The 72,089-nt window shown below is 35.6% G+C and overlaps 6 protein-coding genes and 1 long non-coding RNA gene across 7 annotated transcripts; 5 read left to right on the top strand and 2 right to left on the bottom strand.

Moving 5' to 3' along the window:
* Positions 1–3,069: 3,069 nt before the first annotated feature.
* On the bottom strand, positions 3,070–4,311 carry LOC148782687 (uncharacterized). The gene is made up of 2 exons (XR_016052743.1): positions 3,476–4,311; positions 3,070–3,230 (listed from the first exon to the last, which is right to left on the bottom strand). It is a non-coding gene; the product is annotated as an uncharacterized LOC148782687 (long non-coding RNA).
* A 9,498-nt stretch (positions 4,312–13,809) lies between these two features.
* On the bottom strand, positions 13,810–15,172 carry LOC18439826 (rho GTPase-activating gacO-like protein). Its single transcript, XM_011627135.3, has one exon. It carries the CDS (start codon positions 14,612–14,614, stop codon positions 14,198–14,200), a length of 417 nt encoding a protein of 138 aa, XP_011625437.1. The 5' UTR covers positions 14,615–15,172; the 3' UTR covers positions 13,810–14,197.
* A 22,364-nt stretch (positions 15,173–37,536) lies between these two features.
* On the top strand, positions 37,537–38,681 carry LOC148782686 (G-type lectin S-receptor-like serine/threonine-protein kinase LECRK1). Its single transcript, XM_088862592.1, has 2 exons — positions 37,537–37,560; positions 37,662–38,681. Exons 1-2 carry the CDS (start codon positions 37,537–37,539, stop codon positions 38,679–38,681), a joined length of 1,044 nt encoding a protein of 347 aa, XP_088718718.1.
* A 27-nt stretch (positions 38,682–38,708) lies between these two features.
* LOC18439824 (G-type lectin S-receptor-like serine/threonine-protein kinase LECRK4) lies at positions 38,709–51,039 on the top strand. The gene is made up of 3 exons (XM_006849981.4): positions 38,709–39,563; positions 43,845–44,079; positions 48,394–51,039. The coding sequence occupies exons 1-3, from the start codon at positions 39,373–39,375 to the stop codon at positions 50,857–50,859; spliced, it is 2,892 nt and encodes a 963-aa protein (XP_006850044.3). The 5' UTR covers positions 38,709–39,372; the 3' UTR covers positions 50,860–51,039.
* A 5,932-nt stretch (positions 51,040–56,971) lies between these two features.
* Positions 56,972–57,970, top strand: LOC18439823 (G-type lectin S-receptor-like serine/threonine-protein kinase LECRK1). The gene is made up of 4 exons (XM_088862591.1): positions 56,972–57,170; positions 57,249–57,477; positions 57,564–57,688; positions 57,771–57,970. The coding sequence occupies exons 1-4, from the start codon at positions 56,972–56,974 to the stop codon at positions 57,968–57,970; spliced, it is 753 nt and encodes a 250-aa protein (XP_088718717.1).
* Positions 57,971–58,062: 92 nt separating this feature from the next.
* On the top strand, positions 58,063–58,854 carry LOC148782685 (G-type lectin S-receptor-like serine/threonine-protein kinase RLK1; the record flags this gene model as incomplete). The annotated part of the gene is made up of 1 exon (XM_088862881.1): positions 58,063–58,854. A coding segment is annotated over one exon (732 nt), but the record flags the coding sequence as incomplete, so codon positions are not given.
* Positions 58,855–65,736: 6,882 nt separating this feature from the next.
* LOC110007744 (G-type lectin S-receptor-like serine/threonine-protein kinase LECRK4) lies at positions 65,737–68,469 on the top strand. Its single transcript, XM_020670582.2, has one exon. The coding sequence runs from the start codon at positions 65,957–65,959 to the stop codon at positions 68,315–68,317; it is 2,361 nt and encodes a 786-aa protein (XP_020526241.2). The 5' UTR covers positions 65,737–65,956; the 3' UTR covers positions 68,318–68,469.
* Positions 68,470–72,089: the final 3,620 nt, after the last annotated feature.

Genomic DNA, 72,089 nt, shown 5'->3' with positions numbered 1-72,089 from the left:
TTCATACTCAAGCAATAAAGGTAATAAAGAGTAAGGTTAAAACCCTTGAATGCCTTTCTCTTCCTCATCCCACTGCTTTCAAAATAATTGAATGTGATGCCTCCGATAAAGGACTTGGTGGCATATTAAAACAACAAATAGATTCCAAAGAACAATTATTACGATATACTTCAAAGGCTTGGAATTCAACCCAATTGAATTACTCAATGGTTAAAAAAGAATTATTAGCCATTGTTCATTGTGTCACAAAATTTCAAAGTGATATTTTAAACCAACCTTTTCTTATACGAACAGACTGCAAAGCAGCCAAAGATATTCTGCAAAAAGATGTAAAAAAATTGATTTCTAAACAAATATTTGCCCGCTGGCAGGCAATACTTTCTGCCTTTGATTTCTCCATTGAACAACTTCCCGGGTCTTCTAATTCTTTACCCGATTTTCTGACCCGTGAATTTTTGCAGGGGGGCAATACTGACGCCAACGACGAATCACCACTTTCACTTGCACTTCAATTATTCAAAGATAATCTTTCTGATAAGGATCTTTCATCCTTAAATATGGGATCCCGAGGCAATACTCTCCGGGGAAAACAACCCATGAATTCTTTAGTTCCATATGAAGGGGAACCCTCATCCCTGAATATTCGTTCACCATCTCAATCACCAATTCATCAAATTACATACCCAGAAGCTCGTACTTCAACTCCTACTTTTTCACCTGCCCAATCCAAGTCCACTTTTCCTACCAATACTCCCAGATCTGAATACATTGAAATGGCCTTTTTAATAGACATTTCCATTGAGGACCATCAGGTTCACATAGATCCAAGCAAGCTTGCACCATTATACCTATTAAATCATCTTAATCCTATCAATGGGGTTAAGACCAGAGAATACTATGAAGCAATTCTAATGGAAACAGGATCCATCTCTGTTGTCCATTATTTTCAACAAAATACCAGAATCATAGCCTATTCAAAGGTACAGATAAAAAAGCTCCTTCCTTATACTGAGTGGGGTTCTAATCCCGCACAAGGGAAGAAATTACAAAATTCTGAATTTTCTTACAAATATTTCAAATACGCTGAGTACATAGAAGCTTGGCATAAATTTTTCTACTATCAAAACCCCAACAATACTCATAGCTGGTATTTACAGTTCAGGCTACCAATTTTTGAAAGGTTCCCCACTTGGTTTCAAAACTGGTTTTTCGTGTGGGGATCAACTGCTATGATTTTACCTCCTGCTTTTAAGGAGTTACAGGAGCAATTTATACAATACAATAATACCAATAATACAGTTGACACTCACCTTTACTTTATGGCTTTATACCAAATCCCTTGGATTATGAAATGGGATTATACCATCTCACCCAATACTTCCAATGATTATACATACATCCCTCGTTTGGGAAAAACCATCTCTGTAAAATGGTGGGATATCTTCCAAATGGATCTCACCAAAGCCACTCCAAAAAGAATACCGCCCAAAGCACCTATATACCAGGAAAACCCAAATACTCCAAACACTTCATTCGATTTTCCTACCTACTTGAGAAATATGCTTCAAACCAATCCACATGCCTCTAAGGACGAACTTGAAAAACAAATGAAAGAGATCTTTGCTGAAGCAGGAAGAAAACCTACATCTTCCGAAGAAACAGTTCAGTCCTCTCCATTACACACCAATAGGTATCTCCAGCTCAGTCAGAAGGATCCAGAAGAAACAGATCCAGACGAAACAGATCCAGAAGAAGACGATCCGGATGAGTTCAGCCAGAGACCATGAATAGTCATCATCACCGTCCAGAAGAAAGATAGTATATGGGATCATCACCGTCCAGAAGAAAGATAGTATATGGGACAAATAAGGGGCCTACCACCAACGACAAACACTCCTATTGTAATAGGGCCGATAGAGCCAATACACATAGATATTGTTTACTTTTTTGTTTTTTTCAAAAAAGCATCTTCCTATGCTTGTCTACTAGCACCTCTCTTGTCGTTTTCCACCGACATCTTTCTCTCACCGCACTGTTTCTCTCTTTTGTCCTTTATTGATAATGAAGGACAGCTGTCCCACCTTCTTTTGTCTTCATCCACCGACAAAGGCATCTCATGCCAGCTGTTCCACCCTCTCTTCATCCACCGACACCTCTCTTGTCTTCATCTGCCGACAACGGCATCTTTTTCCTTTTGTCCTCTTCCAATAATGCTCGCCAGCTGGAAGAAGAGATTCTCTTCGACCTCTATAAGAAGGAAGCCCTTCCCTCTTCTACATCAGGGCCTCACTCCTCTTCTCTCCTACTAAGAGCCAACACCTCTCCTCTCTTCCAAAAAACCCCGAAGCCTTCTCTGAGCTTCTACCTCTGAGCTTATACCTCTGAGCTTTTACCTCTGAGCCCTTTACCTGAAAACCTCTGAGCCTTCACCGGAAAACATCTCAGCCTTTACCCGAAAGCCTCTGAGTCTCCCTGAAGTCCCTGAAACCTCTGAACAGACCCCTGCTACCGACCTCTGTTACCTATAACCTCAGACCTCTTCTGCTCTGAACCTGTACCTCTAAACCTATACCTCTGCTCCGCAACTGTACCTCTGCCCTGCAACTGTACCTCTGCCCTGCAACTGTACCTCTGCCTTGCACCTGTACCTCTGCCCTGCACCTGTACCTCTGCTCTGCACCTGAACCGTTCCTATCCACAGCTATCATTGCCCTCATAACTGAACTAGGTTCTCTCTCACCTCACTCTTAATTATGTGTGATTGCAATATCAATAACTTGCCTTCTTACTGTCCTCACCACTGGAAACTCTTTTCCAGTTACTGTGTATGTACCCAGTAAGTTTCTTACTTTCTTTCAAGTTTAATTTTTTCTGCTCTTTGTTTTATCCCTCTGGTAATCTCTTTGTTTTATTTCCTGCTTTCATATTCTCTGTAATATTTTCCTATTATCAGTTTGTAAAATACATGAGAATATAAATAAGATGCTAGTGTGATTCCATGCTTACTCGATATGCAATTTAAAATTTTATTCAATATTAAAATACGAAACACCAGTTACGCTCAGTGGATCGTACTTGATATTTCAATAATTCCATTCATAGGAATCTTATTATTCTGCTTAAATTATTACAGAATTTTACAATCATTAATCCAATATAACAGCTTGCTGTTTACATATTTTTTATAACACTGATCATCCTGATCATTGTTATCCGCAATAGTCTTGAACCTGAAAAGCAATCAATCAAAAAATAAAGATAAAACTTCATTAAAAGACAGTGCTGTAGATCCTGGCGCAAAGTGGTATCAGAGCCATACAGTGATACACTGTCTGACAAATTACAACAGTAAGAACTATTCCACAGTGGAACTGTGCAAACAGTTATAACTGTAGAATTGTACAACTGTTCTTTCTACTTCATAAGTAAAGATAAAGAGACATTTTACTATAAGAAATTAAGTGAGATTGACCACCAAGAAAGTTGGTCCGAGAGTTAAGACAAGAGACAAGTGAACGCCGATGCGAAAAGTACCGCCAAGGCCAGGAGAGCCGCTTAGGGAAAAAAGCTAAGGCCACTGAATGTCCAGATTGTCATTATCCGCAACCTACGGATGGCAAATCTCATAAGAAATCTTACTGGTAAAAATGTACCTTCATCTTCCAAACTTAGAGTTAAAAATAAAGAACAGATAATCATAAATGATATTGAGGAAAATATACAAAATTGGAATATCCCCAAGGTACCAATACATGATGTTTATAATAAAGGATCATTCAAACTTAAGATGGGTTATGCCATCAAGACTGTAGAAGAAAGTCTATCAGTCACACAAAATCAAGAAGACTTTCACCTACTCTCTAAAAAAGTAATAGAAAAACATAGAGAAAATAATTACAAATATTTACACATTGGCCTCATTCAAATAGCCGTAAAACCTTTGACCCGACCAGGGTTGAACACTTCTGTGCTTGTATGCCTAAGAGATACAAGACACAATATATTCACAGACTCTCTACTAGGTATGGTAGAATCCAGCCTCTGTAGCGGTCCAATTTATTTTAACTGTTTTCCTAATTTTTCTGTTTCTTTAAACGATCCCAATATCTTAGATATATTAACAATAAATCTTAAAACACATGGATTCAATATGGTCCATGGATCACAAAATCTTGCTATAGTCTATAGAATATACTATAAGGTTATGAATACATTAAGTCCCAATACCTTGAAACTTGATCAAAAAGATCAAACAATTTTGTTCCAAACAAATATAGAAAAATCTAATATGATAGTCCCAAAAACTATAAAATGGTCAGATATAATTCTCCCTCAATCATGGGCATTGCAAAATGTCAATCAACCACGAGATATTCCTCAACATCATATTCCCAATCATATAATAGAACATACCGATGGAAATGTAGAAATACAATTTCAAAATACAAATTCACGAATACATGATGATATTGATATAAACAGGAAGATAAATAATAAGCAAAATATACCAAGTAGAAAATCAATTTCTCATAACCCAAATGTTATTATATTACCTCCTCCTCCAAGTCATAGTCATCCATCTTCATCCAATAATCAAATAAGTTCATCTAATTCAGATATACAATTTCAAGGAACACATAGAACAAGAGATAATATTGTAATCCCAACATATACATCATCTCATCCTACAACTTCTAATACTGAACCCAGTATAGAAGAATTACATGACTTTCAAGTTTGTACATTACAACTTGAAGAAGATGATCCTACTCAATATTCAGAAGAATATATAGCAGCCTATCTAGCCGCCAAGCTAGAAAGGAAACAAAGAAAAATAAATAAAGCTTTTATTAAAAAAGATTATTTATCAGAAGAAAATAAAAATATTCGAGAATGGTATTTACAAAGGTTTCAACCACCTAGGTTAATGGAATTACTACATATAAAATATAATAAGTTCTTACACAAAGAAAGATTAAATATAGGATTTTTTCATTGGCTAAAAGACCTATGCTTAGAAAAGAATATTACTATTCCCTCGTTTGATAAAATTCAAAAAATTCAAACCATAGAAGAAAAAACATATATAAGTACTGATGGTACTACAACTGCTAGTATCCATCCACCAGAGAAAAGCATTATACTAAAAGCAGGCATTCCAAAGAAAAATGAGCCTGTACACTCATCATCCTTCTATGATATAGTGGCTACACCATATAAAGCCATACCTAAGGAGATCAATAAAAAACAAGAGTACATACCTCATATTGTAGAACAAAATAATTATACAAACCTATATCTACAATCCCTTGGAAAGCAAACTGAAAGAATAGAAAGAATTGTATCCAAGGAAATACCTACTGTATCTCCCATTCCTAAATCAGTATATATATATAGAAAAAGTCTTTCTAACGCCTATAGGTAAAAATGAATAGTAATTTCGCCTACCTTCATCACCGTTCAAATTTCATCATGCGGTCATAATTGTCCGGTAGTGTTTTATTTTTTATTTTTTTCTAAAAAATTAGAATGACCTGAAATTTGGAGGGAGCATCTAATAAAAATATAAAAAAAAGTATTCTCGAAAAATAAATTGATCAAAATACCCTCAAAATTTTTCAAGGGTATTTTGGTTAATTTTTCATATAAAATATTTTTTTAAAAATTTTCGAAGATTCCCCTATTTTTGATGAATACACGCTCTAAATTTCAGGTCATTTTGATTTGTAGAAAAAAAAAAGAAAAATAAAATACTACCGGGCAATCGTGACCGCGTGATGAACTTTGGACGGTGATGGGGGTAAGCGAATTCACTGTTCATTTTTGCCTCTAAGAATTGCGTAATGTTTTCCATGGGCTTACTGTAGATAATGCATCCAACGGCCCAGATTGAATCTGGGCCGATCTGACGTTCATAGATATTAAATAGTATTTTAATTTGAATTTTTTTTATACAAATTGGATTGACTTGAAATTTTTTTCTGTGTTCATAAAAAATAGGAGAATCTACGAAAAATATTAAAAAAAATATTTTACATGAAAACAATTGATCAAAATACCCTCGAAAAGTTTCGAAGGGTATTTTGGTCAATTTGTTTCATGCAAAATATTTTTTTGATATTTTTCATATATTCTCCTATTTTTGATGGATAAAAAAAAAAAAAAAATTTCAAGTCAATCCAATTTGTAAAAAAAAATTAAAATTAAAATACTATTGAATATCTGTGGAGTCAGATCGGCCCAGATTCAATCTAAGCCATTAAGCATATTCTCTACGGTAAGCCCGTCGGCATACCGCAACATCATATATATATATATATATATATATATATACGGGGAGATGCAATTCTACATGTGCATTCCTTGATGCACCTAACAACCATCGTGTAGATGGATGTAAAAAGGTTGTGTTCCCACCAAAACCTACGAATCAATGATCTACCAAAATACATCAAAAATAATATTTTTTTTATTTTTAAAATTGAATTTTGTATTCATGTTCACTGTGATAAGATTGTCAACTAAAAATTTTTTGATCCAAAATCCATTGACTCATAAACAGAAGACTCGGACAACTCATAAAAGCCTTGTCCATATATTATTTGGGCAAGCTTTCTATGCTTCCCCTACAACATAAAACTTATATACTTCCCTTTATCCAATCGATCATTCTGGATGGAGGGCCAAGATTGCCCCAATCACAGTATCACGTCTCTATACTATTTTATTTTTAATTTTTTTTTATAAATTATTTTGATACCAAATTTTGGACATCCAATCCTCTATTAAACTAGCACTAACGAAAAATATTAAAAAAAATATTTTCAATAAAAAATCACCAAAATACCCGTAAAAATTTCAAGGGGTATTTTGATTATTATATTTTATCGAAAAATTATTTTTTTTTTTATTTTTATAAGTACGCCCCAATGAGAATATGACACGTACCAAATTTCATATTCATACAATTTGTATAAAAAAAAAACTAAAAATAAAATACTTTAGACGTCGGATCTAAAATCAAATGGTGAGTGGCTCTCTTGATCAAAATTGAACGGCTGGAGGGTAGAAGAAGCATAGATCTTCTGCACTGTAGGAGAAGTATAGAAACCTTTCTCATATTATATAAGACATAACATGATTACCATCTAAATGGATGGCTCGGTGTTTCCAATAAAAAGTATATCTTCACAAGTCTGATCCATTGAAAAGGATTTGCAATCCTGCCCATGGCAGCTTTATATACAGGGAGATCTAAATAGATCAGTAGCTCTATAGAAGTAAGCTGAGCAAGAAGCGAATGTTCATACTGTAATGTTCATCCTGTAAAGGTTACTCTCTCTCTCATCTTATAAGAGGATGATACACATGTATTATGTAGACAAGAAGCATTATTTTTAGGCTCAAAATACATATTTATTTGATATCCATAATCAAGATACTCAGTTGGAGGGTTTTCCAATATCCAAATATCCAAACAACCTTTCCTTATAGGTATTTGGCTGCAGTAGACTACCATATGGTCGCAGGGGCTTGGTGTGATAGTGAAAGGCTCGGGTAGCCAGCGTAACAATGCGAGTTCGAATCCTGGGAACAGCCACTTTATGAATAAGCCAAAAATTAGGATCGTTTCCAACTCACCCCCAACCCCCCCCCCCCCCCCCCCCCCCCCCCCCCCCCCCCCCCTCCTTCCTCTTCCTCCTCCTCTTGGGACCCTACTTAAGCAGGACCAGCACCTAGGAATGGCCCTTAGACTATTATATAGTTGTACCCGGTCACACAAATAAAAAAGGCAAAAAGAAAAGGAAAAAAACCCACCAACTCACCCACACATATCGATCCAGAGAGAGAGAAGCCAGCTAAAGTTACTGAGCTAAAGCAGTCCAAGTTACATATATCCATTGCTACAAGTGGTGCTTCATTCTTCATGATAAGCTTGGCCTCGCTGCAAGGATCTCTTCATAAATAACTTTCATATCAAACAACATGAGAGAGAGAGAGAGAGGGGGGGACCAATTTCCAGGACAGCATACAGATGCTACGAGCACAATTGTCCCCTTATGAGCGGTTTCTTAGGGAGACATGAATAGGGGGTCATGGCGAGGGATCAGATTATTCACACCCATCTCTTAATGGAGAAAAGGGCCCCATGAAGACGCAGGTTCCACGGCTACATGATTGTATGCGTTTGGATTTTCAAGAAACAATGATGAAAAGGAGAAAAAAACATCACAGTGAGTAAGGATACCCTTCTGTTCATTTCTGGCCATGGATCCATCCACTAAGGACAACCTTGATTCCATTCTCATAATGGCAAATGGCAGACAAGAGAGAGAGAGAGAGAGAGAGAGAGAGAGAGAGAGAGAGAGAGATGAAATTGAAACATTACCTTCACTAATAGTACTTCTTCCAAGGTTCAGAGAGAGAGAGAGATGAAATTGAAACATTACCTTGACTAAGAGTATTTCTTCCAAGGTTCATCCTTCCCTTACAATAGGCCAAAACCTAGCAACGTACCTCTCAAGCCTTGTGACTCCAAAGATGCCTCTTAGGAGCTAAAACACAATGATGCAGCACCAACAAGCCATAATGTCAAGGAACAGCAGGTAAAATCTCGACCACCCAATGGATTTCCCTTAACCATAGCTCACTGTGATCCCAATCAACTACATACAATTTTAAATGCAGGAAAAGGCAAAAACTTTTTGGTAGTTGATACTATTCACCAATCAACTCCCTCACCCAAATCCCATAGCCAGCTAAGTTGGTAGTCTAATCAGTCAAACATTTTGTTGGATAGCTATTTCATGGCAAGTAAACTATCATCCAAATTAATAGCACTCATTGACCATAGTGAGCTCCATTGAGACTGATGTGGACTATAACATCACTATATCTTGAGCTTGGGAGCTTCATAGCAACAATTTTGTTCTTTATTTCTTCAATTATTGAAATTCAGTTAATTTATGAGTTACCAACATCAAGCTTTTCTTCTTGACTTGCCCAAACCAAAAAATTATTTTTATCACTGGTACCTGTATCTTCCACATGCAAGTGATAATCATAGATGAATCTGTGATAGATGATAGATAAATATATCATTTTCACCAGGAGTCTGTGATAAACGAGCAGCAATAGACTGAATATATAAAACAAACTACATATTATAGATTAATGATTCTAAATAATATGATAGTTTCTTAACCCTCTTCTCTTGAATATCATGCAACTGACAAATAAAAATCAGTGGAGAAAGAATTATTAAAGATATATATGTCCTGAACAGGGATGGAAAAAAAAAACACCATTTCCATTTATAAATTTTATAAATTTTTTATGCATTCCTATTTTAATTTTCTACCCTTAGATAATTATATGGGAAACTTAAGACGGTAACATAAAATCCCACAACGTGCTTTGAATATCGCTCAGCACAAAAATTCTATGGGAAAATAAACCAGCAAAAAACTAGTAAAATCACTAAGCATGGAATCTATGGACATATAGAATTCACTACAAACTACTTCTTGGTTTATTGAAAAAAATTAAAGAAATATTTGGATTGACAGATTTGCTGTTCAAACTACTTTCCAGTTCAATACTCAAAAGCTGCGGATTAGAATGTGGAGTATGGAAGTTGAAATAATCGACAACATTAAGGCCGTCATTAGGCCATGAAACAGGCAATCATGGTCACCACCAAACAAATAAATACACACTGCACGTATAGGGGGCTTGATCGTACTCAGTGACTCTCTGATTAAAGTTTGAGAACAAAATCATGGTAGGCCTTCTAGATGCGAAGAATGCTTCTCTATTATTTGTCATTAAACACCCTCTTATCTATTTTTCCTTGCATTGAGTTTGTGGTTGGGTATATTTCCATGGATGAGGTTTACATAATGCCTAGGCCTTACGAAAAAAGTAAAGCCACACCTCGAAACGTTAAAACAAAATGTAGTTTCGGTGTGAAACCCTACATTGGCCTGAAAATTTATCTTTGCCCTTGATTAAGAAATTTGAATATCTAAAAATACTGCAGGACTTGTGGATATGTGAACACTTGAAAATGGACAGTTCAGATAATGTGTTGCAAGATATATTATCTTCAGGGCTTGGATTCCGTTTTTCTTTTTGGATCCATAATTGTAGAGGTCAAGATGATCAATTTGAGGGCTTCTTGATGCCGGAACTGCAATGTCTGGTGTGATTTGAGGTGCGACTTTACTTTTCTTCAAAAACCCTCGGCCATACAGTAACCTTGCTATTTCTAATTATATTAATGATGTACAACTTGTGTTTGAATAGTGATTCTTAGTGCTTAGAAACATGGAAACACGTATGAAACTCGGGCTGGGCCGGTATGAGTTGGCACACTGATTACCGAGTCTGACCAGTCAAAACTTGGTCAAGACTTGGGCTAGAACTATTGGTTCTCAAAAAGAACCAAATAGAATCAGCCAGGGCTTGGCAAAGTCATCCGGAATCGGCAGGGTGCCAATTCTGAGTGACTCATGTGAGTCTGAAATGCACTTTCTGAGTTTTTTAAACACAGCCAGCTTCGACATTAGTTATTGATTACAAAAAAAAATTATCGACATGAGCATTGCTTGGGCTAGTACTCGCTAATGGGTTGAATTATTCGTTCTCAGAATGATAGAGGAGTTATTCTTTGGATGCCTTCATAAAGAAACTGTGCTTTCACTCCATTGCTCAAAGGTCCACCCTCAACATTACTCTAGACAGATGAGGATCCAAAAATCTACAAAACCATCATTCCCTCTCAGGATCAACTTGTAAAAGTTGGATTTGGAGCCCTAAAAATGCTCCATCTTGACTGCCATGCAGTAACCAGATATATGCTGTCCATTTTAAAGGATGCTAGACTGATCAGATTTACAGCAGCTTAGGAGCTTCAAATCCATTATCTTGGGGTAGAAATGGACTTGTAGGTGTTTTGCTTTTGCTGAGGTTCTGGGTCCTCAGTCCATCAAAAAGGTGAAGTTTAAGGTGCGGCCTTAGTGAAGACATAATTTCATGTATGTTTTCCGATCATGTAGAGGAGTTAGCCTTTTGAGCTTCTACCAAGGGTGGTCTTAATTCAATAAAATTACAGAACACTCAAGCACTAAGATATTGACAGACCAATAAACTCAGAGCACAACAGAAATGTAACCTTTTTATGATCATAACAGAACTGTAACCCGCACTATACATAAATAAAAGGTACTATTACACACCATCAAATGCCTCAGCTTTTACACTACATTTTTTTTTGGGTAGGTGCTTTTACACTACATTGATATACACATAGTGCACAAGTTTTTCTTGATAATATGCATGACCATGTAAGCATTGTACATTTATGAAATTAAAATATAAATATTCAAATCATAACTATATATACACACACATATATACATATAATTTTTTACAACAAAGTTGTATGCATTGATTGATCAGATATCTTCTACTGCTACAATTATATTCTATATTAGTACGATAGCATATAAACATAGAACAACAGTATTATACATCGGCTCGTATATAAGCTCATGCCAAAATGCATTGATAGGTTATCACTCATACTTAACAGACCATGATTATGAGGAGTACAACAGGAGGACATATAACTTCTCTTTTTCCCTTTCTGATGAGTAGGACCGTATCAACAAATATTATTTTTTTCTTTCTCAATGCAAAAACAAGTACTACTTTACAGGGAGAAAGTGATGCAATAGAGAAATACATTTCCTAGTGCATGGGGTAATTGTAGCTCATCGGCTTTGCATTTCTCATTAATCAAATTCGAAAAGATCTAAAGAAAATTTTCTTATTGGTCAACATTGTCATTCGTTATTAAATTTGTGATGATGCAGTAGGTGTAAAGAACCATGAAAGAAGAAGACTAGAATCGAAAACAATAATTGAAGAAATGCTCGGAGTATTGCAAATAGAATATAAGAAAATGGACAACATACCCATAGCAAACAGAGGATAACCTTGAAAGGAGAAGGGCCTGAAGCTCCAATGAGAAAAGATAAATCTCACAACAAACTTCACATTGTAACTTCTTTGTAATAAGCTCCTTCATTTTGAGAGTCATAACAATGAGACCTTAGGCCTGGATGTTGTAAATACCATGTGAACAAAGAAAGGACAATCCATAATCTGAATTTTCATAGATACATATAAAACAACAGGGTAAGCATTTGACTTCCATGTGAATTTGGTTTACTCCAGCACGGAATGTTAAGAGTTCAAAACTAGGCATCAGATTAAAGATCTCTCATAACAAAATTTCGACATTGAAATAGTAGATAATTAGAATATGCAAGGTAAAATTCTAACAATAACGGCGTAATCGGACCTGCTTTTACATATCTATCGTTTTGGGTACCATATTCACTTCGTTTGGGCTTTTATTGGCCGCTTAGGAGTGAGAACGGCTTGGCTTGATGAAGCTAGACCATGTTGAGGCCAATTGATTAAGCCTTGTGCCTCGTTGGCCAATTGAATCCAACGAGCTCCAGTATAAAGATCTTCATTGGTGCGCAAGACGACTGTATACCACCACTGATAGAGACTGGAATAAGAGATATTCACCTGACCGAGAGCACCCCCTCGAGTAGAGGCCTCTACAACAATCATACGGGCACAGGCACTCTCTCTCTCTCTCTCTAGAAAGTATTTGTTAGAACAATTTAGATAAATGACAGTTCAATATTGAAATATCACCATTTGTGGTCAAAAACCAGAAATTCAAAGGTAGAATTCAAACTAAATACAACATGTGGACTTGCAATTCAATTACAAAACGTCAGTAATTGTGCTTAGAGAATTAGAATTAGGAAGGTAAAATTCAAACCATATAACAATCAGGAACTCTCTTTCTCTCTCTCTCTCTCTCTCTCTCTCTCTCTCCTTTTCTCAACAATGACCGACATCAACACACATGGCATGGTGTACGCTGAAAAGCCCTGCACAGTCAATGCTGAATAAGAAGAAACAAAATTTGATCACCCACTGAAGTTCAAATGGCAGAACACAGCAAGCTTTGTTTCTCTCTCTCTCACTCCTTTTCTCAACAATGACCTACATCAACACATGGCATGGTGTATGCTGAAAAGCCCTGCACAGTCAATGCTGAATAACAAGAAACAAAATTTGATCACCCACTGAAGTTCAAATGGAAAAACACAGCAAGCTTTGTTTCTCTGTATTACAATGAATGAAACCGCATACACCATGCAGCCTGAAGCTCATCATTGGTGAAGCCAAGAGACACTGTAGAACAGTCCCAAATGCTGATAAAATGATAAGCTGATAAAATTTACAAACCGCTATAGTTCTGTGAATCATGTAATTTCACAGAAAATCAACAATATTTCTTCTTCTGATTAAAATTTGAATATGATGTCCTGTTATATATCCAAAAAAAAAGTAACTCAAAGAAAGGAGATCATGTATGAGGGTCACTAGCTAAAATCGTGCCAAATTAATTTCCTCTATATACTGGTAAGAAAGTATATAGAGAGAATTGGAGTTCTCGATAACCAAGAATGAGATTTTGAAACCAACATGGTCATGATCTTCCTCATATCATCAACTGTATGGGACCCAAAATATATATCGAGGAAAAAGAAAACTTTATAAAGAATCCTGATCATTTTATTGATGAAACACTTCGAAGTCCTGATCATTCTATAACTCAGTTCCTGCGAGAAAGCTTATAAATATGAATTCAATTAAAGTCTCATTTGAGTTTGTACGTAATGGATTCGTAGTTAGAAGCTCAGAGACAATATGTCCAAAAAGACATTATTAGAATTAATCAACATAAGTTTATAGCACTTGCTAATGATTGTGACAACAATGGAAACTAGAGAAACTAATAGATTTAAGATAAAAAAAACCCAAAAATTCGGGATTCATATACCATCTCAAACATAACTAGGACAACAAAATAAGGCAACATATCTCTCAGACCAGCTTGTGATTTCAGGCAAAGAGACTAACCTTCACACCGCAAGCAAGGCAAAAAGGAGAAAACAAAGACAAAAGAAACCAAAAAAATCAGACGAAAAGGGGAAACAAAGCAAGATAGGAGAAACTCAAGTGGAAACCATCAGTTTTGAGATCAACAAACTGGCTTTTATAAAACCCCAATAAACCGACAAAATATGCCGGAAAAATCTCACTTGCATTCGACACCAGCCTCTGCCGCTCTTCTTGGTGTGCTTTTTCTATTTCTTCCATTTTGCCTGAACCCATTAGGCTTCATCTCTCCATTGATGGATCTCCCTCCTCCATTTACCTCTGCAACTGAATCAGCTTTCTCTTTCACCTGTCTCTTTCTCTTTCTACCATTTTCAGTTGGGACCTGAAAATTTCCCACCTTGCTCGAATCCGAAGGCTTTGAAGCCCCATCTTCTTCTTCTTCCTCTTCTTCCTCCAGTTTCCCTGCATCTTCTTCTTCAATCTCATCCTTTAATGGCTTTTGGGGCCTTCCCCTTCTCTTATAAGCAGGGAGAGCGTCTTCTCCTCCACTTCCTGGATCTTCATGGCTGGCAACCACTGTGAGTTTTTTGCCTTTGCCTCTTCCCCTTCCCATAACACCAAAACAATAAAACACCAGACAACCCAATAAAAAAAAAACGAATCCAACAATGGTTTTGAGCTCCAAATAACTGAAATTGCAAAGATCTTCTCACTTCTGATGAAGTTTCAGAGACTAGCTTGAAGCCCCATATTCCCCATTGCAAAATCCAATACCAGACACTTCAGTATTCACCATATCTCCGAAATTGAAGAAGTTTTGCTGAATGAAATCGATTGTCAGTGATTTGCAGGAAGACAAGGAAGCTCAATGTGTAAAAGAATCCAGAAATAAAAATCCATGAATTCGGTTACAGAGAGAGAGAGAGGAGGCTCTTATGGCTTGGTAGTGAGTGTGGGCCCGGGGAACAGTACAAGAACCCTAGATCAGAGAGAGAGAGAGAGAGGGAGAACGTGTTAGTGAGGAGATAAGGGTAAGGGTTAGTTATGAAGAATATGCGCCATTTGAGCTTCAAGCCAATATGAGTATTGAGCAGAAACCGAGAGAGAGAGAGAGAGAGAGATTGTTGCGGATAGTTTCAGTAGAAATCCGTTTGACGAATTATTTATGAAGAGAGAGATATTTGATTGTGCCATCGATATTCCTTAGCTTGGGTTTTCATTTTTCTTGCAATTTTTTGGTTTTCTTTTATTAAGTTTGGAAAAAAATTATATAAGGGTGAATTCCTAACCATCCAATTACGGCACACCTCAAAAATTAACACGAAGAGGTAAAAAATTCACACGAAGAGGTTATTTTGGTGCTAAAAAATGTTTAAATCGATCACCTAAGCCGCAAGATGTATAAACATGATTTAAAATAGATTTCAAATTTTGGAATGCCAATTTTTAATATTACCAATTAGTCATAGATATGCTCGACCTAGGTTATTTTTTAAGCTTTAAATATTATATTAAATGTAAAAATAAATTTCCCACTACTAAAATAATATATTTGAATATTATTTCAAGGTCTGCCTTACTTTGATTGTTTAAGGCCTGAGACCTATACAGACCGCACCTTCGAGTGAAATCCTTAAGATGATGGAGCATAAGTGTTCTGCTGCCTCATAATCATACTATACATTTACTCCCTCGGTCAGAAGACCAATGGGTAGATTTTTTTAAAAAAATCTAAAATTTGAGTATATCTAAGAATTTATAGATGATTATTATAAAAAAAAAATTAAAATTAAAATTTTATTTTTTTAATTCTTGGATCTCATAATCTAAAGGCTAGATGGTCGCCATTCAATTTTGAAACCTTCTTTTTTTCAAGCATAAAGGATAAAATTAGAAGGAAAAGTTTTCTATACTTCCCCAGCATAGAAGATTTATGCTTCCCCTACGATCTGGCTGTCCAATTTTGATCACGAGAGCTAGTCACCATTTGATCTTAGATCTGATGTCTTAAAATATTTTATTTTTATTTATTTTTATAAAAATTGTGTGAATATGAAATTTGGTAGGTACCATTTTCTCATTGGGGTGCACCTATACAAAATATTAAAAATAAATTTTTGATAAAATATAATGACTAAAATACCCCCTTAAAACTTTCAAAGGTATTTTGGTTATTTTATTTTATTGAAAATATATTTTTTATATTTTTCGCTAGTACTAGCTTAATAGAGGATTGGACGTATAATATTTCGTGTCAAAATAGCTTATATAAAAAAAAAAAATTAAAATAAAATGGTGTAGAGATGTGATATTGTGATTGGGGCAATCTTAACCCTCCATTCAAAATGAACGGTTGGATAAGAGGAAGTGTATAAATTTTATGTCGTAGGTAAAGCATAAAAAGCTTGCCCAAATTACAAATATCTTTTATTGAGGTTAATCTAACTTTTTGTTTATATTTTATTATTTAGTTCAATAGGAGTTGAGAAAGAAATTACACGAGGGAGTAAATGACAACAACATACTCCTACGGGAGTATAATATCTTTCGGCAGAAAGATCACACGTTTCGTTTGCGGAAATGCGACTTTCCCTTCTTCTCATAACCGCGTTTTTTACCGCGCTTTCAAAGCAGCCACGATGAATCCCACACTCAATATTTTTGCCCCTTATCATTTGACGAAAAGACATAGACCCCATGAAATTTATATTCTATCTTTAAAATGATGAATTCCTTCTTGCCCCTTATCATCTGACGAAAAGACATAGAACCTCATGAAATTTATATTGTATCTGTAAAATGATGGATTCCTTCTTGCTGTGAGTTTGTATTAGTTTAGTCATCATTTCTCGAAACAAAACAAACTATAAAAAGTATAGCACTGTGATATAATCACCTGATCTAGATTAGGGATCGGTGACGATTGACTCAATTACAGATCAAAACATGGAATCGGTTTAGTTCCTCATTTGAGTTGGGAATCCGTATGACTCCCATAAAGCTGACCAGTTCTATCGGGAACCATGCAATCCGAACTGGTTTTCCATATGGTCAATTGACTCGTATGGAATCATGATATGCAAGCCGATGTTTAGATGCTGTTTTGTTTTTTTCATTTTTATAAATTTTATCAACGTGCAAAATTTAAAGATACAAATGTTTGACTGAAGTACAACAAAAAATTTAAAAATGTACTAATTATAAACAATTGATCAAAATCTAGCCCTTTATCAATGAGCACTGGCCGTCAGGATAAACCTTGCTGATTAAAGATGCCCATTGGACTGAAACCTTAGGCCTGCCAAAGGGACTCCCTTTCTTAAAATTTGAATTTATTCGTTTCTTTTTCAACTTAAAAACATTCTACAATTGTATCGTATATTTGATTTGTAATTCTTTTGGTTATATTATAAGGGGAAAATTTCGATAGGAGCATAGAGAATCCACGGCATGTGGCTTTAAGAAATGAGGCCAATAGGAAAACATTGACAATGGCGTTGATTTTAAATAAAGTATCCATAAATATTTGGTAAGCCTTTTACTAACATGTGCCTAAATAGTGAACTTTGTACACATTACGATCTACTTTTGAATAGGGTTAGTTTTTTGTGATTTTGTCATGGACGTATGATGGAAAATAGTGCATAAAGCAAGGGCTAAAATTGTGTTAGATTCTTTTTTTTTTTTTTTTTTTAATAAATTCTTCTTATTTTGCTTGTCGGCGTGACTTTTTCTCTTTAAGTAATTCAATGTGGATGGGTTCCTTCCGGGCGGTAAAATTGAAGCTCAAGACCTCATGTTGTACCGACTTACCATCCTTACCACCTAACTTCGGCGGTAAAATTGAAGCTCAAGACCTCATGTTGTACCGACTTACCATCCTGACCAGCTACCTTTGAGACCGTTAAATTCTACATCAATAGGCAGCCGGCCTCTTTGACCTCCGATCATTCTTTACGGATGGCCATCCATGGATCTTGATGGTTTTAATAATCCACTTGGTAATGGATGGCTGAGATGTAGCTGTGAACATGAATTAGGTAGGTCCATCTTAGTCGTCCATTATGCCTTATTTGTAGGTTACTCATAACTGTGGTTACTAGCCATTTAGTTCAAAGAATGGCTAAGAAGTGATGCACTCCTCTTCTTTTTTTGGAGTGTTCACTTTCCTTGTCATTACTTTGCAGTTGAAGAACGTGTTGTACATGAAGGCCATATACAAAAGAAACAAAAACTTCTGCACTCCATAAAAGAGCCTGGGCTACCTGTCTCTAGGAGCATCATTAGCCTTGACATACCCTGACGGTTCCATAAAGGTCCCCAAAACATGGTAAGAAGAAAAAAGAAATCAATTATATACATCAAATCAAATCGCAATAAGGGGAAAAAGGATATGTGACAAGATATAAACCAACTCACCCAAATAATTTTAAAAAATGATACGTAGCAAGAAAATTTACCTTTTAGTACAAAATTTTACAATCACCCTAATTCTCAAAGAAATGTATATACCATTAACAGATTTAAAGTCCTAAAAAATTCCCATTGTATAGGGAAATGATATACCCCAGTAATTCTATTTTACATTTTATGGCTTTTGATGCTTGTGACCTTTATGTCTAAGAGGCAATGGCCTTATTTTCAATTTAATAAAAGGAAAAAAAGGCAAAAAAATATCATTTAGTTTTGCTATACATTTTTTCTGTCAAACATCATATTTAGGAAAAGTAATTCAAAATGTTGTGAATGTATGCAACCGCACCTCAAAAGTAGCAGGAGAAACCATATTTGGCACTAGAAATAGATTATCGATGGTGAATGAAAAAAAAAAAAGGTACCTTAAGCCCTAAAAATGACCAATTTTGCAACAATTTTCTCCATTGTTGATTTCAAATGTTCACATATCTGCCAGGTCTACATCATTTTTTACGCTTCAAGTTCTATAGCCACGGGTTGAGATAAACGGCAGGCCATCACTATATTTTCCACTATTACAAGATTTGATTTTTCTCTAGAGGCTTCAAGGTTATGGCATACACAACTAATGACATGCCAAAACCTTATCCAAAGATTAATTAAGGCGATAACATTTATAGCTATAATCTTTACCATTCATTTTACTTGATGGACATCCAAACCTATTCAAGCCAATAAAACTTTAGATATATTTGTATATAATGATCTAACACAAGGTAAGTGGTTAAGTGTTGAGGATTGATGTCTTGTATTATGAAGAAATAGATCTATCAAGGTATAGTCAAAATGACAACTCCGTACATGAGATTCGATATATATCTGTATTTTGGGTATTTCGATAATTTGTACCATCTATCTGGTACTCGATATATAGTGTTGCCACTCGATATACATTGTTGAGATTCAATATATATTGTTGTGATGGAGAGTTCATTTAGGGTTAAGGAAAACAATCAGATTTCTTTGTAATAATAGAGAACAGAGACGCGTGAGGAAGAGAGCTATTGTAATCATATTCTTCATTGTCAGTAAAGAAGCTCTTATCTCCCGTAGATGTAGATATGTTGTCGAACCACATATATCTTTGCATTGTGGTTGGTTGTCTATTTTTTTTTTTGTTTGTTTCTTTTTTCTTGTTTTCGTGGATTGTTTTTCGTTTCTACATTAAGATCGTGGGATGCTACAAAGTGACGCCTTGGATTACATTAAGGGTCACCACATTTTTTATACTAACAAAAATTTTAGATACAAAAACCAAAATATGATCTCGAATGTCATCGTGTTTTTTCAATGGACACGGTTTCTATGAGTCCACGTAGAAATGAGTTACCTCTTAAAAATCTATTTTGGAGATAGATTTTTGGACCTAATTTTTAAAGACATGTAATTTCTAACATGGGGATCATGAATATGAAGAAATAAATAACTTTTAAAAACTAAAAACAATAATTCTATTAAGAAAATATTTTGGACCGTTAGTTTCAATTATTTTTAGATTGACCCCTTATTTGCATTCATCTTTAATATGGATGCTTTATACCTTGGGGACCGCAAATGTTGAAATAGGTCCCCGTTGCATGAAACAATTTTCCATATACCTATTTGCATCCTCTTATTTCCTTTTTCAATTGACAACAATTTTAGAGGCCAGAAATGGGCAATTTAGGTCTTTTTTTTCTCTCTCTCTCTAGTCTCTACATAGTGCACTTATACGTTATGGGATTTAACGGAAAAATATACAAAGAGACTATTTACTTTTGGTGCGGTTTGTATAGAGTTAAGGCTCTAAAAAATCAAATTAGAACCCACCTTTAAATAGTGTGAAGAAATATGGTTTTAATATTAAAAATCTTTGTGATAGCCTTAAAACATATTTTTATCTTTAATTATCAAATTTAAAGCTTAAAAAATAATGTAGATCAAGCATATTTATGAAAACTTGAAAATTTTGAAAATTGATGGTAAAAAAATGTGTTATAAGATGCACTATTTTCAAAACTTGAAATCCATTTTTTTCTCATGTCGAGATGGTCAATTTGATGATATTTGGATATCAAAACAACATCTTTTATTGAAAGTTTTGAGGTAGGCGCTTATTTGATTGTTTAGAGCCTAGGCTTTATATAAACTTTTTTCTTTACTTTTTGTACAAAGAGGTCATAATTACTCTCGTCATTTAGATTTCAAATTGGGTGGTTGTAAGAGTGTCATTGAAAAGATTCATTATTCAATTTTGTCGATCTTCGTGGCTTGCCCAAGCTATCCAATTTGACATGTAATGAGTATCAATGATTTGTGATCTTTTAGTAATAAAGATAAATAATTTTATTGTATACATTCCCTTAAATTTTAAGGGTTGTTCGGTGACCCAAAACTATGTTGTGGAACATTGGGTTGGGGTGACATTTTAAACGATTGGCCATTTATAAGTCAACATCTTATTCAAATGCTCCATTTTACTCTAAAAGATGTCATTGTCTTACTCTTTTAAGTTTGGTTATCAGGATCAGATCAACTACCAAAAGACAACTACTTAAATTGGTTGGACCAAATTCTTAAAAATAATAATAAAAAGATTAATCATCATCATTATCATCATTTGAATCTAATCTCAATTATTTAGAGTCGGCTATATGAATCATATTCTACTATTCCACTCTATCAATGGTCACACCTTCAATTAAACCACAAGTCTATTTCTTCTCGCCACTTCTATTATGTCTTTTTAGACATTCCTTTTTGTCCTTTTAAAGCTATCATTTGAACCAAATCGTACCTCCTAACGATGTTGTTTTAGGTCTATGCTACACATGATTAGACTACCTAAGTTTCCTTTATCTCATTTTATTGTTTGTTAGAACCACCCCTAAGTTCTCTTGGATGTACTCTTTCTTAATTCTATATTTTTTTTATTTTGCACTTATTCATTTCAACATCCTCATATCAACTTTATTCATTCTATAGATATGTTATTTATTGACTCCCAACATTTTGTCCCATAAATCATGACTGGTTCTACAACCATTGTATAGAACTTCCCCTTCAACTTCATTGGTGTGTGAGATTAAGATTCCGTAACACATCTCCATTTCACCCACCCAACCTTAATTCTATGCATGACAACTACAATGAAAAACAAGAACAATACTTTAAAAATATTAAATATGTTAGAAAAAAGTTTCTAAACTTTGTTTAACCGGTTAAATTGGTCAAAGCTAGATGGGTAAATAGGTAAAAAATGACCAGACATTGATTTTGGCTATTTTTTACGAAATCAAGTTTTTTTTTAGACCATACCGGTAAGGCACCATCTACGGTCCAATTTGGCCATGATAACCATGCCTTTAAGTGTGCATACACTGGAAAAGGGCCCCACTGTGTGAATGAAAAACAACATAAAGAAAAAAAGTGTATTTTTACATGAATTGTAGAGTGATAAGGGTGCATAAACACCTTTCTACTAGTTTAGATTTAACATGGCTACATCAAGGGCCACAAAATGGTTTTATTTTTTATTTTTATTTAAATATAATTTTTATTTGAAATTTGAGATATAGATGTATTTCTAAATAGCTTATCAAATAAAAATAATAAAAAGATATTTTGTATAAAAATTTAACCAAAACTTCCCTGCAACAATTTAGGGTTATTTGGTCAACTTTTTATTTAAAATATTTTATTATTCTAATTTGGTGTGCCGCACAAAAAACAAAATCTATACCATAAATCTTAGATGAAAATATTTTTAATAAAAAATTCTTTTTGAACCACTAGATGATATGAGATTCAACCTGAAGTTTCGAACTATTAAAAGGTGCATAGCCATCCTTGAAGCCTCCACATGACGTGCACGTTATGCCATCCGGTAAAGTAAAAAATCAACTTTCAAACCACGAGTTGGAGCAAACAAGCGGTAATAGGAGTTGAGAAGTATTAATCAAAGAGGAAATCGCAATTAGGTGGAGTCATAATCATCAACGAGAAACGCCATTCTCATGAACACGTGAGAGAGAGAGAGAGAGAGATCATTTTGAAAACCATGAGTAGGGGTGGCAAGGGATAGACGCGATCAAGGTTTGGATATGGGTCCAAAAATTGGATCCGTCGAGTTGGGTTTGGGTTCAAATCTTGGACCTGAACACTATTCGAGTTCGGGTCCGGATAATATTTTTGGGTTCCCAATTTATAAAATATATTAAATATAATTAAATACATAAACATTCTAATTTTTGGGTCGGGTCCAATTGGGTCTGGGTCCGGGTCTAGATCCCACACTTAATTTTTAGTTCCAGATTCGGGTCTTGTGAATTTGGATCGGGTCGGGTGAGAGCCCCTAACGATTAGTGCATGGTTCACTAGGGCTATTTGCATACTAATGACACGACATTTGTGTCTAACATTTTAAAAAATTTGGACACTGTGCTTTAATTTTTTTGAAATATCGCCATTCGCCATATCAGATTCTACAGAAATAATCTTATAGTGAGATTTGGATGCTTGCTATTAACTTTTTCCTTTATGTAACTTAAAATCCCATCCTATAGAATGAGTAATTTTAAAACTCCGAGTCATGTACGAAGTAGGTTGGCAATGGGCCATGCCAGACCTAGACCGGCTTGGCCCTAAGTCCAGCCTGGTCTAGATTGCTGTAAAAGTCAAGCCTGGATCAGTATACAAGCTAGACTGGGCCTTATAGAAAAGCAAAGAAAATATATGGCAGGGGTGGTCGGATCAGGCCAGCCCTGTCATGGTCTTATCCAGGTCTTGCGCTCAGGCCACATTTAGTCGCCCAGGCCCTTACTTTTTAATGCCGGGCTGACCCGGCCCATTGCCAGCCATTTTGAGAAGTAACACATGCGTTTAAGGGATACATGAATGCAAATGCATGGATGTAATAGAGAGAGAGAGAGAGAGAGAGAGAGAGAGAGAGAGAGCCACAAAAGAGGTCAACTATTTACATGTAGTGTGCCCCGTAAGTGGAGAATCCATCTAGAAAGAGAGCCACTTGCCCCCAGTACTAACCCTTCATTCGTTTAATGGACCGTGATCTTGAGTCTCGACTCATTGTTTCATTCATTTACCAGAAACACACATCCATTGCAAGAAAAACCCAACCATCGCCTCACAAACTTTATGTGGTCCAAATTTTTAGTACTGGTAGTTCTTTTAGTCATGTAGACTCCAAACTGGAAATGCTAAAAAGATGGTAGTATTATTTAGAACAGAAAGTACAACAAATTGGTGTTTCTTATTCTGTAAGTTATCTTAGATATCGACATTGACAATCCTATCACAAGCAAAAAGTATCATAATTTTCATAAATATTGTAATTTTTTTATGAAATTTTAATACATAGTTTTGGTAATATTGCATACTCCAGTGTTTCAAAACTAGGAATAGATCGGAACTGATCCGGTTCCAAGAAGGTAATGGAACTGGTCTGGTCCCTTCTAAAACTCCCTTTTCATATTTTTTTTAAAATTTATCGAATATTTTTTTAGGTATCCCTGAATTCCCTACCCCATAAACCCTTAATTTAATATATATATATATATATATATATTGTAAATGTTGATGCAGGCCGATCTAGACCGAACTAGACTAGCAGTCTGGCGATCTCACATGGATTTGTGGGCCAGAGGATCCATCCCACCTATATAAGTATATAAGAAATCTAAAACAAAAATCTAGAAATAAAACAAAAAAAATCTCACAAAAATTATCGCGTCAAGAATACTCCTAGGATCAAAGGAGTTAGTTAATCACAATGGTTTCTTCACGAAGAAGGCATTAATTAAAAATAATGTAAATTATGCTATTATGGGCATTTGCATCTACAATCGCAAGTTCAAATTGTCACTAGGACTTGAGAGCAAATTAAATGTTGTCCTTTGGTGGACAACTTGAGGGTTCTAAATTCTATGGACCCATAAATCCCAAAAAGAGCCACAATATAATTTAATTTTGAAGTACGTCCATTGTGAAAAAGTTCTGTTGTCTTATTGTGCATAACTTTGGTTCATGTGTTGGTGAGATTTGGTTGCTGAAATTAAGTTAAAATAACAGGAAAAAGCTGTAAATTCAAGCAAAAGCTAAAATTCACAAAAAGGATGCATGCTTAAATTTGGCCTTAAAACTAATATTTTGGACTCGGCCGAGTTGCTTGGACCTGACAGGGAGCTGGTTTTGTCAAGTCTCATCAGTTCTCGTAATTTCTTTGTATTTTTTAAAGACCCCACATTATCCAACCCCAACATGGCCAATCTGATCCGCTCGGTTGGATTAGACTCTACCCTAGGTCTAAGTTTAAAAAATTGCTCAAAACTAATAATCAATGAACCAAAATTTGGAGAATTTAGCTTTTTTCCTTCCCCTTATTTACAAAAGCTAAAATTCACTAAAATTCACAAAAAGGATGCATGCTTAAATTTGGCCTCAAAACTAATATTTTGGACTCGGCCAAGTTATTTGGACCTGACAGGGAGTCTCACCCGTTCTCATAATTTCTTATTATTTTTTAAAGACCCCACTGAATCCAACTCCAACGTAGCCAATCTGACCTAATCTGACCTGCTCGATTGGATCAGACTCTACCCTAGGTCTAAGTTTAAAGAATTGCTCAAAAATAACAATAAATGACCCAAATTTTGGAGAATTTAGCGTTTTTTTCTTCCCCTTATTTACAAAAGTTTGACATTAAATTTGGAAGAGAATGGGACAGGTAGAGAAAGAGAAGAAGATGAAAGAATTTTACAAATAAAAAACCAATTTCTTCAAAGATGATGACTAGACAACCTTCCTAATTTTCAGATCTTGAGGCCCTACCCATTAATCGGTGGAATATTTGCTTAGTCATCCATTACTCAAGAGGACAAGGGGTGAATTGGGATGGAAGAAACATGACGGTTTTGGGGAGTCTGACTGATGTTCCCGCCCTGATTTTCAAGGGTTTTACCCGAGATCCATCAATTGAGATCTTAAAAAATAACATAGATTTGATGATTTTTGAAGAATTGAAACCGAAACAAACTACAAAATAGATCATATTAATATTCTTCTTTTTGTTCTAAATTCATAATTGTAGTGGTTCAGATGATAGATCTATAGAGTTTTGGATGCAAAACCCATTTCCATGATGCATTTGGATTTGGACCATGGACACACTCGAACAGGTGCTGCAGGGGAGACATAGAAACCCTACTCTTTAATGAAAGAAATACTCTATGTCATAACATTTGCATGGTCACTCAGGATAGTTCCCCACAAGTTTCTTGTTTCTTTTAAGCTAATTGCAAGGTTAAACTTCATTTTGAAACTCAATTAACTGTAGAGAAAGCTTAATTTATTCTCTAATGAGTTGACCAAAGGACTAAAATACCCTTAGTCACATAAAAAGGCTTTTTCCTTGTCTTACCAGGCAAGTTGCAACAAGAAGTTTTGGGGGTAGCTATTTAGTCTATGGTTAGGTTCAACAAACATCATCTTTGAAGATGGGTCTAATCCAAGGTTTAAAAAATCATCATTAAATCGGTTACATAGGGCTGATATATCGGCTCTGTACAATACAGGGAGGTATGAACGGACAACAGATTTTTTATAAATATGTCACTGATACATGTATACCGTTTTCCAATTTTTTTAGAAAACCTTCTTATATCCTATGAAAAATCCTGTTATATCTTATGTTTGTGGAAAATATCTGCTATACATTAGTTACTGTTAAATAACAGAATTAGTTACTAATAAATGTGTAGCACCTTTGCATCCATTCTAAATAGATTGTCATTTTAAGTTCCCAATTTCATGTCTGATCCATATGGTGATACATATACCAAAAAGGGCACGTAGATGATCTTGTTCGGATTTTCTAAGACAAATTTCGAGGTTTGAACCTTGACCTGTGTCACCCAGACTGATATGCCTACCACTGCGACGACAAAGCCTATGGGAAAGAGTAGGTTGGCCTCTATCCATTACGGCACTTATGCCTTCTTTGGAATCCTGATCTAATAAAAACTTGAAATCAAAGCCTGGAAATTACTGGAATTCATTAAAGATTTCATATGCTCGTGGTTTGAAAAAGGTATACCATACATAGGCTGTGTGTGGCTCATAGACCCTAACCAGGTTCAATAGGATTTAGATGGGCCTAACAAATCTGGAGGACCATCATTTTTTGGTGGGGCATGTTATAGATGGTAACATGATAGAATGTGGCCATACCATACTTCACATCTACCTACATCAAACCTTGTGGAGTGGTGCTCTAAATCAGTTTAGAAGTTTCGAAAGTGGTAAAGTCAGTGAGGATTTAAGCTCCTACCCTTTCGTGAGAATAGAGTCAGAGACTTTACCATGAGGCTTAGCAATACTACTGCTAGGTTCTAGGCTACTCTCAAATGGTTCATTAAGGAGCTCTAAATCAGTTTAGTTTCAATTAAGGCCTAAGGTTCTTCTCCCTCACTCAAATGCTCCCTCATGCTCCAAGGTTCTTTTTCCTCACTCAAATGTTTTCCTCATGCAAAAAATTCCCTCATGTAGCTAGGTGTGACTGTTTTTCACACCAATTAGCTATTAATTGGTGTGAAAAGATGTACAGGGACCAATTAAAGTGAAAATATTATCAAACTTGTTGACCACAGGAGATAATTCTTTCACATAGAAATATTTTCTGGGAAATATTCACACATGAAACAAACGTGTTGTTGTTAGTATTTTTTTAATTGGAAAATATTAAGTATGATTTCAAAATAATGTATTTCAAAATAATGTATTTCAGAAATTAGGTATATAATAAAGTTCGAGAATTTTTTTTTTTTAAATTTGAGGTTGGTACATATAATAAATACAACCATCTAATTTCACATTCAATAATCAAGATTAATTATGACTACCTTATGCCACTGGTAAATAGTCTCATTAAAGATTTTTTCTCTTTTAATATTTATGAAAAATAAGTGATATCTAAAAGGAATAATTGTTTCATGCAGGCTGGACCTCATTTCTACAATATACGGTCCAGAGGTATAAAGTGTCCATCTTAAAGATGGATGCAAATAGTTGGTCCACTTAAAAACAATTGTAACTAATGGTCAAAATAATTTTTAATATAGTTATCATTTTTTTTTTCCTATTCACAATTTCGACGCATACTCTAAAAATTAGGATCAAATTCTATTTAAAATATATATTTATTGCCAAGCCCTCATTTATACAATATGCGGGCTGGCCGCATGCTAACTCTGCCCATCTAAGAAATCTTCCCTACTTTTAAAATATTTTTATGTATCTCTTTCTCTCTTTCACCATTTTGTATTAATTTTTCCCCTTTTTTTCTCCGATTGTTTCTTATTTTTTCTGTCTATTTCTATTATTTACGCTGTGTGAAGTTTTCCTTCTCTTTTTTTTTTCTCCCATTTTTTACTTTATTAGTCGGTTAAATGCCAATTTGCTTAAAATGGCAATGACTATTTCCATTATGTAACCCTCATATTATCAAAGGGTAACGATGGACAGTATTCTTGCGAGAAAAGTTTTGACATGAATTATGAAGGAGGGAGGCATGGATGGATGGCTGATGCTTCTTCTGGGCCATGTATAGTTGGAAGAAGATGTTTTGCCGGTCATCAAAGTTGTAAGCGAAGATCACGCACGCCAGTAGAATAGAAACTGGTACCATATCTAACTTAAAATTATTCACTTACACTCATCTACAGGTAGCCACAGATGAGTGTTTACAAGGATGTCTTGGATTTAGGATATAGGGTTGAAATTTCTTTCAAACAATTAAATAAAATTGGCCAAACTCATCACAAAAATAATTTCACAACAATTTTATCTAATTCAGTATGAGTTACTAATTTGATAAAATTGGCCAAACTCATCGCAAAAATTGAAAGTCAGACAAGGTGATCTAGCACGGTGTATATAAATTTTTTTTTTTCACCAAACACTTACAATGGTCCAAATACAATAAAACTCCTTGAAATAAACAAATAAATAAAGGTGGTTTTATCTTGCTACTACTGATTACAACTCCTTTTAATGAATAAATAAAAGTAACACTATGCTATGCGAATAAGAAAGGCACAAAGAAATAACACATGGTAAAAGATGATAGAGATGACCTAAGCCAGACTTAGTAAAACCCACACCAGGTCTTCTCTGCTAAATCCTTGATATTACGAGAGCACGGAACTTACTAGGTACTAAGAAAGATGTCCTCCCACCGAGTCTCCTCAGCTAAACCCTTGATATTATGAGAGCATGGAACTTACTACTTACTAAGAAAGACCTCAATGCTTTAGCCAATAGTACTTGAGTGGGGCGTGCCCCCCTTAGAACCTATCTTGGAGAGAGAAGATCTTAAAGAGATAGAGAGAGAGAGTTTCCCTATGGGTGGTGTACCACCCAATTTTAGTGAGAGAAAAGAGAGAGAGAGGTGTACAGGGAGATGGAACTCCCATTTACATATTTTTCATGGGCTAGGGTTTCTTTAGGGTTTAGTTATTCTTATGCAGATTGCATCAGCCATCCATCCATCAAACAAATTAAAATAATCAATATAAAAATCATATATCATCAAACAAATTAAAATCAAACAATTTTAATGGGAATCAGATCCTTATAGGTCTAAGAATTATAATATCGATGAAGCACTATGTCATCTATTGTGGACTATAATCCCCACTTATTTTTTCAAACTGACATAGCAATTCCCATGATCTACATACCACTACTGGGGTTCATGATTGGGCTACCAAAGTCAGCCAATAGGTAAGGGACACAATCCCAATCTATGGACTATAGGTTCTCCCCAAAATATGAATTCAAGATCACTCGGACCATGGTACAACCTCAGCTATATGATGCATAGGGGTAATCTCTTGCACATATACACATTTCACCCTGAAAAGTGGTTTACTTTCCCGATACGATTGACCCTCGTCTTTAGAGGCCGACTATTACACACATGAGTCACACAGTCCCTCGGTTCACTCATCCGAGCAACTCCAACATCATCAAAGGATGACCCATAAAACCCTCATTGATTTATTTTTATACCTAGGAATTAGGGTTTTTCCAACTCGATTGGCCTAGCACGTCAAGCCAAGTTTGAATATCTGTAAATAAAAATTTGACTATTATGATCCACAAAGGACCATACTCCTATTCAATCTATATGCCACTATATAAAATATTTATATACAAGCTCTCATAAGGCCTTTAATTGCCACAAAACCCAACAAAAACCTGGTCCGGGCTTTTGTAATTAAGGAAATCCCATGCTTCTTGTGTATGAGTTTATGCACAATGGATCTGTTGCGAATTTCCTATTCGGCCCAAGAAGGAGGAGTTGGAGTGAAAGGATTCAATTTGATACCATGTTTAGCTGGATGGATTATGTACCTGCATGAGGACTGTGAATCCCCTATCATACATTGTGCTATTACGCCTCAGAGCATACTGCTCGACAAGTTTTACACCTCAAAGATAGCTGACTTTGGGCTGGCAAAGCTCAAATGACCATCCTTGAACTCTCATAGTTATTCGGGGTACGTAGCTCCAGAGTGGTTCCAAAATGTTCGGGTCTCAACAAAGGTGGATGTTTAAAACTTTGGAATTGTGCTGCTAGAGATCATATGATGTATGAAGAGGTCAGACTTGGGTCAGACCCTTGAGAGCCAAGTAACCTTATCAAAGGGGGTTTATGATTACTTCTGTAAGGGTAAGGTGCATGAGCTAGGAGATGGAGATGGGTGACATGAAAGAAGTTGAGAGAGTTAGGGTGGTACAACCAAGAAGATCCATCTATAATGCCTTCCATGAAGGTGGTGATCCAAATGTTGGAAGGAACTATTGAAGTTGTTGATCCCCTTGCGTCCTTTTGATTCACAAAAGGAACGAGCATGTAGCTCTTTATGGGTTTTGCTGAGCTTAATTCAAAGGGTGTGGATTGCATAAGGTTGCAACCTTAAACAATCAAATTAGAGCGCAGCTTTAACTTTTATCACAAGACGTGATTTTCGTATCAAAAGGTTTTAGGACAACTTGAAAATCTATTTATATCTCTAATTTGAAAATTTTAAGTTTAAAAAATGGTTCAAATCAAATACGCTTATAAACACATGGAAATCTTGAAGATGGATCGACTAAATAATGTGTTGCAAGATGCATTATTTTTTTGACTCAAAATCTGTTGTTTTTTTTCTTATCCATATATTTCAATGTGAAGATTATCGATTGGAGGGCTTTCCAATATCAAAAACAACTTTTTCCAATGGATTTTTGGGGTGTACATTAATTATACATTCTGAAATTACAACGTTATATAAACTTTTTCCTAATTCAAATGACTCTTCAGCTTATTGAAGTTTTATAAATCTACTACTTGATGATTATGTGTTGTCCTAATAATCTTGAAGCCAGTTTTACAAAAAAATCAAAACTGGGCTCCAACCTGATGGGGTCTGATTTCGATTCGTGAAGTCCTATTCAGGTGATCCCGAGTTAGGTTGGGCTATATTTAACAAACAAATTCTTTGAAATCACCAAGCTCCTGATTCTCAGCCAATTTCGACAATTTTGAGTTGGCTTAGTGATTTTCAAATCACTGCTTGAACTAAAAAAAAAATTGAAAGTGAAAAATTTTAAAAATTTATCAAATATCATAAGAGATATAAACTATTTAACATTTTGCATTTTGATTTAATTTCAAAGGGCCCATAAAAAACACATGGCCATGATTTGAACCGGCAAAAATGGGTAAATTATTAAGGGTTATGATAGGGTGCTCACACTATAGAGCATTTTATAATTGTACTCAACGAATTTTAGATACTTAAGTATTTCCACATAATGTTCATTAGTTCTTTAATATTTTATGATTGTTCTCTTCTACCCTTTTTTAGCTCTATGCTTTTGTTTGGATCAAGTGCTCATTTTCATGATAGAAGAGTCATTCAACTATGGTAACGCTTTTGGTGTGCACGATCTTTTTCGCTAGGCGCGGTAGTGGGCTAGGTAAGAGTTGACCTAGCTCGACTTGGGACCCTAGTCCTGGGCTTGCAATGGCCTTGGCCCTGGCTCGACGCTCTTTACTCTGGTGGACTAAGCCTTGGTCTTGTGCCTAGCCCTGTCTGATTAAAGCGCATAATGGATATTTTCTAAAAGGAAAGGGTTTATATGAGATGTTAATTTTATATGGTAGAAGTAAGGTAAGTTTATATGAGATGTTAATTTTATATGGTAGAAGTAAGGTAAGTTTATATGAGATGTTAATTTTATATGGTAGAAGTAAGGTGTAGCATAAAAATTTAACTTAAAAGATTATTCTAACGTTGAACAATCTTACAATTGATGATCTCGACCTTCATGGATATAAAAAAAAAAGATTTCAAGTTCTAAAACAAATATATCATGGAAAATATTATTTACATACATAGGTCCACAAAACCTTCTTTCACCCAAAAGGCCAAACAATTGTGGCACTACCAAACGGCTTTGGATTATGCACCTATCCGTGTGGCCGAAAAAACTAAGGAAAAAGTTTATATGAGTTATGGTACACCTAAAAAACTAATCGAAAAATATTGTTCCAACACTGGAAAGCTCTCTAATCGATCATCTTGATCTCAATATGTATGGAATCTATAGATATAAAAAAAAAGAAGTTTTGAAGTCCTGTGCATTTTATAACACAATATCTGGACAGTTCATTTTCAAGATTTTTACGTATTTATATATCTATTTGATCTGCACTTTTTAATTTTTTAAGTTTATAATTAAGGGTGGAAATATATTTTCTCATAAAGTTTTCGGCATCAAAATTGCATCTTTTGATAGAGTTTGAAGGTGCTCCTTATTTTGATTGTTTGATGTTGACAACTTATACAAATCTCACCCAAAAAACCAATGGAAAAGTGATGTAGTTCAAAATCCAGTGGCTACAAAAATTTAATTTAATTTTTAGAGATATAGGCAGGTTTTTATTTATTTATTTATTGGAGTTAATTTTTAGAAATAGGAATTCATATGGTTTTCCGGTCAATTTGATAAAGTCTATTTATTTTCGGCATGTGCGTTTTTTAGAAGTATGAGTTTTTTTAGATCCGTTCTAGTTTTTTTTAAGGAAGATAGGAGGTTACCAATTTTATATTTTAAAGAGACTTATCTTGTATTAATTGGAGGCACAAGGTAGTATATCTATTAACAAAGAGAAGTACGTAGTTTTAGTAAGGATTGCTTTACTCTTGGAAACTAATTCCTATAGTTAAGGGAGGAAACTAATTCATATAGTTAAGGGAGGTGCATATTGATAGTGGAAAAATGTTGTGTTTGTAAGGGGATATCTTTTAAAAAGAAGATAAGTTTAAAAGAGGAGGGGCGTGCATTGTAGAGGAGGTAGTAGTTGCTTAATATGAATAAAAGTTTATTTGATTAGAGTGGTAAGCTTTTAGACAAGGAAGTGTATTTTTTTAGAAGGTTATTGGAAGAGAACCCTTCCATAAAAGGGTTACACGCATTATAATTGGGGAAATAATGTTGATTAATAAAGAAATTGTTTTTTTGGAGAGAGATCTTTTGTAGGTGTGTTTCTTTCTCTTGTGCTTATGGGCTCATGCCGGAATACTCGTATCTTTGTTTTTTACTTTTTCTTCTTGAGATTTCTTTCATGATTTTTACTTTTCTCTTAAAACACAGTTAATTTGCCGGAGTGGTATTCATCGGTAAATTTTATATTGTGTCAAAAAGTATACAACAAATCATTTACTTTTGATACAAGGAGGTTACAATAAGAATTGGTAGTTAGATTTGAAATCAGGTGGTTAATGATGCGTGATTGTTTAGGCATAAAGTCCAAAATAAAATTTATCAAATATTGTGAAATACTTTCATCTATTAGATTTTACATTTAATGGCTAAAAATAAATGTGATCTCCTTGTACAAAAAAAACAAAAAAATGATCTAATAATATACATTCCTAGACTGAAGGGAAAAGTTTATATATGGCTGCAACCTTAAAATGTGGAACTATATATGCACTTCAAAAATCCATCAAAAAAAGTTATTTTAATGTTGAAAAATCCCCTAATTGATTAGCTCGACATCGAGACATATGAATATGAAAAAAAAAAAAGATTTTGAGTCCTAAAAATAATGCATCTTGCAACACATTATCTAGACCATTCGTTTTCAAGATTTTTATATGATCTACTTGATTTTGACCATTTTTTGAGTTTAGAATTTTATAATTAGATATAAAAATAGATTTTAAGGAAATCCTAAGAAGTACTTATACCAAAATCATATGTTATGTTAAAATTTGGAGGTGCGCCTTAATTAAATTGTTTAAGGTTGCAACCTTATAAAAACTGCACCCTAAACTAAATATTCCATAAAAAAAGGTTACACTATAGCGTGAGGTAGACCACACCATTTTGGCAAAAGTGTGGTCATTATCACTTATGGGCAATGAAGCCAAGAGGACCCAATTTTATTTTTTTAATGATTTGGATTGATAAGTTATTTTACTTATTATAGCAGCGAAATTTCGCTCTAGATGATGGGGGTGAAGAAGTTTAAGCGATTTGAAACAAGTTGGGATGGTGGAATTATGAAGTATTCGAGAAGGCCCATTCATAGGACCTTTTAAATAGAGCTTGATCCAAGTACTAGGACAACAGCATCTAGCTGTTGACAGAGCATAATGACGGACTAAGATTGATGTAGCCGACTTCAAATAGTTGAAAAAAAAATTATGACGATGATGGTGAACCAAGTACTAGGACTATAAGGTCATGTTTGTTTTCAGAGAAATATCTCTCTTTAATAGAGATATTGATGCGAACGGTTACTTTTGTATACATGGTTAATGGAAAACTCTAAAGCACTTTCTTGAATAGCATCTTTGCTTGTGCAAAACTATGGGAAAGCATTTTCATAATGTTAAGGCTAGTGATAGCTAAATCACCATACCAAATGCACCATAATGTTAGGACTAACCAAAAGGAATATTCTTGAGATGAAATAGGACTTATTGGTTTCTTTTAAGGACCTGGTTTCTATGCGGCCAAGCCCGCATATGTAGAAATATGGGCCTCTTAAGTAATTTATTTTTGAGATGGATTTTAAGACTTCATTTTTAAAGACATGTAATCTCTAACATGAAGATCATGAATACGAATGAATAAATAAATTTTAAAAATTAAAAATAATAATTTTAGTAAAAAAAATATTTGGACCGTTAATTTCCATTGTTTTAGATGGAACACCTACTTGCATCCATCTTTAAGATGAATCCTTCACACTTTCTGGACCGCATATTTAGAAATGCGGTCCAACCCGCATGAAGCAATTTTTCTTTATAAAAGGAGATCAAAGAACACATAAGGCTCATCCCATTAGGGATCACCCTATTATAGGTTATAAGAATGGTTGGTTGAGAGAGAGAGAGAGGGCCTCCTAGAGCTATTAGTGAAGCATAGCTACCAAGGAGAGGTTTACTTCGGTTGGTCACTTTTTACTTCTAGAGAGATAAAGTCTATTAGATGCCCTCAAGGTTCCTTTTACCGGTAATGGTATAATTATGGTAAAGAGAAGTTTCGTCAACAATAATTTTTATCAGGAGAGCAAGCTTAGAAAGGAATATCAAAGAGGGGTTTTCTGATATTTAGAGAAATTTATATCTCTTGTGATCCAAAAATGGAATTGCTATTGTGATAGTAGATTTTGTCTTGTTGGGACTGTGAATGTAACTCACTTAAGGTGAATCATGTAAGTTCCTTTTGTGTTTTTTATATTTCTTATACTTTTTTTGTTGTTATACTCACGTATTTTGCAACTAGCCAACTATTTACATGAAATTGGGTGGGATCCTTGTATTTGAAATTCGTGATTTATTAATTATTGACTCTTGTTGAGCTCCAAGTGTCCTAGGTTCGAGCTCAAGAGAGAGTGAGATGAACACTTTGAAAAAGTAATTGTGCCCCACACAATTTTTGTGGTGGTTTTTTCATTATATATATAATAATAATAATACAATGGTGTAATATACATTTTTTTTTTTTGATAATTCAGTGGGGGAGAAGGCCCCTACTTGTTTTTTATTAATTAAATGAGAAAAAATAATTATCGTACAACCCTATAATAGGGCAATTGCGTCAGATCCAAAAGTAATAATTTCCTACCACTTTCCTATCTTGTTACATGCAATATACAATTTCCATCTCATTACATTCACATCTCAAAAGAAAAGAGTAATAAACTTTCCTATCTTGTGTGAATTTTGTTTCTATTAAGGGGTTCCTGAGAACTAAACAATGTGCATAAAAGTTACATCTTCAGTAGACAAACAAAAAAAGAGAGATCGATACATGGTTTGAGGTGGAGAAATATGAAGGCATATTTTATTTGAAAGTAAACAAACAAAAAAAGAGGTGGATACATAGTTTGAGGTGGAGAAATATGAAAGCAAATTTTATTTGAAAATTCTAGACGGATGTAAGAGGGAAGGAATCAAGAAGTTTTTTTGGAGAGAAAGAAAACCTACAGATCTTTTTAAAATAGGATAGAAAACAAGAAAGCAAAAATGGATGCAACAAAAGAAGAGAGAACTTAAATTCAGATGATTTTACATGGAAAATCCCTACGCATGTTTCTATTTGTCATAAATCTAATTTATAATTTTTGGAGAAGAAAAATAATGTAAGTTGTTATAGTTTATCAATGTAAATGGTTCATCTTGCTCCAATCTAACCCTTAGAAAGAGCCGAGGAGTGGAAAGCTACCTGTCCATGAGTCTTAACTCTACATGGTTAGATTTTGTCTTTGTGAACTTCCAAGAAGCAACTTACTTTTTTGTTTATTACATGGTCTTCTGACTCCTTTCACTTGATTGAGGATAAATAATCTTTAAGGAATTCAGTTGTAAAAATTTGGCATGATTGAAAGTCTTTCTTGAAACTTTTGTTTATTGAAATTTTTGTTCATTGAAATTTTTGTTTATTGAATTTTTTTGTTTATTATTATTATCTTTTAAATAATTGGGATAAGGCTCTAATAAAGACGCTGACAACTACTGAAAGTTTTTTTTTTCGATTCAGCATGTGTACCATTTACCTATACCAAACAACCCTCTCAATTTCCAACATGTAGAATAGAACATGCATGAGGATACATAGTTTCTTATATCAATAAAAATGTCGACAAAGGAAAAAATTCGATAGAAAAAAAAAAAAGCAACTTTGAAAACTCAACATATAAGTAATAATAAATCAAATGAAATTTTGAAGAAAAATCAATCATTAGGGTTGAGTGAGTCTTAGGCATACACTTATACTGAATCTACCTTCCTTAGTTCCATTTTGCCATGGATTTTCAATCCTAAAACATTACCGGGCTATCATCTATCATCCAACTACCACCATGATAATGAATTTGAAAAAATTTGTTTTTTTAGATTAAAAATGGTATATCTTGTACCTTGTCTTTGCCTGTTCATTTCAAATCTTGAGAGACTAGCTCCAAATTCATGGATTTGGGGCAGAGATGGATTTTCAGTGATTCGGGATGCATTTCGCCTAAAACCTGTTTAAAATTATGGCAGATGCATAAATTTCTCTAAACTTCAATATGTTAAAAATTGGATCTAGTTTGGCCACGCACCTTTTTCTGTGGTAGTGGATCCAGTGTTATTGAAACTGGCTCCCATGGCATAAAATTTATGGTGTTTACCATCCAGGCTTTGTGTGGCACAATAAAATAAGAAGACGGCTGAATTAGACCCTCTAAATGGCTTCATCTACCTTTCTTTAACCAGTCAATTGCTAGTTGCCTTTTTCATATTGACTTGGAACTCTCTTATGATTAAATAAATTGTTTTTTATTTCCTCCTCCAAAGCAAGCTCCCTGGTTTGCCTCTCCACCTTTGTTTATCATTAAGGGCACCTAACAAATAGGATCTTGTTTTCTGTTTAGCTTGTTGCAACAAGTTTTCTCTAATTGAGCTCTAGGCTAGAACCCTTTAAAACGGAGGTTGGCAAGTCCTTGACTGCACCATGGTTCCTGCATCTGATACCTTTGTGCCTGCAACTCCCTCTATAATGGCCAGTCTTCTTACTCTTCTTTGCTTTCTCTTTCTTGCTCTCCTTCCTCTTCCTCATGTTTATGCTCAATCTTATAGAAACATGACTCTAGGAACCACCCTTTCCTCTTCCTCAGCAAACAACTCGTACTGGGTTTCTCCTTCTGGGGACTTTGCATTTGGATTTTACTCGATTGGGGTGACCGGTTCCTTATTGGAATTTGGTTCAATAAGATATCGGAGAGGACCCTAGTTTGGGCAGCCAATAGAGATCAACCAGTACAGAATGGATTGACAATTCGGTTAACCCTTTATGGTATGCTGGGTTTCATGGATTCACTAGGCCAACAAAACTGGATTTACAATAGATCCGTAAGTGCCACTTCAGCATCGATGCTTGATACTGGTAATCTTGTACTTGTGGACTCCAGTTCTTCTGTAATATGGCAGAGTTTTAACTATCCAACCGATACTTTGTTACCAGGCCAAACCTTAGGCCAAGGCAAAGCTTTAAACTCCACTCTCATGGATGGGAATTATGGAACTGGTAGACTCATGCTAATTATGCAAAATGATGGTAATCTTGTTCTCTACCCAAGAGATCGAATTCTCCCTTCCCCTGATGGAGCATATTATTTTACAGGAACAGCCGGAACACAACCTCCAGTTAATATGTTATTCAATACTGCAGGAGCTATCTACCTCTTGAACTCAACTAATGATGTTATTGACACTGTTTCTTCCACTGTAATAAGTCCCATTGATGATTATTATCATAGAGCTACACTCGATAGTAATGGATATTTTCGGCAATACTCTCACAGGAAAAGTTCCTCAGGTGGCCAATCATGGACTGTTGTCTCGAGTGTTCCGAATAACATAAATGCTTGTGCTGTTCCAAGCATTTGTGGAATCAATAGTCATTGTATTTTGGACCAAAATGCGAAGATTAAGTGCCTCTGCCCAGATAATTTCTCTTTTCGTGACCCCAACAACTGCTCTGGTGGGTGTGAAAAGGATTTCACTGTAGATTACTCGGGAGATTATGGATCATTTCAAATTACTCCATGGAACTACAGGATGTTGACTGGCCTTTTGGAGACTATGAAATGCAGGTAACAGATGAAGAAAGGTGCAAGCATTCTTGCATGGATGACCGTGCCTGTGATGTTGCCATTTACAGAGGCTCATCATGTTTTAAAAAGAGGATGCCTTTGCTTGATGGCCGACAAGATCGCACACTTGGGGTAAAGGTTCTCTCAAAATTGCGACAAATGGGAATAGCAAAATCAAGAGAGGCAACAGTAGCCAAAGCTTGGTCTTAGTTGGTGGTTTTCTCATAGGCTCGTCTTTGATTCTTTTCCTACTCACGATGGTAGTTATTGTCTGTAATCTTAGGAAAAGAGCAGGGTTTAGATGGGTCCCAATCAGTAATGAGCCTGCCGAGAATAATCTAATGTCTAATTTGTTATCATTCAAATACACACATTTAAAAGATGCCACAAATGGCTCCTTCGGGACTGTGTACAAAGGGGTACCGGATTTTGGAATCCAAGTAGATATCGCTGTCAAGCCATTGGATAAGGTAGCAGAGCTAGGAGAGGAGTAGTTTTGAAACGAACTAAGTGTGATAGGCACGACATATCACAAGATTTTGATTAGGCTACTAGGTTTTTGTGATGAGGGAGATCATAGAGTTCTCATCTATTAATTCATGCAAAATGGTACTCTAGCAAGTTTTCTGTTCGGGTCAACAAGGTCGAGTTGAGGTGAACGGATTGAATTGGCACTTGGGATATCAAGAGGCATCATGTATCTATATGAAGAGTGTGAATCCCCAATCATACACTGCGACATTAAGCTGCGAAACATACTCATTGACAAGTCCAATACCCCAAAGATCGCTGACTTTGGATTGACAAAAGTCTTGCAACACGGCCAAACTCGAACTGAAACACTTCTTAGGGGGACAAGGGGCTATGTAGCTCTAGAGTGGTTTTGAAATGTGTCAATCACAGTAAAGGTGGATGTTTACGGTTTCGGGATAGATCATATGTTGCAGGAGGATGGATTTAGGTCAGGACAACGAGAGGCGAGTGATCTTATCTCATTGGGTCTACGATTGCTTTTATGAAGGAAAGGTGCATGAGCTAGTGGAAGGAGATGAAGAAGCATTGAGTGATTTGAATTAGGTAGAGAAGATGGTTAAGGTGGGATTGTGGTGCATTCAAGATGATCCCTCTATGAGGCCATCCATGAAAATGGTGACTTTGATGCTTGAAGGGATAATTGAAGTTGTTCCTCTGCCAGAGTCCATTACAAGTACATGGGGTTGAGCATGTTGTGAATTAATGGTTTTGGCTAAGATATCTTATCAAATGAAATATTATTGTGACTGTAAGAAACGCTAAAACATGATGGAATTGGCATGGGAAGCATTCCTCTAAAGCCAGAAAAATGGGGGTTAGCCATCCTTAGTGCTTTTCCCCAAAGACGCAGTGGCCTGTTTTGGACTTGGGGAATTGTACTGTCATCTTGTTACTACAGTCATGATTGTAGATTTTGTTATATGAATCATAGTATGCATTCCCTTTTTTTTTTGAAAGGAGTTTGCCATGGAAGATTTTAGAACAGATATTGTATAGGCCTTGGCAAGGCTCTCACTAAAATTTATGTTTTATTTATTTCAATAAAAAAGTTGCTTGTCAAAAAAAGAAAAAAAAAAACGAATGATGTACAAAACAAGACACGCTTCATCATTAGAAAAAAGAAAAAAGAAAGTGCTTAGCACCGCCCGCGGAACTTCCTCGGAGTTTTCAGTTTGGAATATAGGTATTTGCAGTTTTGGATAACATCTGAGAAGATGTGTCCATTGTTCGGATTGCCTTTGCCCTGAAGATACGTCCCCCATAAATTATATACTATAATATTATATAATAATATTATCAAATGAATATAATATCATATTATAATAATATAATTTAGTTGTGGACACCCCGATCCCAATCGAAAAAACCGTGTGGAATTCGAAATTCCGTCGAGGAAAGTCCTTGTAGCGTTCGTTCGTAAGGCGGTGACAGAAGCAAGCAAGCAATTTAAAAGAGAGTGGTTTCCTTATCGTTAAAAGAGAGTGGTTTCCTTATCGTGGACGCAGGCTTCGTAACCGAATCACGTAAGAACGTAAATGTTCTTGTTTTGTTGTGGTGAATATTTTTCCTTCCAATATTTTTCATGGTATCAGAACAAAGGCAATACATCTGCTGCCATCCCCTGTTGGAATCACGCTGCCGACGAAAGAAATTTTTTTTATTTTTTATTTGTTTTGGGCCTCTGCTCTACTGAGAGAAAGTAAAGAGTCCCGCTCAATCCAGTAAGATAAACGAAGGCCCACTCGCAGATCTCCTCCTTTCACTCCAACATCTGGTCTGCGAATCTCACAGGCTAGGAGTGTCTTCAAAACCACCCTCTTGGTCCGAAAGTCCCACCTTTGCCCTGCCCTGCCCTGCCCTTCAGGAGATTCGTGTTAGCACAAATGAACCCACCCCATGTCATGTGCTCTTGGGGGTGGGGGTTTTGGAAGAGAGGAGAAGTCTAGCCCGGCCCGGCCCTTCATTGAATCTCTTATTTGGTTCCACGGCCCTTTTGCCTTGCCCCATCTCTTGCCTTCTTGTTTTAAAAGGGGCAAATCTCACTCTCTCCATCTCTTGCGTTCCTTTTTTGAGGGAAAGGAACTTTGACGAACAAGTTGGGTCAAATCAGTTGAGGGAGAGGAACTTTGACTCACACGGGTGTTGTCCGTAGGACGTGACACGTGTGAAGCTTCAAGCACATGAAAAGGCACACGTGAGGGGAGAGGATTTGAGGTCAAATTTTCTAAAGCCCTTCGGTTGAATGTACTTTGCCTTCTTTTCTTTTTTAATCATACGACGGTAAACACTCTGAATTTTCTCAAACAATTGTGCATGAATCCGAGTGAAACACCATCAGAAAACTCACCACTATTCCTTTGAATCACCTGAATTATTGTATGTGGTCAAGGACCGCTTCAATGGCTTTAAATGAAAGATCAAAACTATGATATATTACTAGAAAAAAAAGAGCCTCCAAAAGCAGATGATCATGGTTTTGAAGAGTGGGAATCCAAAGACCCGTTTGTTATGTCATGGCTTTTAAATTCTATGGAGTATAATATAGCAGAAGCTTTTGTAAATTATGATAATGCCAAGCACTTGTGGGATTCTATAAAAGAAATATATGCGCAGCAAAATAATATATCTCATGTTTTCCAATTAAAACATGAAATCTCTCGAGTTAAACAAGACGATAGATCTATCACTGATTTGCTTGGAAAATGAAACCTATGTGGGATGAGTTTTCCATATATTGTCCCACTAGCACTGACATTGTTATAACTCATAAGAGGGTTGAACAAGATAAAGTGTTTCAGTTTTTAGCTGCTCTTAAACTAGAATATGAACAAGTAAGAAGCCATATTTTATTATCCTACGCATTACCGAGTTTTTCTGATGTTGTGGCCACTCTTTTGAGAGAAGAAACAAGGAAAAAGGTCATGAATCTCGCAACTAAGAATGAGATTGACAATTCTGAAAAATCTGCCATCGTTGCCTCTAAACATAAGCCCGAAAGTAGTAACATGACTTCAAATAACTTTGAAAGGCTGATCGTGATAGGGGACGTGGCAGTAGACCACCACCTAGATGTGACCATTGTAAGGCCCTTGGACATATAAAAAACAGGTGTTGGCTTCTTTACCCTCATTTGAGACCTCTTAGAGAAAAGCCAATTGATAGGCCTACTGCTCAGGACGCTAATGTTGATTCGCACATTTCCATTGCACAGTTAACCCAAGTTTTACAGGAACTTGGTAAGTATAGCTCATCTTCTACACATGATTTTTCTCATGATCTAGGTAATTCATTTGCCTACTTAAGTTCTACAAGTTTAGATACTCTTATTTAGATTATTGATTCTGGAGCCACTGACCACATGACTGGAAACTTAAAATACTTATCTAATTTTCAAGAAGTGGCCAATAAAACTCCAGTGTCAATTGCAAATGGCTCAATGGTTCCTATCCATGGAATTGGAAAAACAAATTTCTTTCTAGAATCCTGTAATTCTCAAGTTTTGTATATGCCTTCCTTCCAATCCAACTAACGGCCAAAATTAGGATATTTCGGTCAGATAATGGCACGAAATATACTAATAAGAGTTTTAATGAGTTTCTTACTTCTATTGGCATTATACATCAGATATCTTGGGTAGGAACACCTCAACATAATGGGGTAGTTGAGAGAAAAAACATGCATCTTCTTGAAGTCTTAAGATCTATAATGTTTGAAAAACTAATGTACTTAATGTTTATTGGCCCGACGCCATGCTCATTGCGTGTTATCTCATTAATAGACTTCTCAGTAGTGTTCTTCAAAATAAGTCTCCTCTTGAAGTCTTAACAGGAAAAAAATATAATACTTCACATTTGCAAAAGTTTGGATGTATCAGTTATGTTCATGTATCTAGGCAAACTCGTGATAAACTTGATGCAAGGGCTATCAAATGTGGTTTTTTTGGGTATTCGTCAACCAAAAAGGGTTACAAGTGTTACGATCCCAAACAAAAGAAATTATACATTTCTAGATTTGTGACTTTCAATGAAAATGAATCATTTTTCAAGATAGTCCAACTGGAGTTTTTGACAAAAAGATTTAGGGGGAGATTAGAAACATTAATAATGTGGCAATGCCTATTCATGATGGGAATGTAAAGAGAATCATTAAATATGGGAAATTAGATGTGAAGGAAAATACAAATGAGGGGGAAAATCAAAGTAATTTGTTTGATAGTGCTTAAAGGTCAAAACCCCATTGTTGAAAGCCATGAAGACCCCGTGATCCGGTCTCTTGACCCTTCTTCTCTTGATCCTCCTTTGTGCAGGCCAACTAGTTTAATCCGTGCCCCTTTTAAATTAAATGATTTCTTTACTTATCATGCACTCACCCATCCTATTCAAAATTAAATTTGTTATAATAAAATTTCCTCCAAATATTCAGCTTTTTTGAGTTCCATTTTTGAAAACATTGAGCCTCCTTCATTTCATGATGCAAATTTGGATCCTACATGGAGAAAGGCTATGAAAGAGGACTTGCTTACATTAGATAAAAATCAAACTTGGGATCTTGTTCATATTCCTCTTGGAAAAAAACCTATTCGGTGGAAATGGATTTTTAAGATTTAGTATAACAATGATGGATCTATTGAAAGGCATAAAGCAAGACTGGTTACAAAAGGTTTTACTCAAACTTATGGAATTGACTACAAAGAAGCCTTTGCACCAGTTGCTAAGATGACTACTATTCGTGCTCTTCTTTCTGTTGCTGTAAACTGTGGATGGATGTTATACCAAATAGATGTTAAAAATGCCTTTTTGCATGGTGATCTTGAGGAGGAAGTCTACGTGGAACTTCTTCCTGGTCATCCACAAAGGGAAGCTCATCTAGTATGTAAGTTAAAAAAAGCTTTATATTGGTTAAAACAATCTCCAAAGGCTTGGTACGCTAAGCTCAATTCAGCTTTGCTTAATGTCAGCTTTCATAAAAGTTCTTCTTATTCGTCTATGTTTTCAAAAAGGGGTAAAAGTAGAACAGTGATTGTTCTCATCTATGTTGATGATATTGTCATCACTGGTAATGACTAAGAGGGAATTTCAAACCTAAAAAATTATCTTCATAAAAGATTTAATATTAAGGATTTGGAACAACTCAGATATTTTCTCGGAATTGAAGTGGCCTACTCAAATAAAGAAATTTTTTTGTCTCAATGAAAATATGCTCTAGAACTACTGAAAGAAACTGGAACAATGGGAGTTAAACCTTTGGAACTTCCCATCGATTACAACTATAAGATCTCTTCTACGGACGTTGAATTATTGCAAGATATTCGACTTTATTAGAGACTAGTTGGAAGATTAATCTACCTAACCATAACCAGAATTGATATCGCTCATGCAGTTGGATTGATTAGCCAATTCATGCATGCCCCTAGGACAGGGCACTTGGAAGTTGTTGATAAAAATCTTCCCCCCTGGAAATGGAGGAAAAACAATAATGATGTTGATATTTGTGGTTACTTTGATGCTGATTGGGTTGATAATTCAAATGATCGAAGATCCACTACAGGGAATTGTGTTACGGTGGGTGGAAATTTGATGTCTTGGAAAAGCAAAAAACAATATGTAGTTGCTCGTTCTAGTGCTGAAGCCGAAAATAGAGCTATGGCCTCAACTACCCGTGAGCTTGCATGGTTAAGATTTCTTCTTTGAGATATGAGATTTAACATCTCTTTACCTATGAATATGTTTTTTGACAATAGGGCAGCAATACATATAGCATCTAATCCCGTATTTCATGAAAGGACAAAACACATAGAAGTGGATTGTCACTTCATTCGCGAAAAAGTTCAAGAAAAAATTATTCTGACCCCATTTGTTTATAGTGAAGACCAATTGGCTGATATTTTAACTAAAGGTGTAACAAAGTCAAGATTCTGTCAGATTTTGGACAAGTTGGGCTCAATAAATACTTTCGCACCAACTTGAGGGAGAGTGTTGAGAGAATCCAGGAGTCAAGTTGACTAGCCAGAAAATATTATTGGCTTACCTTATCTACAGCACTAGGCTAGCTTACCATATTTGCAGCACGGTGAATAAGGGATTACCATTCACCTTTTATCTTTATCAAATATAAAATGTCTATATATTTAAGGGAAACCCTCTTGTAATCCTAATAAAATATAGAGAGATGTTTCCTTATCGTGGACGTAAGCTTCCTAGATGAACCACGTAAATATTTTTCTTTATTGTGGTGAATCTTTTTCCTTCCAATATTTTCAGAAAGATTCTAATATTTTCAGAAAGATAACTAGAGAAGAACATATTCTTTTTCGTAAATATTCATTTAGAAATAGGGGTGGCAACGAGTCGGGCTTGGCCGGACCCAGACCCGAACCCGAGAAAAGAATATGGGAACTTGAGAAAAAAATATGGGATTGGGTCTGAAAAAACAATACGCAAATTGTGATTTTTTTTTCCAATGGTAAACTGTGAATTACTCGTAGTGCAAGCAACTATAGAGGAACGAACGGATTATCTCTTGTAGACTGTAAGGCAATGATGTTGCTGCCTTGCATAGAGGTCGCTAGGATTGCTGGTAAGAATCGCTATTGCAAGTCCATTGAAGCCTACGCTACTTATTGAATTTCTCTCGATACCCTCTACTGCTTGACCCGCAATAGTATCTTGACTAATTCTGGGTTCAATAGAAGCAAGTCCTATGGCCAATCCAACAGCAATAACAGAAGCAACAAAAATCAGGGATTTATGTTAAGCGTCTTGTACCAAAATTAAGGTTATTAAAATTATTATTATTGATTTGTTCTAATAACATATCGATCGTTATATATATTTGTTTGAATGGTTACAAACTATTATTTTGATTACAATTATAGTGAAATTTTATTATAATATAAAAAAATAAAATAGATATGAATACTATTAAATATTAGTAATAAAATTATAATATTGATATAATTACGAATAATCTAATTTTCTATATAAAACTTTAGTAATAAAATTTATATAATATTAGTTAATTTGTTCCATGAGTATTAATATTGTTATAGCTTAAATAAATATAATCACAATTATATCCTTTTACTTAATTTGTTATATCAACTTTTTATGAGTTAGTTAAACCATCGTATAAATAATATACTCATTTCAATGAATGCCAAATAATCAATCACGTAGCATAAAGAGAGAGAGAGAGAGAGTCATAATTTTTACTCACCATATTATTTTATATATTTTTTAATGAGCCCCTCCTGAGCCAGCATGGGCTGGACAAGGTCTTGGCCCAAGGACTTGGTAGGCCTTGGCAAAATCGTGTCCGGGTTGGCCTGACTAAATAAAAAAAATAAACAAAAGGGCAAAACAAGGAAAATAAAGTGAAGGGCTAGAGCAAGCTGAACTGGGCCACCCTTATCACGGGCTTGTCCCAGGCCTGACCAAGTCTTATCCTCAGGCCATGGTTGCCAAGCCCTAGCCCGGTCCTTGGGTTGTGGCCCAAGGCCTAGTTTTTAGGCCACTGGCCCCAAAGTGGCCCTTGCTAACCTTACGAAGAAGAAAAAAGGTCACAGTGAAATTCCATTTTTCTTTTTTAATAGGGGAGAAAGAAGATGATTTGCATTAATGGAGCTGATTTATTTGAGTCATATAGAGGTAAGGTCAATTTATCGGGTTGGAAAAAATGAAATTAATCGTAGAGACAAAAGTTCAATCTGAGTAAAATAGTATAAAAAAATATGTTCCCTTCATGCTATCCACATGCCCTATCAAACCCCTAAAAATTTGTCTTTCTCATTTGATATCTTTCTTCTTTCCATTAGTTATGGTATATCCACTCTTCTAGTAAAATTTTAATCTTTTCTCAAACTTATGGGTAGGTTTGTATCCTTTACATTTTTGCCTGCCAGGTATTGTTTCTTTAATCCCCTGGACCAAGTCACTCCTCAAGATTGTCCTTTTCATGTTATATTTTTTTTTCTTCTTAGCAGAGTCCTTTTCAAAATATTTTTCTGGGGTAGGCTACCTCCTGTATTGATCGATGTAATGTTAATACAAGTGAAAAATCCCTTATTATTTTTATAAGTCGATTATGATGTTTCCTTTATCATATGAGAGTCGATATAAGTTTCCTTTGAAGTTTAATTTCTCAAACACTTCTCAGTACTTGCAGAGAGTCAATGACTCTCACATAATTTTATTTATCAAGGATCTATCAGAAAGAGGATTGCAAGTATCTCTATGCTTTTAAATTCTTTAGGTTTTCCTGATACTTCGAGTCTTCGACTAAGTCATAAGTCCACAGTTTTAAAAATCACCTATAATGGACGGAGGCGGCCCTACCAAGTCGGACCTCACTCAAAAATCGATCGAGTCGAATCCGAATTAAACCCTGCTTAGTTGTGCCCTGCGCATTTTTTAAACATTGTAGTCCACTGTAGTCCCTTTCTACAAGAGACCCCATATTTTGTCCTCCTGCTGGAGAAAACTGTCCATTTGCTCCCTTGGGTTAACAACGTACTTGAAAATATTTCCTGAGATAAAAATTCGGAATCCATTTAAAACTCATCATATGATTATTTTCTAAATAAGGATTGGGATTTTGGGGTCGTTAACAGTTAGATTTTGCTGTCCAGAAATTGGACGGCCCATGTTCCATTTTTGGATGGTATTTTTTTTTTCCCTTTTTATTTTATTTATTTATTTTTAAGTTGCTCTCTAGGTTGCAAAAGGATACATACCTCAAATTTGAGGTCCTAAAATCATTGTCTTTGCTTCGGCCAGAGAGGATGAAGCATTCGAACCCTTCGGACTTTAGGCTTGGACCGAAACGAAGCGAAGCCTGGTGTTGTCACTTCGGTTAGATTCAAGTCGCTTCGATCGTATTCGGGTCTACTTCAGGCTGATTCGGCTAAAGCTTTGGTCTCTTTGGACTAAGCAATGAAATATCTATACAAAAATCGTTTTTTTTTATTTTTTTAAATTCTTTTTCTAATTTTTTTTTATTTTTATATATAAATATCTAATTTATTTATATTAAATTTTTAAAAATTCCGAAATCTTCTACTGAATTGGCTGAAGTATCAAAATACTTCATTTTTCTCACCTAATCGAAAAAGACTGTGAAGTGAAGCTGACAAGATTGCCTAATATACCCCTAACATTGTTTTTGCTCGGAGGGAGAAAATGCAGAGTTGCACCCACGGGAGCACGAAATCATTTGGCTCCACAAAGTTATTGGATGCATGCGACCAGTATTGCTATTTATTCATGGCCATAGTTCTAGAGCTCACTACTCTTGCAACAATGGAGCGCCTTCTCACTCTTTTTTTCTATATTTCCGTGTTTTTCCTTCCCTTTCCTGATGCATATGCTCAATCTAATCAAAACATGTCTCTAGGAACCACTCTTCTATCTTCGTCTCCAAACAACTCATATTGGGCTTCTCCTTCTGGGCACTTTGCGTTCGGGTTTTACCCGATCGGAAGCGGCCAATTTCTTGTTGGAATCTGGTTCAATAAGATCCCAGAAAAAACACTTGTTTGGTCAGCAAATAGAGATCAACCGGTGAAAAATGGATCAACAATTCTGCTAACGATCGATGGTTGGGTCGGGTTTACAGATTCACAAGGCCAACAAAATTGGATATACAATGGCTCCGATAGGGTAAATTCAGGCTCCATGCTTGATACTGGTAATCTTGTGTTGGTGAGCTCTAACACATCTGTAATATGGCAAAGCTTTGAATATCCATCTGACACATTGCTGCCAGGCCAAAACTTAGCCCAAGAGATTACTCTGTATTCCAATCACATGGATGGAGATTATAGGACAGGGAGATTCACCCTAGTGTTGCAAAGTGATAGCAATCTTGTTCTATACCCGACGAATCGTAGGTTTATTTTCCCTAATGGAGCATATTACTGGACTGGAACAGATGGAACGAAATCGCCGGTTTATCTGGTGTTCAATCAAACTGGAGCTATCTACCTCTTGAGCTCGACAAATCATATAATCTCCATTATTTCTTCTCATTTGGTAAACACAACTGAAGATTATTATCAGAGGGCGACACTCGATAGTGATGGGTTCTTTCGACAGTACTCTCGTCAAAAGAGTCCGGATAGTAGCCTGTCATGGACTGTGGTGTCGACAACCCCAAGCAACAAAAGCGCTTGTGGGATTCCAGGAGTTTGCGGGTACAATGGCTATTGTGTTTTAGACCAGGATCAAAAGGCAAAGTGCCTTTGCCCTGACAAGTTCTCTTATCTTGATCCCAGTTATCCTTTTAGTGGGTGTAAAAAGGATTTTATCACAGGGTGTGAAGGTTATACACCATCAAACTACTCAATGGTTGAATTACAGGATGTTGATTGGCCTAATGGGGATTATGAAATGTTGACTACAGATAAAGAGAGTTGCAAGGATGCTTGCATGAAAGACTGTAATTGTGATCTTGCAGTTTATAGAGTCTCCTTTTGTTATAAGAAGAGGTTGCCTTGGCTTGATGGTCGGCAAGATCGCACGATTGGGTTAAGGGCTCTCATCAAAGTTGCAAATGGGAACGAGCAGCTGAAGATAGCTAAACAACAGCAGCGAAGCTTGATCATGGTGAGTGAATTTCTCATAGGCTTCTCTGCGATTATTTTCCTACTTTCTCTGGTTGTTATTGCTTGTATTCTTAAGAAAAGAGCAGGTTATCCAAGGGTCCCAAGTAGTGTAGAGCCCATAGAGATTAATCCAATATCAAATCTGATACCATTCAAATACAAACATTTATTTGATGCCACTAATGGGTTTAAGGATATTCTTGGGCGTGGTTCATTTGGGACTGTGTACAAAGGGGTATTGGATTTAGGGCACCAATTTGAAATTGCAGTGAAACAGTTGAATAAGGTGGTGGAAAAAGGGGAAAAGGTGTTTCGAACCGAATTAAGTGTGATTGGCCAGACCCATCACAAGAACTTGGTTCAGCTGCTGGGCTTTTGTGATGAGAGCGATCATAGGCTTCTCGTCTATGAATTCATGCACAATGGTACCCTAGCGGATTTCCTCTTCAGCTCTATCAGGCCAAGTTGGGGTGAAAGGGTTGAACTGGCATTGGGGATAGCAAGAGGGATCACTTATTTACATGAAGAGTGTAGAGCACCGATCATACATTGCGACATTAAGCCACAAAATGTACTTCTTGACAAGTTTAACATCCCAAAGATAGCTGACTTTGGGTTGGCAAAGCTCTTACAGCATGACCAAACCCGAACTGACACAGATATTAGGGGAACGAGGGGTTATGTTGCTCCGGAGTGGTTTCGAAATGTTTCAATCACTGCCAAGGTTGATGTTTACAGCTTCGGTATAATGTTGCTTGAAATCATATGCTGTAGGAAGAGGATGGATTTGGGTCAAGATGACGAGAGACAAGTGATCTTATCAGATTGGGTTTACGATCGCTTCTGTGAAGGGAAGGTGCATATGCTGATAGAGGGAGAGGATGAAGCACTCGGTGATTTAGAACAAGTTGTAAGGATGGTGAAGGTGGGATTGTGGTGTATTCAAGATGACCCATCTATGAGACCATCCATGAAGATCGTTATTCTCATGTTAGAAGGCATTATTGAAGTTGATCAACCTCCATCATCCTATGTAAGTGCAAGATAATAAGAATGTTCATCACTCAGGTTGCTAAGGTATTGATTCAAATGGCTACCTCTTATAAATATGATGGACATGGGTTTGATGACCTTTTGCTTTAGGGACAAGAAATGGGGCAATTTCTTCCTTATTGTAAGGTTGTAAAAATGTAATATGTATTTTTTTTATTTTTATTAATGAAAACGGATAAAGGGCTTTTTCCCACCAAAAAAAAAAAAAAAAGAAGAAATTTAGGTATCTCTTCGTGAGACTTCCCTGGTGCATCTCTTCCCATGTATTGAAGTTTGATTTCTTTTCGAAAAGACTTCTATGATGCAATTTCCCATAGAATCTATGGCTATAAGTTTTTTTAACCATTTTCATTGATGGATGGACAGTGGTGGGGGGACTTGCTACTATGGTTGTGAAGATTGTAATCGCTACCCATCACTGCCCATTTATTGTTTGAACGGTGATGACAGCTCTTACCCTAACTTTGCTAAGGTTTCATGGATGTACCGTAAATTTGAAATAGACCCGGTCTAGCATGAACCACTAATAGGGCCAGGCCCGGTCACCTGGCCAAGAGGTCGGGTCAGGCTTGGGATAGGCCCTCATGGAGGTTGCCTAGCCCCTAAGGTCCCAGGCCCAACTTGTGCCAACCCTACCTTGGCCCAAGGCTGTCCTATTGCTGCCCTTGATGAAAAGAAAGAGGGCGGTGTTTCTTAAGAGGAGGCTAATTTAGAGGCACCTACACATATGCCTCAACCAGTCAATGGCCTAGTGGTCCTGGGTCCATGTTTTGGACCCGGTGGGTAGGGCCTAGGTTCGGTATGCATCATCAGGCTAGGTGGAGTCCATGTCGGACACGACCCGACCCAACCTGACCTGACATAAAATACATACAAATACATATATTGTAATATCTAATTTTTGTTAATATCTAAAATCGAGTAATTAGAAAAATGCTAAAATGATGATGAAGATCTAAAACCGGTTCCAGATAAAACCAAATCAAGTCGGGTCCAAGTTTGGGTCGACTTGGATCCAACCCGACCAACGCCACCCCTATAAAGGCCAGTTGAAACTATACTAATCGATCTACTGGACTCACAGCCGCGTTCACCAGGTTTAGAATGAAGCGGACCATGCTACTTCTAGCGTTTCTCATATATTTGGGAATTGGGAGAATTTGTAATTTTGCCAACTTTTATGCCCGCTTATTTGTGGCCAAGCTGTGTATAAGCGTTTTAAAATCTGTGTATTAACTCCTGAAGCCAGGTTATGGATTAGCTATATGGTAGACGAATCTGGATTAGCTGAATCACGAAATTCGGATAGAGAATAATTTAAAAAAATGAAAAATGGGTGGGAAGTGGGCTATTTTAGGGGTCACAAACTCGGATTACTTAACAATTCAATACGATATGGATTAGAATTACTTAATCTAGATCTCGTCATTTTTATTAAAATTACTTAATCTAGATTTCGTCATTTTTTAAAAAAAAGATATATGAAAAGACCATTTATTTTTAGTATAGGAGGTTACAAAAAAAAATACTTAAAATAAAGTGTAGCAGATTAGATATAACCTCTTTATTTTTCACCACAAGTGTGAGAAATAAACAAGAATAATCGGTCCTTCCGAACTAGACCTTAGTCAGTTGACCGTCGTTATCGCTAGTTGAAAAGCATTTGCTAGTTTTTCATAAACCAGGTTATGAAGGACCAATTAAGTTTTTCCTTTTTCAATATGTTTATAGTCATTTTCGAGAGTAGGTAAATGTCATCAATTAGCAATGTGTCGGAGAAATATTTTAAAATAAATAAATAAATTAATAGTATAAAATGGATTGGGCCAGCAATGGTCTTAATCCTTGTAGGCGCTGCCCACAAAACCGAGCCTTGCTCTGCCCGGTCCAGTTGAAGAGGTCTTGGCCCGGTAAAATCAAAGTAGATAAAAGACAAAAGAAAAGAAAAAAAGAAAAGAAAAAAGGGTTGGGGGACTGTTCTAGGGCGGCCCTGTCGCAGTCTAGGCTTAGGCTGGGGTCCTGCCTAGCCTAGGCTTGTCCTTGGGTTTTGGTGCCCAACCGTGGTCTATCACTTAGGCCACATGTAACCCAAGGTCTAGTTTTTTTAAGACCCAGATGGGCCGAGCCAAATACAATCAGCCCATTGCAGCCTGTTCTTGTATAGCTTTTGTTAGCTAAAAAAATTTATGTACAAGTTTATCGGCTCTGCAATGAGCTAAGCGCCTTTAGAAAAGGGCGATGTTTTGGTGCATCAGCGGATACACCTTTTATATACGTCTCTCCCAAAACTTTTAGAGATGTATTACAATCACGACCATGATAATCATGAATCTCGATAAATAATTAATATTTAAATTATTAAAAACATTTAAGACTATAAATATTTATAAACTTTTGATATTTGCTCCATTCATTTTTGCTTCTTCACAGGTCATCAGGTTTTGCACCATCTTCTTCTCATATCAAAAGCTTTTGCACCATTTCTAGATATTTAAGATGTCCTTTACATCCTAAATGTGTAAAAACCATAGATGGACTCATGAGTCTGAAGACTTACAGTAGAATTTTTCTTACGAAAATGCCTCCATGCCTAGGTGGTGTGGCCCAAAGTGAAATGTTTTTACTGACAAGGTCTAAAAAATACAGTATACTACAACTAAAGTTTCCTTGGAAAGATACCCAAATTAATAACCTTATTTATCCTATAAAAGAATCGATCTCTCATAAATTTATATATTTATTCAAGAGTGCGTGTGGCGTACCGCCATGGTAACATATTATAAACTTACTCCCACAGGTAAAGAGCAATTCCGAAGGGTACATTTTTTAGTATTTTAGTGTTCTTAAACACTTAGATTGCTGCTTATGCACAATAGTTTGGATGTGGCACAAATACCCTTCCATCAATGTATTTAGGGATTGCTAGAAAATAGGGCCATCTTGAGCTAATCATTGATCGATTTCAGAAAATTGGATCCTTGAAACTCGATATTTGTCCTTTGAAAGTAGAGTCCCTCTTGTTAAAGCTGCCTCAGCAAATCTACCAATTTATTACTTCTGAGCACCCAATACACTAGTTAAGAAGTTTAAGCCAATGATGAGAAATTTTCTACAGACTGGTGCATGGTGCATGACAGAAGAAGAAATTTCATATGGCAGGGTGGAATTTAATTTGTAAAAGGTTTGCTCGATTTGGGTTTTGTCAATTGTTAGAGAGGTATCTCTGTGTTCTAAAGTCTTACATGTAACTGTAACTTTCATTGACATAGTGAAGATCAATTTGCTATATCTGTGGATATAACTCCTTTGGGGTCGTGTGTGTTTTCATGTATTATTTCTCATGTTTGTATTATAGCTTGTATTCTCGTTGATTTTGTTTCTAACCTGTTAATTATACAATCGTGGAATCCAATTTTTGAGATTATTGTTTTTGCATATAAGATGGTTCTCGGATCCTAACAAAATTGATATTTTCTTAAAAAATGACAGCCATTTGTCTCATAATGATTAAGAAAAGTTGGCTGCTATTTCCAAAACCATGCCACGAAAATAAGATCTAAAAAATGTACTGTTGTATCTTTTCTTAGGGAAATTTTCATAAATATCCTTTTATTTTTGCCGGATTTGAAAAATGTCCATTAGATGCTTTTGACTTTTCTTGTTTTTAGGAAAATGCCCTTGGTGCGGATCTTCAAGTTGTGAACTGAGATATTTTTCTTCTTTTGATTGATAGATCGGTGAGGAAACTGAAATTCCTAAGCAACTCTTTCCTAAGTGAAACAGTTTCGAACTTCAAGCTCTAAACTGAGATTTCACTAAGGGCTTGTTTGATAAATGGAAACTGAAAGTTCTTTGGGAAATAGAAGTTCTAAACTTCTAGAAGTTGGATATGTTGTTGTCAAGAACTAACAAATATTTTGTGTTATAACATGTCTAGAATTCTAGGAAGTCTAGGAACTTGTATTTGTTCGAACATAGGATTTTGGAAACTTGAAGGTCTGACTATTAACCAATTTTGTCCATTTACTAAAGTTTTGTCATTAAGAATGTGATATCACAGTATGTCAAACAAAATGTACAGTCTAGATCACATAAAAAAGAAAATCATGTGATTGTTGGTCACCACAGAATAGATGGTTGAGAACATATCTGATTATCTCAATTTTATTTTATGCTATACATTGGATTGTATATTTCTCACCCCCGTACACTTGTAAAAAGAACGAAAAAATATTTTGAAAAAATCTAAATGGCTAAGATACCATTAAGGTGCAAAAAGAAGTCCCGACAGCCTCTTTGCATTCACCCATAATTATCGTAATGAAAAAGCGCTATGCATGCATTAAATTCGACTGTTTTGACTTTATTTTTGCCCCTTATTCACCCAACCGAATTTTCCAACAAATTTGAACCATTTTTAGTAGTTAAAATGTTAAAATTAAAGATGAAAATAGATTTTCAGGTTATCACAAGAATTTTAGACTCCAAAATTGCATCTTATGACTAAGTTTGGAGGTGCATTTTACTTTGATTGTTTAAGGTTTCAACCTTACGCAAATCACACCCATTTTTAAATGGAAATATAAGGGCGTAACCTTAAACTGTAGAATTAAGGTGCATTTCAAAAATCCATCGGAAAAAAGGTTGTTTGGATGTCGGAAAACCCTATAATTGATCATCTTGATATTAAGATACATAGAAATGACAAAAAAAAAAAAGATTTTCAAATCCCAGAAATAATGCATCTTGCAACATATCATCAGAACCGTCCATTTTCACGATTTTCATGTGTTTATAGATATATCTGATTTGAACAATTTTGGGAGCTTAAAGTTTTATTATTAAATATGAAAATAGATTCCTAGGGCATCCTAGGAATTTTTGACAACAAAGTTACATCCTGTTATAAAATTTGGAGGTACACCGTGATTGTTTAAAATTGGATACGCAAAACCCTTTTCAAATATTGCAAAATTAAGAGACATTTAGGAAACTTCCCATTTTTCTTGCTTTTCCCTTCTTGCTCTCTCTCCCCTTTTTATCAACCACAAGTTTCCTACATGATAACTTTTATCCAGTGTTTTCATACATGGCCAAGCTACTCGGACTTGCCCAGCCAGTTATTCCAAGTATCTTTGTACAACTCGAGGTACATAAGAAAAAATAAAAAAAATATAAAAATATTGAATTCATGTGTAAAATTTTTATATATAATTTAGATGTTCTGGCCAAAGATTTGTAGGTTTTTCTCGCCCTATGCCCTTCTTTTTTTGGATTTTTTTTTTAAAAATTCCCAACTATGAATTGATCTTTTTTAAATCTTGTTCCCCGGCCCGAGGCGAGTCCGAAAATAGTGCTTTTACCCTTTTCTATCTATCTCTCTCCCAACCCCCTCTTGATCACAGTCAACCTTGGTTCCTAGCAAGTATACTCTGTCGGAAAGTCCAAAACAGCAATCGAATGAACAGATCTTGTATATACAGGTAAATCTTGAAGGGCTCCATTAAGCTTTCCTAGAGGTCATATATATGGACAAGCTCATGTGCTTCTGAGTCCATGTTTTTTAGTTGCTTTAATCCTTTACATTACCATGTTTCTTATTTATACTCATTTTATTTTTCATTCAGTCATTTTCATTTCCATTTTTGTTTAAAATTTTAGGTAGGAGATATCTTTTATATTCAATTACAACAATATTCCAACATCTTCTTTCAAATGGATTTCACCCCACATTTATTTCTCAATGCTCATTCGATGGCCTGCAAGAAAGAGAATAAGGATGAAGGGCGGCAAATCATTTAAATCTCCATACCCAATCACTATACTTCTTCTATAAAACTACATGATACCTTTAATCTATGCATTTAATCTATAGGATAATCATTACCCTATATAATATATACTCATTCCATTAAACCAACTATTACAACTCATGGCGCCCCCTCTAGGCCTTCTCTCTTTCTTTCTTCTTCTCCTCTCCATTCCAGTTTCATATGCTCAATTTTACAGAAACATGACTCTCGGAACTACCTTGCTATCTTCCTCTTCAAACAACTCACATTATGTTTCTCCTTCTGGAGACTTTGCATTCGGGTTTTATCCGATCAATGGTGGTTCATTTCTCATTGGAATTTGGTTCAATAAGATCTCTAGTTTGGGCAGCTAATAGAGATCAACCAGTGCAAAATGGATCAACGATTCAATTAAGGCTTGAGGGTAATTTGGGTTTCACGGATTCACAAGGCCGGCAGAGTTGGATTTACAATGGGTCCACCAGTGTAAATTCTGCTGCCATGCTTGATACGGGTAATTTCGTGCTCGTAAATTCTAGCTCGGCTATCCTATGGTAAAGTTTTCAGTATCCCACAAACACTTTATTACCAGGCCAAACCTTAGGCCATGAAAGACCTTTATGTTCCAATCGAATGGACGGAGATTATGGGACTAGTAGATTCATGCTAGTGTTGCAAAGTGATGGCAATCTTATTCTACACCCAAAAGGTCGCAGAAATCTAACCCCGGATTTGGAATACTATTCTAGTGGAACAGATAGAGCAAAACCGCCTCTTACTGTGGTCTTCGATCACAGTGGAGTTCTTCACCAACCAATCAGGTAATCTTCATCATTTCTTCAAATGCTACAAACACACATGATGATTATTACCAGAGAGCCACGCTTGATAGCGATGGATTTTTTAGGCAATACACTTGCTCAAAAAATCCCAATAATGCACAATCATGGACTGTGGTCTCAAAGATCCCCGGCGACAAAGATGCTTGTCACATTCCTGGAATTTGTGGGCTCAATGGTTATTGTGTTTTAGGTAAGGATGAGAAGGCAAAATGTCTTTGCCCCGAGAAATTTTCTTTTATTGATCCTAATTACACTTTTTCTGGGTGTAAAAGGGACTTCTTCCCAGGGTGTGACAATCATAGAGGAAGAGAGAGCCCACTTGTTGAGTAACAAAATGTTAATTGGCCCCATGGTGATTATGAACTATTCAACGCTGATGAACAACAATGCAAGGAGGCTTGTATGGCCGATTGTTGGTGTGACGTTGCCTTTCACAGAAAGCAGCAATGCTGGAAGAAGAGGCTTCCGTTGACTGGTGGCCGGCATGATGTTAGTCTTGAGGAAAAGGCTTTCATCAGAGTTGCAGAGGAAAGAAGGGAAATGAAAAGAAATAAAGGGCATTAACCCTTGATCTTAGTTGGTGAGTTTCTCATAGGAACCACAACAATTCTTTTCCTACTCACAATAGCAGTTATTGTTCTCAGTATTAAGAAAAAAGGACGATTTCATAAGGTCTCAAGTGGCATAGAGAAGGTAGAAACCGATCCCATACCTAATTTGATATCGTTTAAGTACGCTCGTTTGCAAGAAGCCACACATGATTTCAAGGAAGTTCTTGGGCGGCGTGGCTCATTTGGAAGCGTGTACAAGGGGATCTTGGATTTGGGGCACCGAGTTGAGATTGCAGTAAAACAGGTGGATAAGGTGGTGGAGAGAGGGGAGAAGGAGTTCCGAACAGAAGTAAGTGTGATTGGCCAAACCCATCACAAGAACTTGGTCCGGTTGTTGGGTTTTTGTGATGAGGGAGATCAAAGGCTTCTTGTTTGTGAATTCATACAAAATGGATCTCTTGCAAACTTCTTCTTTGGCCCAACCAGGCCAAATTGGAGTCAAAGGGTTCAACTAGCATTAGGGATAGCAAGAGGAATCCTGTATCTGCACAAAGAATGTGAATCCCCAATCATACATTGTGACATTAAGCCACAAAACATACTTCTTGACAAGTTTTATAACCCAAAGGTTGCTGATTTCGGGCTAGCGAAGCTCTTACAACAAAATGAGACTCGAACGATTACAACTAGTCGGGGTACGAATGGATATGTAGCTCCTGAGTGGTTTCGCAATGTTTCTGTTTAAGTGAAGGTGAAGGTGGATGGTTATAGCTATGGCATAGTGCTGCTTGAGTTGATATGTTGTAGGAAGATATTGGATTTGAGTCACGATGATGAGAGGTAAGTGATCTTATCAGATTGGGTTTCTGTGAGGGAAAGGTGCAGGAGCTAGTAGAAGGAGATGAAGAAGCCTTTGGAGATTTGAAACAAGTTGAGAGGATTGTTCAGATTGGATTGTGGTGTACACAAGGGGAGCCATATGTGAGACCTTCAGTGAAGAAAGTCATTCAAATGTTGGAAGGGCATGTTGAAGTACTTGAGCCTCCATTAGGCTCTATTGCTACTCAGGAATAAACATGTTCTTTTGTTATTTGCTTTGGCTAATTTAATTGAGGGAAAAGTTTATATAGAACCGAGGCTCTAAACAATCAAATTCGAGTCTACCTCAAAAATTTCATTAGAAGATGTTGTTTTGATGCCCCAATATCCTCAAATTGATCATCTTAACATCAAGATTCATGGACATGCGAAAAAAATGGATTTCAAGTTTTGGAAATAATGTATTCTGTAATGTATTTTTGGACCGTCAATTTTAAAGATTTTCAAGTTTTCATAGATCTCTCGATCTACATTATTTTTTAAACTTTAAACTTTATAAATAAAGATGAAAATATATTTTAAGGCTATCCAAAAGATTTCCAAAATTGAAAGCACATTTCTCGATACTATTTGAAACTAGGCTCTAATTTGATTGTTTGAAACTTAGGCTCTATACAAACCGCACCCACTAATTCAGATCTTCACCTTTTAGTTAGTTGCTTGATTATTGGTGAATGTTTTCTGATCTACTATACAATGTGGTGGGCGCTTACATGTACTTCATATTATTTGAATTAGTGAAATTTAATCACCTCGAAGAAAGGTTCGAAAGAAATCATAATGAGCATCATTAACGTTGTTTGTGGCAACCAAAATCCTTGTGATTACAGTCAAATTTGAGTGTGAGCAATGAGGAAATTTTCTGTTTTTATGGAATTGAGGAATCATAATTCCATCTTGACATTAAGAGGTATAGATATTGAGGAAAAAAAAGAGATTTTAAGTCCTAAGAATTGTACATCTTGCAACATATTATCTCGTCCGTCCATTTTGAAGATTTTCATGGGTTTATAGATCGGCTTGTTTTGACATGTTTTAAAGTTTAAAATTTCATAATTATAGATAAAAATAGATTTTCACACTATCCTAAGAATTTATGACTTTAAAATTGTATCTCATGACAAAATTTGAAAATGCACCTTAATTTGATTATTTAATGTTGCAACCTTATGCAAACCACAACCATTATATATTATGTTTTTTTTCTCTTTCATGGAAAAAGAAATTTTCAAATTTCATGAGTCACTCTAAACCATCCAATTTGATATCTTATTAGTGGGAATGATTATGACCTCCATATACGAAATGTAGACAATCCCTTTTCAATTATTGATGTAGTATAGACAAATGAAATCACATTGTCATATTGAACCAAACCTCAACAACTACATTGACATTGAGAGATGTGGCTAGGGCTGCAAGTGAATTGGATCCAAGCCACGGTGACTCGAGCTTGGACCTGATCCAACTCTTATAAAGGGATTGCCTACAAAGAAGCCATTTATCTATTGTACATGGATGTCACAATCATTCTTATCCCTTACATTTCAAAATGGGTGTTTGTAAGAGGGTCATTGAATAGATACTAATTTCCAAAAAAAAAATCTTGAATTTTGTGAGTTACCCAAAACTATCCAAGTTGACATCTAATGAATAAGAATGATTCTAACCTTTATGTAAAAAAAATAAATGGTCTATTTGTAGACAATCCCAATTGAAAATATAGAAATCATTATCTACGTACACTGGACTTTCCTCGATCACTCTATCGAACTTCATTGCTGAGTATTCTCGAGACCTCAATATATATATATATATATATGTATTGCATTTCTTCTTGTAAAAAAGTCAACAAATTTAGAACCAAAATACCCTCTCTCTTTCTTTCTCATACCAATATTTTCATAGGACCGGTCCTACATGTCAGATGGGCAATATGAATTAATGTGCCAGACCAGCCCGACACAGTTTTTGTGCTGGATTGGATTCATTTTTTTGTCCGGCACAACCAATTTCTAGATTCCTAAGAATCGGTCCAGCATATCTTATGTCATACTGACTTTTGTAATTCCAAAAGCCAGTCTCGAACAAATTGTGTTGATCAGGGATACAAAGTAGGTAAGGTAAAGATGGGTCAAATGAATGGTATTTTTATCCAAAAAAATATTTTTCTAATTTGGGGGTAATAATAAAAAATAAGATTTATTGGAGTTCATAAAATGGTCTCAAAGGTGTTGAAATTGAAGGGGTTTTAATAATTTTCTCTAGAACAAAATAAATCACATGTCGCGATGGATAAAACAATGTTTACTAGACATCATCCAATTTTTGGATGGTTAAGCGCTTAATAAATCAAAACGTAATTTTCTTTCGATTAGCATATTTAGGCCATGACTCTGAAGTGGATTCTAGAACTTCATATTGAGAATATCCTGGAGTAATACGCTAAACGCACTTTGCAGGAAAATGTCATTTTGCGGAGATCCATTTTGTGAGTTATCCTTTGCAGTGTTCTACAAATCAAATGGGACCTGAATGGGCCGGATTTCGAGTAGCTGGTAAACTGGACGGTTCACCCGTCTTAACCGGGCAGGTTGTGACCAGTTAAAAAAGTGTTAAAAAAATATAAAATAATTCAAAAAAAGATATAGTTACAGCATAATTAAATAAAGCACAACCAAATGATGGAAAAACGGTGAAAAAAATAAATAGCAAAAAAAGTGATTGTGATTTAAGGTATTTTATGAAATTTTTCAAAAAAAGAGGGAAAAATAAACTAAAAAAGAAAAATGATCTTATAAGATCTTCTTCTACTTATGTGTGTAGGATTCTAAAAGATATCCTTAAATTTGATACGGTATAATAACTTTTTTAAAGATCCGTGTCATTTAATAGTGATCCTCTGAAATCCTACATATATGGGTGGAAAAAAGCCCTATAGAATCATTACTCATATATAAATAACTATTCACGGCTAAAACACTTTCCAATCTTTACTAAAATGATAAAATATATTGAAAAATACATTATAAACAAATCTCGTATTTTTTTATGTATATATATATATATATATATATATGGCCTGACCACCTAAACGGGCCAAAATCCAAGCCGGTACCTGGTTCCAAATTGACAGGCGTCTTTTGAGTTCGACCGGCCAACTTCGCGAACACCTATCCTTCATCTATTCAATAGAAATAATTTTTTAAAACCTTGATGGGTCTGGTGAACTGACCATCCAGAAATCTGTTTCGTATGGGAACTCTCTAGTGTGCAAATCAGTACAAAATACAAAGAAAGTGGAAAACAAAAGTAATACAATAATAAATAAACATAACAAATTGCATACGGATCTGCGAGGTCAATTACCATTCGGTGTCTCATTTGTTCGAAATTAAGAGCACCACCGTTTTTTTTTCGTTTTTTTTTTATTCTCCTTATACGGGGATAACAACACCGGAGTATTTGAGGGATCAATTATCATTTGGTGTCTCAATTTGTTTGAAATTACAAACACTACCCGTTTTTTCTACTGGTTTTTTTGTTCGAAATTACAAACGCCACCCGTTTTTTGTACTGGTTTTTATTTTCTTTGATGATCCTGTTCAGCAATAATAATACTGGGTTTGATTTTTTTTTTTTTTTTTTGTGATTTTAAAAGTTACCAATGCTGTCCCTCCTCTGGTTTTTTCACTCTACTACGCTTCGCCTCTCTCTTTGATGAGATCTCATTGATTGTTTCTCTCACTACTCTTTCTTTCTCTCTCTTCAATAATCCCCTGAATTAGCGGATCAACAGAATGGTTCCATTCTCGTTTAGCCTCGCCGACCCTTGAGAAGAAAGACTATATATGGTGTGGATAGAAATTTACCCTGAAGAAACCACTCTTCATACTCCTTTTAATCGGACTCAGTCATGGCGCCACCCAATTACAGAGTTTTAGGAATGGTGGAGTAGGGAGAAAGAGAAAGGATGCATCGTGTGGTTTATCAAAATGGAGAACCCCAATTTGTCGATGGTCGAAATGTAGAGCCCCAAAGACGAGGTAATCAAAGGGTTCAAAGCTTTATAGGGGCTGGTTTTTGCTGTTGCAATGCTGGTTTTTGCTGTTGCAATGCTGGTTTTTGAGATGGGGGCTTATTATAAAGGGTGGCATTTTAACCCACCTTCCGCAAAAGCCGAGGTTTTGGGGTTTTTGGAATGGTTTATTCTTCTGGGGTTTTCATTAGGGGGATTATATTGCTCCTCTTCTACAAATTTTGGCTAATGTTTTTATAATTTTGTTCCTGGTTCCATCGGTGGATCGAATTGTGCAGGTTCTGGGATGCTTTGGGATCAGGTTCAGGAAGCTCGAGCTTGTTCCTCTAATGGAGGTCGGAGAATTGGAGAAGGGAGTTGATGGGGATTACCCCATGGTGCTTATTCCGATCCCCACGTGCAATGAGAGAGGTATGATGGTCTGGTTGCCAAATTTGTTTCACTTTCCCCCGACATAGCTTGAATCTTATTTCACATCTCTCTCTTGGCTGCAATGTGTCTTGACTGAAAAATACAAAGTTAAAAAAATAGAGAAATGAAGGAAGAGAAAAAGTTGCAGATGATGCTAATTGTGGAAAGAGATTTTAATGGCGGAGAGTTTAAAATGGCGGTGAGAGGGATTTTAATTGCGGAGAATCAATAGGAGAAAGAGAAAATATGTGAAATTTTTGTTGAGACAGATTTAATGGTCGAGAATTCAGGAGAGAGAGGGATTAGAAAACCAGGGAGTGCACAAATAATAACCCTTTTGCCCGGTTTGCATGGGGCTAATTTAAAAAAAAAAAAAAAAAAAAAAAGGTAGAGGGTGGTGCTAGTAATTTATTTCGGATAAATGAGACACCAAATATTAATTGACCCCCAAAATAATGTCCGTATGAAATTTGATATATCACATGCCGATCTGGGAGACCAAGTTTTGTGACGCTTAGATCCCAGACAGAAAGGGCTTCCAAGGGAACTGGATGCAGTTTTTGGTTTCAGACAAGAAAACAACAAAACCAGGATGGTCTAGATCGATTCCCGGTTGGATGGCAATTTCTTTAAACCAGTGTTTAAAAAAACGCCGAGTCGAACCGGACTCGCTCAGTTCGACTCGAGAATCGCCATGGACGGATCGAATCGGTGAAAAAAACGGGAATCGTCCGGTTTTAGAGAGAAGCGGACGATTCTGCACAGTGACAGAATCGGCGAGTCCGTACGAAAGAACATAATTTTTTTTTTTTTTTGTAATCCATGATAGATTTTTTTGTAATACTTGATCGATTTTTTTGTAATCCATGATCGAATTGTTTTTTTTTTTTTTTTTTTGTAATCCATGATCGAATTTTTTGTTTTTTTGTTTTTTTTTGTAACCCACGATAGAATTTTTTGTAATCCATGATCGAATTTTTTGTAACCCATGATCGAAATGTTTGTTTTTTTTTCTTGTAATCCATGATCGAATTTTTTTTTTTTTTTTGTAACCCATGATAGAATTTTTTGAAATCCATGATCGAATGTTTTGTAATCCATGATCGAAATGTTTGTTTTTTTTTTGTAATCCATGATCGAAATGTTTGTTTTTTTTTTTTGTAATCCATGATCGAATTTTTTGTAATCCATGATCGAATTGTTTTTTTCTTTTTTTGTTTGTTTTTTTTTGTAATCCATGATCGAATTTTATGTAATCCATGATCGAATTTTTTGTAATCCATGATAGAATTTTTTTGTAATCCATGATCGAATTTTTTGTAATCCATGATCGAAATGTTTGTTTTTTTTTCTTGTAATCCATGATCGAATTTTTTGTATTTTTTTTTTTTTTGTAATCCATGATCGAATTTTATGTAATCCATGATCGAATTTTTTGTAATCCATGATCGAATTTTTTGTAATACATGATTGAATTTTTTGAAAATTTGTGATTTTTTTTTTAATCCCTGATCGATTTTTTTTTTTGTAATCCATGATAGAATTTTTTGAAAATTTGTGATTTTTTTTTTTCATCCATGATCGATTTTTTTGAAAATCTGTTAATTTTTTTTTTTAATCCATATTATTCAAAGAGAAAATGAGAGAGATGATGATTTTGAGGCCACCCTATCCCAGCCATATTATTCATATATCGAGTCTCAACAGCAACAGTGTAGGGATGAGCACGACAGTGCAGGTGAGCATGAAGGATAGAAAAGCTTCGGGGATTTTGGATTGGAAACACAACAAAACACTAACACTCGGGGATTTGGGAATAGTCAGACACCTGTTAATATCGATGATTCGTTTTTAGATCGAATCAATGAATTGTTAAACGAATTCAATCAATGGCACCAGCGTGACCAAGAAGAACAATAACGTCGTCTATCATTTTATTTTTAGATCATATGTTACTAATTATATACTTTATTGTAGTCCATGTATGTTGATATACTTATTCCATGATAATTCTATGTTTATCCTTTTGTGTGATGTAAATTAAATGCTGAATGGCGGTTCATGCAGGGAAAGAACATATCAATATTCGCATATTCATTCAAAAACATGAAAATTCTTAATGAAGTACCCTCATTTCTTATTGAATTCTTAAAAAAACAATATTTATAATAAATTTTAATAATTTTTTCAGATTTTTTTTAAGCTTTATTCTAACCGATTCACCCGATTTTTGATCCGGATCACCGATTTGTCGATCCGAATCGATTTTTTGGGTGCCCAATCCGAGTCACCGATCCGTTTTTTAAACCATTGCTTTAAACAATGGAATATAGGGAGATTAATTAGGAACAAGTCGTCTTGGACGCGTGTTTGACCCGCTGACAAGGATATAAGAAAACTCTACACAAAAATTTCATTTAACTCGGCCGTTTCTTCGTGGAATATAGGGAGATTAATTAGGAACAAGTAGTCTTGGACGCGTGTTTGACAAGGATATAAGAAAACTCTACACAAAAAATTCATTTAACTCGGCCGTTTCTTCGTTTGCATATCAAGTCAACCCCAACTTTTGGAGATCATGACTCCTGCAGTTATGGCACCCCTGACTGCCCTTCTTTTCTTCTCCTCTCTTCCTTTCCTTAGCCTTCCTCGAGTGTCATCCCAGTTAAACAAAAACATCACTCTCGGAACATCCCTTCTCTCTTCCTCTTCAAATGATTCATATAGGGTCTCCCCTTCAGGAGAATTTGCATTTGGGTTTTACTCGATTGATCGCGACCAATTCCTCATCGGAATCTGGTTTGCTGCAATCTCAGAAAAAACGTTAGTTTGGTCGGCAAACAGAGATCAACCGGTGCAAGATGGTTCGATAATTCAGTTCACGCTTGATGGTAAGTTGGGTTTCACCGATTCTGATGGCCAACAAAGTTGGATATACAATGGAACTGATGCTGCAACTTCAGCTTCCATACTCGACACTGGCAGTTTTGTATTGTTGAACTCTCGCTCTAGTATCGTGTGGCAAAGTTTCGATCACCCAACTGATACTCTGTTACCTGGGCAAAGCATAAGCGAAGGTACAAATCTGGCTTCTAGTCGTCTGGAACGAGATTACAGAACTGGTAGATACTTGTTAGGTTTTCAAACAGATGGCAATCTCGTTCTATACCAGAAATATCGTCAAAATTTGGTCCCCAATGTGGCATATTATGCAAGTGGAACAGATGGAGCTAATTCTCCACTAACCTTTGTTTTCAATCGTACTGGAAATCTTTATCTTATCAACTCAACAAATCAGATAATCTCCACCATTTCTTCAAATATTGTAAACCCAGTAGAGGATTATTACCAACGAGCTACTTTAGACTTTGATGGGTTTTTCCGGCAGTATTCTCTTCTGAAAAATCCCAATAATGGAGAATCTTGGACTAGGGTTTCAACAATTCCCGGTGATAAAGATGCTTGTAGTGTGCCAGGCATCTGCGGTCTTAATGGCTATTGTGTTTTGAACCAAGATGAGAAGGTCGAGTGTCGTTGCCCACATGAAAGTTTTTCTTTTATTGATCCGAATTATACTTATGCTGGCTGTAAAAATGACTTCAGTATAGGATGTGATGCTTATAGTGAATTAGACTATTCATTTTCTAGGTTGGACAACATTGATTGGCCTTACGGGGACTATGAACGGCTAGATAGTGACATGGATGTGGAGAAATGCATGGAGGCTTGTAAGGCTGATTGTTGGTGTGATGCTGCAATTTACAGGACCCAAAAGTGCTGGAAGAAGAGGATGCCCTTAACTGATGGCCGTGAGGATGGCACACTTGGGGGAACTGCTCTTATCAAAATTCGAGAGAGGAGTCCAGCAAAGAAGGAGGAAAAAGAAGGCCAAAACTTATTCGTCGTGGGGGGGTTTCTCATAAGCGCCTCTGCATTTCTTTTCCTACTGACCATGGTTGTTATTGCTTACAGTGTTCGGAGAAGAAGAGCATTTATTAGGATCCCAACCACTATAGAGAACGTGGAGACTAATCTGATACCGTTCAAATATTCACAATTGCAAGCAGCCACAGATGGGTTCAAGGAGCGTCTTGGGAATGGATCATTTGGGAGTGTTTATAAGGGGGTTATTGAATTGGGCGATCTTCTTGAAATTGCAGTAAAACGGTTGGATAAGATTGTGGAGAGAGGTGAGAAGGAGTTTAGAACCGAATTGAGTGTCATCGGCCGGACACATCACAAGAATTTGGTCCGGTTAGTGGGTTTTTGTGATGAGGGAAATCAAAGGCTTATTGTCTATGAATTCATGTCAAATGGTTCTCTTGCAGATTTCCTGTTTGGCTCCATAAGGCCAACCTGGGGGGAAAGAACTCGACTAGCATTTGGTATAGCAAGAGGGATCATGTATTTACACGATGAGTGCGAATCACCAATTATACACTGTGACATAAAGCCTCAAAACATTCTTCTCGATAGGACCTACACCCCGAAGATTGCAGATTTTGGGCTGGCAAAGCTCTTGCAGAGCGACCAAACACGAACCGACACTGATATTCGAGGGACGAGGGGATATGTGGCTCCAGAGTGGTTCAGAAATGTTCCGATCTCCGCAAAAGTAGATGTTTACAGCTTTGGTATCATGTTGCTTGAGATAGTTTGCTGCAAAAGGAGGATGGATCTAAGTCAAGGCTTAGACAAGCAGGTGATCTTATCAGACTGGGTTTATGATTGTTTCTATGAGGGCATGGTACATGAACTAGTAGAAGGAGATGAAGAAGCTCTCGATGATGTAAACCAAGTTGAGAGATTGGTTAAGGTAGGATTGTGGTGTATACAGCAAGACCCCTCTGTGAGGCCTTCCATGAAGGCAGTGGTTCAGATGATAGAAGGGACCATAGAAGTTGGGGTGCCACCCAGTTCCTCAAGCATATGGTCATGACCATGTTTGGTCAAGGGTTTTAGCTGAAATGTCAGTCTCAGTTTTGCTTTTATTTGTTGTATAGTTTTGGAGAATCATTAATACGGTGTGTAAGTTTGTTATATTTAGTGTAAGTTTTCTGTTTTACCAATAATTCTATTCAGTTCTGGAAACGCATGCAAGAAGACCGTTTACTTTTTGCATAAAGATGTCACAATTGTTTTATTGACTGTTAGATGTAAAATCGAGCAGTTGGGGGTTTATCATTTGCATGTGTTGAGCACGAAAAGTTGATTTCAATTGTCTACACCTAATCCATCCATCTTTGAAATAATGGAAATTATCATTCAAGTTCAATTAAAGCTTTTGCTGATAAACTTCCTAATTTTCAAGAATTCTTTGGTTGACCTTACCCATTAGTTAGGCAAATTGCTCTCCCTCTCTTTATGATTAATTTTCACACTTTGAGCGCGCTCTCTCTTTCTCTCTTTAATTTTGACACTTTGAAATTCTATCTTTTAGGGCATGTTTGGTTGGTACGAAAATATTTTCTGAAAAATATTTTTATGGTAAAATTACCTTTTAAATGTTTGGTAAGAGAAGAAAGCATACGAAAACAAAATACATAGTAAAACATTCTACCATAAAATGATCTACTTTGCATGAAATCAAAATTTAGCATTTTTTTCAGGTTATTTTCACATGTGGACCGAATAATCACTAATCAGTAACCACTATTCACTATTTATAATATAATATTAAATATTTAACATTTTATTGTTATATTAAATAATATATTTAATATATAAATTATATTTAACGAAAAGTTAATATATAATATAGGGTGTGGTTTGTATAGAGCCTAGGCTCTAAACAATCAAATTAGAGCATATATATAAACAATATTTTATTTTAGTTTATACTGTATTGTATAATTTATATTTATATTTATGTTAATAATATATATTAACAATAGTAGTAGTATAATTTAAATTTATATTTATGTTAATAATATATATTAACAGTAGTAGTAGTAGTAGATCTCGGGCTCTAATTCAAGTTGAGATAAGATTTGGGGTAAATAAATTGCGTCTAGGTTGCTAGGTTGCCTATAGTCTACTAGGGTTAGTGTGATCCTTTAGGACCAGAATTGAGGTTTTTAGGAGTTCCCTTAATCGGAATTTCGAGGGGGGGGGGGGGGAGGGGGGGGGGTATATATATATATCGGGCTCTAATTCAAGTTGAGATAAGATTTGGGGTAAATAAATTGGGTCTAGGTTGTTAGGTTGCTTATAGTCTACTAGGGTTAGTGTGGTCCTTTAGGACCAGAATTGAGGTTTTTAGGAGTTCCCTTAATCAGAATTTCGAGGGGGGCGTTTATATATATATATATATATATATATATATATATATATATATATATATATTCCTAATAAATAATAGATGAATCTCCTATGCCTATTATCCCTTAAGCAAAGCAAAACATAGTTTTTTAACCCTGTCCTGGTTATAGGTTTAACAACTATTTGGATTAGACCAATGTGTATATAGTTAAAATCTTTTCTTTCATGCTCTTCAACCATAATTGAGGATAAGAGTTGGAAACTATCTCGAGTTTCCATGATTGAAATAGTTTTCTCAATAGTTTTAATCGAGAAACTACTTTTAAAATCAAAAGTCCCCCTTTTATAAACATTTGTCATAGGAACCTTTGGGATATTTCAATTTTCGATTTGTTGTTCGATATTATCAATAATAACTTCTTCTTTATTATTAACAAAGAGTGTGCTGGTAGAAGCTGTCCAACTGGATAGTGGTAGGAACAAAATTGTCATATTTGATTATATAGTCTTAATCTGAGTCAACTGGAAATAGTCCCTACACCTTTCTTGCCTTCTGGTTCAACGGTGATCTTTGGGTCACAGGGACTTTACATTTGACTATAACATATATATTTGCAAAGTTAATCAGTTCACCATTGAATAGAACCAGGCTGTGATAGTTTAAGTTTTGTTTTGAACCTTTTTTATGATGTCTTGGAAACTATATTATTCTCTTGTTGGTATGAGAGAAGGTTTTGGAGTAGTAGGCCTAAATGGATCTTTTCCATGTTGATATATTGAACCAAGACTTCCTTTTTAGCCTCTGGGTCACTGATTTTATCAATTTGGTCAATGATCAAACTTTCATCTTTTGTAAGAGTATTTAGGATTAGACAATTCACATCAATGATAGCCTTGTAGAAATTACATTGGCAGGTATTTCCAGGATTATCATCATCATTTGAATTAGAGTCAGAGCTAGTGAGGACCAGATCCTCATCATTTATTTCACCAATTAAAATTTCTTCATCAAAGTTAGAAGAACTATCAGAATCATCTCCATTTACTAATAGAATATCAAATAATTATTTTTCGATATTTTCATCGATTTCGAGTGTATTGATTTTGTTTTTAACTTTGCATTTATTTTTATAATGACCTATATTTTCGCAGTTATAACATAGATGTATTTTTCTTTTTCCCTTTTGTTTAAAAGAGTGGTCTTGCATAAATTTCTTAGGAAATTTTTGGTTTCTTTTCTGTGATTGTTTAAATTTTGCCTTATTTTAATTCTTATATTTTTCTTTATGAGAGGATTTAAAAACGGGTAAAGTATTATACCCAAACTGTTCACAAAAGTCTCATAGTTCTTTCTTTCATTTTACTCTTTGTTTTTCTAATTGTCTCTGGGGTTTTAGGTCTGTGCACAAAGCAAGACCTTCAACGCATATTTCTGCTAATAACTGTCCAAGGGTATAATGAGAATAGGGAATAATTCTGCAATCTTTATTTTTCAGCCGTGTTTTAACCTTTTCAGCAAAAAGATGAGGAAGACCAGCTATGAATTTTTCCTTCTAATAATCAGCCTTACTGTCTTCCCCAGACAATAATATAGAGTAGAAAACATCTTTATACCATTTAAAATGAGAAAGTGTTGGGCAACATAAATTTGAAAGTAGATCTTCAGACCTGGTAGCTAAAAGAGCCGTACTTCCAACAAAGTGAAGGGTGATAGTGTAGATCAGTGTATTAACTGCATCACTTTCATCAACTACTATTTCCTGGACCTGTCCAGGGCCAACTTCAGTTTTAATAAGCCATTGTTTAGTAACATTTAGGATTTTATCTTTTGCAGTTTTATCCATATGAAAATCCCACCATCCTTGAAGCCATCCTGTAAAGCTACATATGATAACTTTGGCAATTTCATGATCTTTATTTCCACTTGCTTTACAAGCGGTGGCATATATTGTTATGTGTTCCATAAGATCAAGGATTTGGCTTTCAAACATGCCATATATATTCCAATTTACAATTGACTTTCCTGAATAGCGTACAAAACTAGAAATGAGATCTTCTATTTGAAGATCGACAGGAGTGGGTCGAAGATAATACATTCTAGTTTGGCAAACTGGATTAGTTTTTCTCCCATAGTCTATTATGTTAAGATCCAAGCTTTCTATTTTAAAAGTATTTTCTATTTCAGAAATTTCCTGGTTTGTGTAATTCTGATTTTTTTGTAGGACTTGTAACTCATCGATAAGAGGTTTTCCCTTATCATTCAAACTTAGTTTTGCAAGTCTTTTGACAAGCTCATCAGCTAATTCTTTATTATCTTTTTTTTTTCTTTATTCCTTGTAGATTGAATTTTCTTGTTTTTAGGGTTTGAATAACACTGCTTCCTTCTGATTTCTTTTTTCTTTTCTTATCGTACAGATTTTAAATTATTCAAGATATTTTCGATTCTAGTG

This window comes from Amborella trichopoda, chromosome 3 (genome assembly GCF_054954075.1).
Source record: "Amborella trichopoda isolate Santa Cruz 75 chromosome 3, AtrichopodaSantaCruz75HAP2 v2.0, whole genome shotgun sequence".
Lineage (NCBI taxonomy): Eukaryota > Viridiplantae > Streptophyta > Magnoliopsida > Amborellales > Amborellaceae > Amborella > Amborella trichopoda.
The sequence above is the reverse complement of the archived record's forward strand: the minus strand, read 5'-3'. Positions and strand labels throughout refer to the sequence as shown.

What these genes read in the sequence shown, in the direction of transcription:
- LOC18439824 (XM_006849981.4), top strand. Translation starts at nt 39,373, where the DNA reads ATGTATCTATATGAAGAGTGTGAATCCCCAATCATACACTGCGACATT. An exon ending in GTAGCTCTAGAGTGGTTTTG is followed by an intron (nt 39,564 to 43,844) that starts AAATGTGTCAAT and finishes ATCTATTGAAAG; the next exon opens with GCATAAAGCAAGACTGGTTA. An exon ending in CACAAAGGGAAGCTCATCTA is followed by an intron (nt 44,080 to 48,393) that starts GTATGTAAGTTA and finishes GAGAAAATGCAG; the next exon opens with AGTTGCACCCACGGGAGCAC.
- LOC18439826 (XM_011627135.3), bottom strand. Translation starts at nt 14,614, where the DNA reads ATGGGAAGGGGAAGAGGCAAAGGCAAAAAACTCACAGTGGTTGCCAGC.
- LOC110007744 (XM_020670582.2), top strand. Translation starts at nt 65,957, where the DNA reads ATGACTCCTGCAGTTATGGCACCCCTGACTGCCCTTCTTTTCTTCTCC.
- LOC18439823 (XM_088862591.1), top strand. Translation starts at nt 56,972, where the DNA reads ATGGTGGTTCATTTCTCATTGGAATTTGGTTCAATAAGATCTCTAGTT. An exon ending in TGCTGCCATGCTTGATACGG is followed by an intron (nt 57,171 to 57,248) that starts GTAATTTCGTGC and finishes CTTTATTACCAG; the next exon opens with GCCAAACCTTAGGCCATGAA. An exon ending in CAATGGTTATTGTGTTTTAG is followed by an intron (nt 57,689 to 57,770) that starts GTAAGGATGAGA and finishes TGGGTGTAAAAG; the next exon opens with GGACTTCTTCCCAGGGTGTG.
- LOC148782686 (XM_088862592.1), top strand. Translation starts at nt 37,537, where the DNA reads ATGGTTCCTGCATCTGATACCTTT. An exon ending in TTCCTGCATCTGATACCTTT is followed by an intron (nt 37,561 to 37,661) that starts GTGCCTGCAACT and finishes TCAATCTTATAG; the next exon opens with AAACATGACTCTAGGAACCA.